We start from the raw sequence: 72,089 nt of genomic DNA, 5'->3' as shown, positions 1-72,089 counted from the left end.
TTGCCCAGCCCATGGGAGTGTCTGATGACCCTCTTGCATCACTTCCTGGGATATTCATTCCAGCCAGAGCTTTTGTGAGAGCAAGATCCCTTATAGGAGCTACTAGAAGCAAAGTCTTCTGACCACGTAGTAGCTACAGAGGCAAGCATCGCTGGAGAATTACAATGCCAGGTACTTGGATTACTGCACTCTGCATGTCCTAACCTTTGGAGAAAATAAACCACCATTGTTTCATCTCAGCATGTGCATGTTTCACTCTGGAGTGCTCTGGTCCTGTCTGCCTCACCACAACCTCTCACAACTATGCACCTTCCATCGCCTTTAAGTGGGGACAGAACAGTCAGAAGACTGCTTAAGAGCTCAATACCCCGGCTACAGATCCCTAAGAACCCTGTAACTTCCCCTGTAATCTGCCTAGCAACAAGTCTTGTGCACTAGTCTGCCTGCACAGTGCATGCCTGGACAAGCCTAAGGGGAAGCTCTCCCATCTGCCATGTCCTGTGTCACCTCTGCTTGCATTGTAAAGGGACAGTTTATGCACCTGCTGTTTCTCTCTTGCTATACTCCTTCTATAGACTTGCAGTACATTATACCCCATTTCTGCACATCACTGCACTGCGAACCCCAAGTTTTACTGAAGACACCTTGGGAATCTCATCAGGGAGTCCTTGCAGAGCTGCACAACGATTTTTGGACCCCTATTCAAAAGTCAAGTTTCTTAAAGAGACAGTACACCTTAAATCAAAATGGCTGAAAAAGACCTTGGACAGTTCCCCACTGCTGAAACAGAGCAAATACAATCTGATACTGTCCATTATGAAGCCCAGGAGGCAGAGCCCACGCTTTCAGGAGACCAAGTTGTCCGACCGAAGCGCTCTTCCAAACCCACGATAAAGGCCGCTGAAAACTATCACACTATGAAAGATGAGCTATGTGAACACCTGGAAGAACAGTGGGAACGAGTCACCTATTACATGTCAAGACTTGAATCCTCATCAGGTGATGCCGCATGCTTACAAGCCACTCTGGAACGGCTGAACACAGCTCATGAAAGATACAAGAGACTGTCAACAAGGTACATTACCTTTCTAAAAGACTCTAAAATTGATGAAGCTCTTTCAGACCTGAGCAAGGCAGAAGAGGTAAACAAGGAAAGAGATGCCAAGGTGCAAGATGCCATAGACAAGGCCGAACACCGTATCTCTCACCAGCAAGAAACCAGATCACACCGATCAACCTTATCTAGACGTTCCTCTCGGTCATCCGGGTCATCATCCTCAAGAAGCTCAGCCCTGAGCGACAGGATACTAGAGGCCCGCATAAGAGCAGAGGAATCCAAGGTGAGACGTTCCTTCACAGAAAGAGAAGTAGAGGAAGAAGCCAAAAGGACAGAAGCAGAAGCCCTTGCAAAAGCAAAAGCTGCTAAAGCAGAAGCCAAAAGGGCAGAAGCAGAAGCCAAAAGGGCAGAAGCAGAAGCCCTTGCAAAAGCAGAAGCCGCTAAAGCAGAAGCCCATGCAAAAGCAGAAGCTGCTAAAGCGGAAGCCAAAAGGGCAGAAGCGGAGGCTCGGATAAAGATTCTTCGGTCACAGATGGAAGAGGAAGTTGCGCTAGCTAAAGTGAGACTACTTGAGCAAGCATTGATCCAAGGTCCTGATCCAGCTCACTCGCCACCACTGGAAGCAGACAATCCAGTTGATCGCACAAGAGACTATGTACTGAATCAGTTACCTGTAGCAACCCCGGTTTGCAGTACCGTCCAAGCCGACAACACCGAAACCTCCAACTTACCTCTACCAGTGCCAGTGCCACCTAAAGCACCCGAGCAAATTAATAACAGTCATCAAGAGGTGCCCTCTCAAACACAGCCACCACAGCAAGATGGCAACCAAGTGTTTCCTGACCCACTTCCACAGCTCAAGCAGCGGTCATCAGAATCTACAGAGGCTAAACCACAGCTCAACCCTGCAGCAACGTCATTTTACCCGGGAACATCTCATCCATTCATGCCAGGCAGCCCCTACGCCCCAGGGGCATCACGAGTCGTCGTGGCAACAAGTGGTGAGAAATCAGATATGTCTGAGTTTGCCAGGTTCATGGTGAGCAGAGAGCTAATCAACACTAGTCTCACGAAGTTCGATGATCGTGCAGAGAGCTACAGGGCCTGGAAAGCAACTTTCAAGGCAGCCATCGCAAATCTCAACTTCACTGCGGAACAGGAGCTCGACCTCCTGATCAAGTGGTTGGGCCCAGGCTCTACAAACCGTATCAAGAGTCTCAGAACCGTCTATGTGGGACAAGCAGAAGCAGGTCTCGCTGCTGCATGGCAGAGACTGGAACGCACCTTTGGCAGCGCAGAAGCAATAGAGAAAGCCCTATTCAAGAGACTGCAGGACATCCCAAAGATCAACCTTAAAGAAGTCCACAAGCTTCAAGACCTAAGTGATCTGCTCATGGAGCTGGAGCTCGCCAAAAGAGACCCTCGTCTGTCTGGGCTGTGCTACCTGGATACAGCCCATGGAGTGAACCCAATCGTGGTGAAGCTGCCATACAGTCTGCAGGAGAAATGGGCAACGTCAGTCTCAAGGTACAAAAGAATGAATGACGTCACCTTTCCCCCATTTATTCACTTCTGCAAGTTCATCGACGAGCAGGCCCAGATGAGGAACGACCCCAGCCTCGACTTCCTAGAGTTCACCACTTCGGCAGCTGCAACATCATCATCATCAAGGTATGAAGGTGCCATACACAAACGCAGAGACATTAAGAACACTGTGAGTGTCAGGAAGACTGAGCTACCATCACCTGCAGCACGCACAGATAAACAGAACACCATCTCATCACGAGATAAGTCTTTCAATCAAGAATGTCCCATCCATAAAAAACCGCATTCACTGAACAAGTGCAGAGGGTTTAGAACTAAAACCCTGCAGGAGCGCAAGAAAGTCCTCACAGAGCTTGGGATCTGTTTCAAATGCTGTGCATCACTTGAGCACATGGCCAAGGACTGTAAATCCATTGTCAAGTGTGAGGAGTGTCATAGTGAAAAACAGGTTTCAGCCATGCACCCAACCCAGCTAGCTAGAGACACACCGGCTGCAGTCACCACCACTCCCACTCCAAGTCATGGCAGGGAGCCCAAGAATCAGACTGACACCACCACAGCCATCTCCTGCTCATGCTCAGAGGTATGTGGAGAGGGCCAAACACAGAAATGTTGTGCCCGAATATGCCTCATCAAGGTTTATCCCGAGGGACATCCAGAAAAGGCAATGAAGGTGTATGCCATCATAGACGACCAAAGCAACCGGTCCCTAGCAGGAACCAAATTCTTTGAAGCCTTCAGAATTAATGGACCATCAGAACCCTACACCTTGAACACCTGCTCGGGTCGCATAGAGACTAGCGGCAGAAGAGCCCAGGGATTCATTGCTTCTCCTATCAATGGGAAGACTGAAATACCTCTACCAACGCTCGTTGAATGTGACCAAATACCCAGCCACAGGAATGAAATTCCTACCCCAGAAGCTGCATTTCATCAACCACACCTAAGACACCTCGCTAGTGTTATCCCACCTCTGGACAATAACGCAGAGATTCTACTCCTGCTCGGCAGAGACAATCTAAGGGTACACAAGGTGCGACAGCAGTGTAATGGGCCTGACTATGCACCATACGCCCAGAGACTGGACTTGGGATGGGTAGTCATAGGAAATGTGTGCGTTGATCGATCAGAAATTGATTCCTTCAAGACTTATGTGCATGGAGATGGGCGCACAACCTGCTTAAAGCCATGTCCTCATCACTATGGAGTGAAAGAGAAGTCTCCAGACACAATACAGCTACCTGACATCGCTTCTTCTCTGCATATCGACAACTTGGGAAGATCAGTCTTTCTCACAACCAAGGACGACGATAAAGCAGCCTTGTCAGTAGAGGACAGAGAATTCATCGGAATAATGGACTGTGAGTTTTCTAAAGACAAAACCAACCATTGGGTCTCTCCATTACCCTTCCGATCTACCAGGGTAAGACTCCCAAACAACCGAGCTCAAGCTCAGACCAGATTTAACTCTCTTCAGCGTTCTATGAGCAGCAAACCTGAAATGAGAGAACATATTGTCGCCTTTATGGACAAGGAAGTCTGCAACAACCTAGCAGAACCTGTACCAACCGAACTGAATCCAGCAGATCACGCAACTAGACCTATGTCTATGAGTTCTTTTGCTAACTCTTCTTGGCTTACAGATCCAGAGTTCCTGCTGAGACAGTCAGAAGAAGGTGTCCAGGAAGCCTTCAGCATCCTAGATCCAGACAACGATCCAGATGTCCGAGCTGAAGTCAATACCGTGGCCACCAGTGCTGAAAAAAATTCCAACCTCGGTTGCCAACGTTTTGAACGTTTCTCCAGCTGGATGAGGCTCGTCAAGACTGTCGCTAGGTTAGTGCATATCGCCAGATGCTGTCGTACTGACTTTAAAAACAAAGACTGTCATTGCTGGCATGTCTGCCACAAAGCCCTTTCTGCTGAGGACATCTCCCATAGCGAGTCCCTCATAATACGCCACCTCCAACAGAGTGAATTCGCCATAGAATGGAAGTGTTTATACAACAAACAGCAGATTCCATTAAGAAGTCCTCTCGCCAATTTAAACCCAGTCATCGACAGTTTCGGCTTACTGAGAGTTGGTGGTCGTTTAAATCAGGCTCATCTTGGAGTTGCAGCACAAAATCCTCTCATCATTCCCAACAAACACCATGTTACAGTCTTGCTGATCCGACACCACCATGAAAAGACTGAACACCAAGGCAGGCAAATTACAGAAGGTGCTTTACGGTCTGCAGGCCTCTGGATTATTGGAATGAAGAGACGTGTAGCACAAATACTACATGATTGTGTGCACTGTCGTAAAGTGAGAGGAAAACAACTGTACCAGCAAATGGCTGACTTGCCTACAGACAGACTTTCCACAGAGCCACCATTCACCTACGTGGGCCTAGACGTTTTCGGACCATGGATGGTGTCCACACGCAGAACTCGCGGAGGCCAAGCAAACAGCAAGCGGTGGGCTGTGTTATTCACCTGCATGAGTGTTCAAGCCGTTCACATTGAGGTGTTAGAGTCCATGGATACCTCCAGCCTTATCAACGCCTTGAGAAGGTTCCTTGCCATCAGAGGACCAGTGAAACAGCTGAGGTCTGACCGTGGAAGCAACTTCGTCGGTGCATGTAGAGAACTGAACATCGACACCAAACCTATCCAAGATCACCTGGCAGAGAAAGGTTGCACCTGGATCTTCAATCCCCCTCACAGTTCTCACATGGGAGGCTCCTGGGAGAGGATGATCGGGATTTCACGCAACATCTTGAACTCAATGCTAATGGACGTCAATTCCTCAAGACTCACACATGAGACTCTAGTCACTCTTTTAGCTGAAGTCTCAGCCATTATCAATTCAAGACCCCTTGTGCCGGTGACCATGGATCCAGAAACACCAACCATATTAACTCCTACTATTCTCATTACCCAAAAAACTGACAACGCGGTAATGCCCAGCGGAGAGTTCACCCACGCGAACACTTATCAAAAACACTAGAAACGGGTTCAATACTTGGCTGACTACTTCTGGAACCGTTGGAGGAAGGAATACCTCACCATTCTTCAAGGAAGAAAGAAGTGGCGACATCCCAAGCCAAACCTCAAGGAAGGAGACCTAGTCCTCATGAAAGATCAGACCACAGAAAGGACTGACTGGCCTATGGGACTAATTACTAGGATACTGCCTAGTCAGGACGGCAATGTTCAGAAGGTGGAGCTAAAAGTCATCAGGAAAGGTGAGACGAAGACCTTTGCAAGGCCAATCCATGAACTTGTTCTGCTTTTGCCCATAGAGAGCGACCCTACAGGATGAACGCTACCGGACCTGAACTTTGAGCCATCCTTCTTGTTTTGGACTCAATTGAGCTTGTTTTTGCATTTAACATGCCTTTCCTTTCAGGTTGTATTATGGACTCAATAGTGAAATCCCCAAAGTGAATTTCAGACAGGGAGTGTGCTGTTTCTATTTGTCTTAGTTAAAACTGTTATTTAATGTTTTTCATGCCTGTCTCTGCTGCCATCTACTGGTCAGACTTTTCAGCTCCTCTGTTTCTTTTGCCCAGCCCATGGGAGTGTCTGATGACCCTCTTGCATCACTTCCTGGGATGTTCATTCCAGCCAGAGCTTTTGTGAGAGCAAGATCCCTTATAGGAGCTACTAGAAGCAAAGTCTTCTGACCACGTAGTAGCTACAGAGGCAAGCATCACTGGAAGATTTCAATGCCAGGTACTTGGATTACTGCACTCTGCATGTCCTAACCTTTGGAGAAAATAAACCACCATTGTTTCATCTCAGCATGTGCATGTTTTCACTCTGGAGTGCTCAAGGTCCTGTCTGCCCTACCTATAGGAAAAACGAAGGTAAGACTCTCACAACCTCTCACAACTACGCACCTTCCATCGCCTTTAAGTGGGGACAGAACAGTAGGAACAAACTATAAAAAGAGCACTAAGTCTCCTTCCCTCCATTCACCTACTTCTGCGAGTTCATCAACGGCATCGCGGAACGTAAGGCAGACCCCAGCTTCATCTGTGGAGAACCCACCGGCTCCACTTCACCAGCTCCCAGATATGAGAGCACTCATCAAAATGACAGAAAACGTAGGGGCCCAGTATCAGTCAAAAAGACCGATGCTTTACCACATACACCAACGTCAGCGCCAGACAAGGGTAATGAAGGCGGGAAGGCGGAAAATCCGAACCGCCAGTGTCCTATTCACAAACTGCCACATCCTCTGAAGAAGTGCATTGGCTTCAGGAAGAAACCCCTCCAAGAACGAAAGGAACTCTTGAAAAGTTTTGGGGTATGTTTCAGGTGTTGTGCCTCTACAGAATACCTTGCCAAGGACTGTAAGGTTACAATTAAGTGCATGGAGTGTGACAGCACGGATCACGTACAAGCGCTCCACCCATCTCAGCCTGATCCTGCACCTACACCTTCTCCTACCACAAGTCATGGCGGGGAGAGTACAGGCTAAGCTGCAAACCACCTCACAGTATCCTCCTCGTGCACCGAAGTCTGTGGAGAAGATCTCTGGGACAAGTCTTGTGCGAAAATATGCCTAGTAAGGGTATAGCCCAAAGGTCACCCAGAAAGGGCCGTGAAGGTGTACAGCATCCTGGATGACCAGAGCAACAGGTCACTCGCCAGGTCTGAACTCTTCAACTTGTTCGGCTTAAAAGGAAATGCTTACCCTTACATACTAGGCACTTGCAGCAGCATCTCAGAAGCTTGCGGAAGAAGAGCCAGTGGTCTTGTGGTAACATCTCTTGAAAATACCATAGCGATACCTCTACCGACACTCAGATACCGGCTAACCGGGAACAGATTCCGACATCGGAGGCAGCTCTTCACCACCCTCACCAGAGAACTATCACCAGCAAGATCCCAGCTCTTGATCATAATGCAAAAATCCTGATTCTGCTTAGAAGGGACATCCTCTGACTACACAAAGTACGCCAACATATCAATGGGCCACACGACGCGCCATTCGCTCAGCGCTACGACTTAGGCTGGGTGATCATAGGAAATGTCTGCGTAGGCAAAATGAAGAGTCCTGACACGATCTCCTCCTACAAGACGCACATCCTCCCAAACGGTCGCAGTACTCACTTTCAACCATTTCCGCATCACTACAAGGTGAAAGAGAGGCTGAGCGACACCAGGTGGCGACAGCAGCCGCCAGACTGCGCGGACGCACATCATCTCTGGGATGACAACTTCGGGTCAACAGTGTTTGAGTCTACAAATGAAGACAACAAGCTGGCACTGACGAGAGAAGACAAGGAATTCATAAAGATTATGGAGAAAGAGTTCTCTCAAAATGACTCTAACAGTTGGGTAGCCCCATTACCCTTTCGGTCTCCAAGGCCAAGGTTGCCAAACAACTCCCAGCAAGCAACCGCAAAGTTCTCCTCTCTAAAACGCACCTTGAAAAGACAACCAGAGATGGAGAAACACTTTGTCGAGTTTACGCAAAATATCCTCGACAGAGATCATGCCGAACAGTGGCACCACATTCCCATCGAACAAAACCCAGCTGACCTAGGAATGAGACTCACTGCAGCGTCCAAACTCGGCGACAACATGTGGCTGACACCTCCAAGTATCTTATACGAGGAGACCTGCGATAACTACGCCGAAAACATGTACGAGCTGGTGGAACCAGAATCCGACAAGGAAATTAGACCAATCGTCTCCGCTCGCTACACTTCAGTGACATCAAAACAGAAGTTGAGACCTCATCGCTTCGAGCGCTTCTCAAGTTGGTCATCTGAGGTATGAGCCGTAGCTTGTCTTATTCACATTGCTCACTGTTTCTACAAGTCTTCAACGTGCCACGGCTGGCACATGTGTGTGAATCATCCTGGTGTCACCGAACTCGTGCTACTTTTACCGAAGGAGTATGTTACGTGAACTAAATTTGTCGTTGGACACTGCCACAGCGGGGAGCGTACCTTTCCTTACCCCTGCTGTACTGAGACATAACTGTCCGTGTCCAATTGAACCTTGAACTTTTCCTTTGGATTAAAACTTTACTGTTGGATTATTGGGTTGGAGGAAGAGTTGGCATGTTTGCGGCTTCCCCAATCTGAAGATAGGTTTGTTGAACTTGGATTCATTTTTTTTACTTTTTTCTACTTTAGATTTTTACGCAAGGACAATGCGTCATCAACCAAGCATGGACTTGAATTCAGTGCATTACCGTTGCATTTTTTGTGTTTCTCTCTTTTCTCATTACAGGTTTTGTGACATCGAGGGACAGGATCGACTCCTTACGTTGTACAAGGACTTGTGAAATCAGATGATTTCAGACGGGGAGTGTTGTGTCCCATGAATGGGAACAACCTGTTGTTTATATTTCTTGCATTGCATATTTTTCCTCCTATCAGGAAATTCCTTATTGTTACTAGGTAGATTAGACTGTATAACAAACCACAAGTACCACATTTTTTTCATCCTCTAGACGACATCATATGCAAATTATCACTTAGTGACTCCCCAAAAGAAACCACTGAGATGTCAATATGTCTTAAAACCTCATTTTATTGTAACATTTAAAATCAATGACAGTATATGTTTAGCGAAAAATAGGGCAGTGAAAATCACAAGTACAAACCCCTCCTAACGGGGAAGGGGTGAATGCGGGCACACCCAGGAATCAGTACAGGATGATTTTAAAGGTAAAGCATCCCCGCACCGCTATGCTGTCAAACACCCCGTCCGTTTAGCCATATAAATTTGGAATACAGAATAAAAATTAGAGTATACAGACTATGGGTTAACCGCACAGCAATGCTGGACGCAGCCAGTCATGGTCCATTTTATCAGCATATTTAGTTATACACATAAAGGATCACAATCTGTATATCTGTAGCAGAACATAAGAGGTCGCAGTGAGTCTGACAGGGGAGTACTACCCCTGCATTTAATCCACAGTGTATTCCACAATTGATACACTACCTGGGGCATTCACCCCCTGTCAGGCCCACTATTGATAGTACCTAAGGGTTAATTACCCCAATTCAAACCTTCAAACTGTATGGGGGATAAAGCAATCACAATTCACTTAGTGCACAACCGCCCATATGGCATCATATTATAAGCATTCCTCCCCAGAACTTAACCAGCTCTGCCACACACACAGAGTTAATGACACCAAATGACAGTTAATCTAAAGTACACAGACCTGACCGATATGCAAGGTATGCCCGCAGCCGCCTCGACGCGTTTCACAAGCTGCTTCTTCTGGAGGCAGGTGTACTCACATACTGTCCAGAGGTGTTTTTATACCCGTATCCAAAGTTTATTAGGGGCAGGTGATATGCGGCGAGCACATGTTTTCTCCGGCGCGGGCGCCGCCATGACACCTGGATAACGGAAGTGACCCGGCGCTTTGTTCTGGTTGCGGTGTAGAGCTGTCAGTCACAGAGACCATGGCAACGCGATGCCACGGCCGCCGCGCATGCGCAGCCCCACACCGCCTTACCGTACTGGAGCGCTGGGAATCCAGTGTCAGGCTTGGCCGCGCACAGCATGTGTAGCGCTACAATATCTAATGGGACTGCATTAGCCACTATAAATGCCACCCACAGTAGGCTAGTAGTACATGGGGCGAAAATGTAAGTTCTATCACCACTCCAGCACTACATTAAACATTAATTCCATAACAACTAAGCATATTTGTCAAGCATATGATATTTAACAATAATAGGGAAGGAGACAAATCCATATCTTCACTTCAAAGGCTCCAATCCCATAGGTGCCGACATATATCATATATAGGTAGAGCAGTTTCCATACTTCCACCCCCAACATCAATATTATGCTTTATTTAAATCAAGTATGGGCTAAGTGGGCACATCTATATTTTTTTAGCATTACAACAAGGCAATATTAGGTGTACTAATATTACTCTTTTTCCTCTATTGAGTTCTTAGAGCATATTTTTACGATATTCTTATGGAGAAGAGGAAGTGTTTATTATGGCTGTCCACGAGGTCCGTCGCTAACTGGATGAATCTACTATCAACCCGTTCATATGGAAAGCAGATTTATGGGATACTTGGAAGCAATCTTGAATAACACTGGACATATTTGTGTGTATTGGTCCCTTTTGGACCGTATAATATTGCCTTGTTGTAATGCTAAAAAAATATAGATGTGCCCACTTAGCCCATACTTGATTTAAATAAAGCATAATATTGATGTTGGGGGTGGAAGTATGGAAACTGCTCTACCTATATATGATATATGTCGGCACCTATGGGATTGGAGCCTTTGAAGTGAAGATATGGATTTGTCTCCTTCCCTATTATTGTTAAATATCATATGCTTGACAAATATGCTTAGTTGTTATGGAATTAATGTTTAATGTAGTGCTGGAGTGGTGATAGAACTTACATTTTCGCCCCATGTACTACTAGCCTACTGTGGGTGGCATTTATAGTGGCTAATGCAGTCCCATTAGATATTGTAGCGCTACACATGCTGTGCGCGGCCAAGCCTGACACTGGATTCCCAGCGCTCCAGTACGGTAAGGCGGTGTGGGGCTGCGCATGCGCGGCGGCCGTGGCATCGCGTTGCCATGGTCTCTGTGACTGACAGCTCTACACCGCAACCAGAACAAAGCGCCGGGTCACTTCCGTTATCCAGGTGTCATGGCGGCGCCCGCGCCGGAGAAAACATGTGCTCGCCGCATATCACCTGCCCCTAATAAACTTTGGATACGGGTATAAAAACACCTCTGGACAGTATGTGAGTACACCTGCCTCCAGAAGAAGCAGCTTGTGAAACGCGTCGAGGCGGCTGCGGGCATACCTTGCATATCGGTCAGGTCTGTGTACTTTAGATTAACTGTCATTTGGTGTCATTAACTCTGTGTGTGTGGCAGAGCTGGTTAAGTTCTGGGGAGGAATGCTTATAATATGATGCCATATGGGCGGTTGTGCACTAAGTGAATTGTGATTGCTTTATCCCCCATACAGTTTGAAGGTTTGAATTGGGGTAATTAACCCTTAGGTACTATCAATAGTGGGCCTGACAGGGGGTGAATGCCCCAGGTAGTGTATCAATTGTGGAATACACTGTGGATTAAATGCAGGGGTAGTACTCCCCTGTCAGACTCACTGCGACCTCTTATGTTCTGCTACAGATATACAGATTGTGATCCTTTATGTGTATAACTAAATATGCTGATAAAATGGACCATGACTGGCTGCGTCCAGCATTGCTGTGCGGTTAACCCATAGTCTGTATACTCTAATTTTTATTCTGTATTCCAAATTTATATGGCTAAACGGACTGGGTGTTTGACAGCATAGCGGTGCGGGGATGCTTTACCTTTAAAATCATCCTGTACTGATTCCTGGGTGTGCCCGCATTCACCCCTTCCCCGTTAGGAGGGGTTTGTACTTGTGATTTTCACTGCCCTATTTTTCGCTAAACATATACTGTCATTGATTTTAAATGTTACAATAAAATGAGGTTTTAAGACATATTGACATCTCAGTGGTTTCTTTTGGGGAGTCACTAAGTGATAATATAGATTAGACTGTATGAAGTTTGTCCCTATGTTCCTCCCTTAGTTGGCTTCTGTATAGAATGCTCCTCCCTTCTCCTTCACTTTAGTCTAGAGAGGAACCATTGCTGTAGACACATGTGTACACCCTGTACATATTATTCCTTTTCACCTGCCTTTACTTTGTACTTAATACAAGGTTCTAGAAGAAAACTACAGCGTTTCTCCTTGTCTTCCTACAAGTCATCGTTGGGCTGAGTTAAAGCTATCTGTGGATGCCGGTAGAGTGAGTAAATCATACAGTTATCTAAGGGACTGATAATTAGAGTAGTTGGGATTCATTGCTACCAGGAAGAGACAGAATAGTCCCAGACATGTACATTAGCGTAATTTACCCGTAGCACAGTTTAAGCCTGCTTTAGATACATTAACGGTCAAAAAAATGCCACATACAATTGTTACTTAATTTTAACAATATATAAATATAGGAAGACGTCCCATTGCCAATATATGCAGTGCGATCCTATAAGTCCCACCTTAAAACTGTGTCTGTGCCAAAATAGATAGTAGATCATATATATTATTATTGCACATTTATTTCATTTCATGGTACTAAATAAATAAATAACAGCCATACAGAATAGGGACCCTGATGATGTTGGGTGGGCAATATTAGACCCAATCCGCATACAGCCGTCCCAGACATGTACATTAGCTTAGTTTACTCGTAGCACAGTTTAAACCTGCTTTAAATACATAGGTCAAAGTAGGTGGCCTTAAAAGTACAAATTCAATATAAACAAACAAAACACCAAGGTGATGTGTGACCCAAAATTCTAACAAATCCACATAACAATGATATTAAACATAATACATAGTCCAGCACAAAGTTCTTCTATACAATCAAGGGAGACAGAGTGCAGGACGTGTCGCAGGGACCTTTAAGTGTAATGGCAATGTTTATTAACTGTATGTGTACATGTATAATGTGTTTTTATGTGTTTGTGTTTGCCTGCCATTGTTTTCAATGGGGTTCGAATTGGTTCGTCGAACGTTCGACGAACATATCCTCCATTCGACAAACCGAACTCGAACTCTAGGGGTGTGGCTCATCTCTACTGCTCACTAACACTTCCCAAGTCACTTTCTCCTCCCCCAGGTCTGGTCTCTTCCTCCCAGTTGGATGCCTGTGTGACACCCTGGCAAAACCAGGTACTCATAAATAGGCCCCTGCATAACACCTTTCCCTCATTAGGCGACACATAGCCAACCAATAAACCCTAGTCACCCCCTTTAGGGATAGATAGACACACCAGTGTGCGTGGCCAGGCGGTTGGTGCACGCCCACCCAGGGGTCTAGACAGCCCGGGGTGGGAAAAACAGTCTGCTCAGTCGAGGAGAAGAAAGTGTTTGGAGTTCAGTGTGGAGAGGAGCGTGGGCTGGGGCTAGGTGTGGTCCCAGCAGGAGGAGAAACCCACTGACAGGTGCCAGGGTTGGAGCCCTGGTGCCTTAGGCTAGGAGGCAGACGGTGGTCTCTGTCAGCAGGAGACGGGAAGACGGCTCGGCAGAACCGAGGTGGACTGGGACAGGGTAGTGGCCCGCTGGTACCGACACGGGGAACCGACCTGGAAACTGTAGCACAAAGGGGGGTATTTGGACCCTGAAGCCAGAAACCATAATCAAGCGGACTGGTTAATTAACCGATTGAGGCCAGGACTAAAGGTCCTGTCCCACCCAAAGTCCCTCATAGAAGACAACAGCCTACCAATATGGGATAAGAGGTCACCGCCAGGACCCATAGATCCCACGGGCCAGCATCTGCGGGCACGGTTCCTTAGGCCACATCCAGCCGGGAGCGGGCTCCTGAGTTTCAAGCTAGGAAGTCTAATTCACACAAAAAGGTGCAGGAAAAGGATAGAGACCACCAACCGTGTGGGGGAATCCGAACACAACCGGCCGCAGCACCGGCCACCATCACCTTGGTTTACCAGAGACTTGTGTGTTTTACTAATCATAAGTACACCAGCACCCCCTGCAGTCGCCATCCCCTGCACGCGCCAACCGGGTCCCGGGGCCACCATCCCTGCCCACGGAGGAGTTAACAACTCGCTGCACAACATCTCCCCCCGGGTGCCCCGTAACAGCAGCGGTGGTGTCCTACCTCACCACATACCGATACCGTGCGTGGCGTCACAAACTTAATACGGCCCATCCCGTACATATACGTCCCCCCATTTATTCGGAGTGACCACTAGACCCCCAGGTCCGGAGACCCTCGAGCCACCCACCAGAAGGTCCGGATCCGAGCAGCGCCGGCTGCTAGCACGGGGGCGGCACACCCCTAAACCTGGCGTCACGAACAGGATACTTACCCATCCACTTACCTTGTGGAAGTGCGCCTTGTATTGGACAGTCAGCGGTGATCCGTTGCTAAATTTTCAGAAGCCACCATTTTGGCGCGAAAAATTCCCGCCCAGCGTCTTCTTCCCCAAGAAAAGGGCTCGAAAGACGAAGCCCCGCCCCCTGGGAACACAGCCGGAAGGTAAACCTTGAGGTCGCAAAACGAGACTTACCAGTAAAGAAAAAGAAGTGCCTGCAAATGACCGAGGGGGAGAAGCGGGAAGATGTCCGCTGCGAAATCTAATGCTGGGCCCGCGCCGACCGCTAAAGCGGCGGCGCCCCAAGGAGGGGTGGTGACCCCCACGGAGGAGCAAGAAGTAGATCGCCTACTGATGGGGACCGCTGCCTGGCTGGAGCGGGAGCTGGCGTGATTCTGTGTCCGGGTACGGTCGCAGTCACTGCAGCAGGTGCTGGAGTGGAAGGCGGAGGTCCGAAGAATGGTGGCCGTGGTGTGGGCCCGTGAGAGTTGAGCTGCCCGTACGGCACCGCGTCGGGAGAAAGGTACCCAGACCGACTCGACTTCGTTGACCTGCCCGGAGATGGAGCCTGTTTCCTACGTGATGGGAGAGTGCTGGCCGGCACCGCTCCCTGGAGCAGCGGCAGCGCCTGCTATACCACCTCCGTTCCCGATGGAAGTCCACAGCTCCGGGATGCATTGCAGCTGGTCCCGAAATGCCGATCCTCGGGGCAAAAGTGAGCCATATGGCCCCATGCAGCAGTGGTAGTGGTTCCTGGCTACCAAAAAGTTAAAGTCCCCCGTTGGGACCGTCTGTGACCCATTAAAAGTTCAAAAGACAATGGCTGAGAACTTGCAGGCCAAACCCAAAACTTTCTGGATCTTGTAAATATTCCCTGACCACCTTCTCGCCTGCCGCAGTTCCTGGAGAGGCTGGTTGGAGGAAGGGCCTGCGGTGGAGTCGGTCGAGGTCCCATCACCACGGAAACCGGTGACTACCCTCCAGGTCAGGGGTCCCCTGGACGTGGGGCCCTTGAAAGGATTGCCGGGTAAAGAACTTATTACCCGGCCTGGTTGTGCACCACCCGAACCCGTTTCCTGGACTGGGGAAAAGGGGTGCTGACCTGGTTTTAGAGGCAGCATCAAGGCTAGGTTTGTTTGGGTGGGGGTGAGATGAGAAGGATCTGGTCCCGTCCCGTCCCGGTTGTTTTAGTTGTGCAACGTTTAAGTAACCTGCCTCCCGTAAGGGAAGAAAACAAATATACTTAAATGTAAATATGTTAGTATACTTGTACAATGTTTTATTCTTTTATCTTTTGCAGTTAAATAAACGGTGGTGGTTGGACAGCCCGCGGACGGTCTGTGTTTAACCAAGGGGAAGTGTGACGCCCTGGCAAAACCTGGTAGTCACAGATAGGCCCCTGCATAATACCTTTCCCTCATTAGGCAACATACAGCCAACCATTAAACCCTAGTCACCCTCCTTAGGGACAGATAGACACACCAGTGGGCGTGGCCAGGTGGTTGGTGCACGCCCACCCATGGGTCTAGACAGCCCGGGGGGGGGAAAAACAGTCTGTTCAGTTGAGGAGGAGAAAGTGTTTGGAGTTCAGTGTGGAGAGCAGCATGGGCTGGGTCTAGGTGTGGTCCGAGCATGAGAAGAAACCCACTGACAGGTGCCAGGGTTGGAACCCTGGTGCCTTAGGCTAGGAGGAAGACGATGGTCTCTGTCAGCAGGAGACGGGAAGACGGCTCGGCAGAACCGAGGTGGATCAGGATAGGGTACTGGCCCGCCGGTACCGACACGGGGAACCGACCCGGAAACCGTAGCACAAAGGGGGGTACTCGGACCCAGAAGCCAGAAACCGTAATCAAGTGGACTGGTTAATTAACCGATTGAGGCCAGGACTAGAGGTCCTGTCCCACCCAAAGTCCCTCATAGAAGACAACAGCCCACCGATATGGGATAAGAGGTCACCGCCAGGGCCCATAGATCCCACGGGCCAGCGTCTGCGGGCACGGCTCCTTAGGCCACATCCCGCCGGGAGCGGACTCCAGAGTTTCAAGCTAGGAAGTCTAATTCACACAAAAAGGTGCAGGAAAAAGATAGAGACCACCAACTGAGTGGGGGAACCCGAACGCAACCGGCCGTGGCACCGGCCGCCATCACCTTGGTTTACCAGAGACTTGTGTGTTTTACTAATCATGAGTACACCAGCACCCCCTGCGGTTGCCATCCCCTGCATGCGCCAACTGGGTCCCGGGGCCACCATCCCTGCCCAAGGAGGGGTTAACGACTCGCTGCACAACATCTCCCCCGGGTGCCCCGTAACAGCAGCGGTGGTGTCCTATGTACCGCCCCGCGCTCGGCCGCCGCCGAGCCGCTCTGGTCCAGGCTCGCTGGTGGGTGGCTCGAGCGCCTCCGGACCCGGGGGTCACGTCGCTCTGAAGGGGGGTTGGCGCAACTTAGGGGGTTGGTAGGTAGGTGCACGGCTGGAGCCATGTTTAGTTCGTGACGCCACCCACGGGTTGTGGTGAAGATGGACACCACCGCTGCTGTTTCTGGACACCCGGGGGAGATGGTTGCGCAGCAAGATGTTAGCCCTCCGTGGGTAGGGATGGTGGCCCCGGGACCCGTTGGGAAGAGCTGGGCGAGGTAGGGTGATCGGCGGCCGGACGGCACTGTTGTACTCACGATTAGAAACACACTCAAGTCTCTGGTAAACCAAGTTGATGGTGGTCGGTGCCCGCAGCCGGCTGCGTCTGGTCCCCCACCCGGTTGGTGGTCTCTTCCTTTTTCCTGCACCGTGTTATGTGTGTTGACTGCCTGCGCCTAAGCGACGGTAGTCCGCTCCCCGGCTTTAAGTATGTCGGGAGAGCCCTTTTGCCCGCAGACGCTGGCCCGTGGGATCTCTCTGCCTGTGCAGTGGCTTTCTATCTTCCTCGTTGGGCTGTTGTCTTCAGTCGGGTCTTTGGGTGGGAAAGGACCTATGGTCCAGACCGCAATCAGTGAATTAACTCGGTCCAGTGGCTTCTGGACCTCATTTCAGGGTCTGAGTACCCCCTTTGTGCTCCAGTTTCCGATTCGGTTGCCCGGGTCGGTACTGGCGGGCCACTACCCCTGTCCCGGTCTTCTACGGTTCCACTGAGCCGTGTTCCCGACTCCTGCAGGCTGAGGCCACCATCTGCCTCCTAGCCAAGGTACCAGGGCTATGACCCTGGCACCTGTCAGTTTCCGCTGCAGACCTGTCACCACAGGCCTGCTGCACTCCTCTCCACTCTCTACTCGACTTCACTCCACTTCAACTTAACTTAACTGACTACTTTTCCCGCCTCAGGCTCTCTGAACTCCTCGGTGGGCGTGCCAACCACATGGCTCCGCCCCCTTGTGTGCCCATCAAGTCCTGAGAGGGGTGACTAGGGTTTAATGTGTTTGGCTGCTGTCACCTTGTTAGGGGACTGGTGTTGTGCGGGGCTCTACCTGTGACTACCTGGCTAGTCCAGGGCATCACACCTACCTCACCACATACCGTGGGTGGCGTCACGAACTTAATACGGCCCAGCCCGTACATATACGTCCCCCCATTTATTCGGACTGACCGCGAGACCCCCGGGTCCGGAGACCCTCGAGCCACCCACCAGAAGGTCCGGATCCGAGCAGCGCCGGCTGCTGGCACGGGGGCGGCACACCTGTTATCTAACAGTGTCCAGCCCTGTCATCTGGCTAGGTGAGGCTCCCAGCCGGGTACAGCGAGTGTAAATGTCCTGGTGTGCTAGTGTGTGTGTAGTTACTGGCACAGTCATGTAGGACCCGAGCTGTTACCTTGTTGTTACCTTATTTTTGTGACACCTGGTTACCGCAGGGGCATCATACTTCCATCTCTTCCATTTTCATCACTTTCTTACTCCCACCAACTCACTGCCTCAGATTTCCTTTTCTATGGTTACCAACTGTGTCTCCTCTGCTTTAGCCTGAACACTGGCCTGCTCTATCACCTTAGATTTAATTTTACGGACAATCCAACTCGATACAGCAGTTATACACTCCCCTCTTTATACCAGCTGTCAAAGAGCAACGTAGCACCGTACTGAGGACAGCCTCTACTCTGGCAGGAAATTCCAAATATATACAATATATGTGTACATGCACGGCGGAGAGGTGCCATGACTATATACAGTACAGACCAAACGTTTGGACACACCTTCTCATTCAAAGAGTTTTCTTTATTTTCAGGATTTTGAAAATTGTAGATTCACATTGAAGTTATCCAAACTATGAAATAACACATGTGGAATGAAATACTTAACAAAAAAGTGTGGAAAAAGTGAAAATATGTCTTATATTCTAGGTTCTTCACAGTAGCCACCTTTTGCTTTCATTACTGCTTTGCACACTCTTGGCATTCTCTTGATGAGCTTCAAGAGGTAGTCACCGAAAATGGTCTTCCGACAGACTTGAAGGAGTTCCCAGAGGTGCTTAGCACTTGTTGGCCCTTTTGTCTTCACTCTGCGGTCCAGATCACCCCAAACCATCTCGATTGGGTTCAGGTCTGGTGACTGTGGAGGCCAGGTCATCTGGCGTAGCACCCAATCACTCTCCTTCTTAGGCTAGTTTCACACATCCGGCTTTTCGCCGGTTTGCTGGATTCGGCGCACGCCAGTACAGTGTATACAGTACAGTGGCAGCATGACAAGCGCCGGTCACATGCTGTCATGTGACCGGAGCATGTGACCCAGAAGTTGTGGCACTGCCATTGTACTGTATACACTGTACTGGCGTGCACCAAATACGGAAAACCGGCGAAAAGCCGGAAGTGTGAAACCGGCCTTAGTCAAATAGCCCTTACACAGCCTGGAGGTGTGTTTGGGGTCATTGTCCTGTTGAAAAATAAATGATGGTCCAACTAAACACAAACCGGATGGAATAGCACGCCGCTGCAAGATGCTGTGGTAGCCATGCTGGTTCTGTATACCTTTAATTTTGAATAAATCCCCAACAGTGTCACCAGCAAAGCACCCCCACACCATCACACCTCCTCCATGCTTCACGGTGGGAACCAGCCATGTAGAGTCCATCCGTTCACCTTTTCTACAAAGACACGGTGGTTGGATCCAAAGATCACTCAAAGAAGACTCATCAGACCAAAGCACAGATTTCCACTGGTCTAATGTCCATTCCTTGTGTTCTTTAGCCCAAACAAGTCTCTTCTGCTTGTTGCCTATCCTTAGCAGTGGTTTCCTAGCAGCTATTTTACCATGAAGGCTGCTGCACAAAGTCTCCTCTTATCAGTTGTTCTAGAGATGAGAAGGTGTGTCCAAACTTTTGTTTGGGCTGTACTGTATGACTGTCTCTTTATTATCTATCCCTCTATCTATCTATCTATCTATCTATCTATCTATCTATCTATCTATCTATCTATCCCTCTATCTATCTATCTATCTATCTATCTATCTATCTATCTATCTGTCCCTCTATCTATCTATCCTTCTATCTATCTATCTATCTATCTATCTATCTATCTATCTATCTATCCTTCTATCTATCTATCTATCTATCTGTCCCTCTATCTATCCCTCTATCTATCTATCTATCTATCCCTCTATCTATCTATCTATCTATCTATCTATCCCTCTATCTATCTATCTATCTATCTATCTATCTATCTATCTATCTATCTATCTATCCCTCTATCTATCTATCTATCCCTCTATCTATCTATCTATCTATCTATCCCTCTATCTATCTATTTATCCATCTCTCTATCTATCTATCCATATCTATCTATCTATGTCTCTGTATCTATCTGTCCCTCTTTCTATCCATCTATCCCTCTATCTATCTATCTATCTATCTATCTATCCCTCTATCTATCTATGTCTCTGTATCTATCTGTCCCTCTTTCTATCTATCTATCCCTCTATCTATCTATCTATCTATCTATCTATCTATCTATCCCTCTATCTATCTATCTATCCCTCTATCTATCTATCTATCTATCTATCCCTCTATCTATCTATCTATCTATCTATCCCTCTATCTATCTATCTATCCATCTATCTATCCCTCTATCTATCTATCCCTCTATCTATCCCTCTATCTATCTATCCCTCTATCTATCTATCTATCCCTCTATCTATCCCTTTATCTATCTATCTATCTATCCCTCTATCTATCTATCTATCTATCCCTCTATCTATCCCTCTATCTATCTATCCCTCTATCTATCCCTCTATCTATCTATCTATCTATCTATCCCTCTATCTATCTATCTATCTATCTATCTATCTATCTATCTATCTATCCCTCTATCTATCCCTCTATCTATCTATCTATCTATCTATCTATCTATCTATCTATCTATCCCTCTATCTATCCCTCTATCTATCCCTCTATCTATCTATCTATCCATCTATCTATCTATCCATCTATCTATCTATCTATCCCTCTATCTATCTATCCCTCTATCTATCTATCTATCCCTCTATCTATCTATCTATCTATCTATCCCTCTATCTATCTATCTATCCCTCTATCTATCCCTCTATCTATCCCTCTATCTATCCCTCTATCTATCTGTGAGGCAAATCCTGGGATATGAAGAGGAATTATGATTGCCAGTCATAATCGCTCTCATCACTCCATGGCAGTGCCCCCTCCCTTCTTGTTCTCAATGTCCACCATCTGGGAAGGTGTCACATCCCAGCAACACATCCCATGGCCATCTCCTGTGATATGGAGATTAGATGATGTGGGAACAATGGACACAGGATGACTCCCTGCCGTGACCCTGTGGTAGGGGCTGCTATCTAATTAGCAAGGCTATGGAAGTATCCAGACAGAACGACTCCAGTAAAATATGGTTCATATCTCGCAAGCCATATTTCCGATAAATGTGGCAACCATAAAAATGGTGTTTTCGCATGCGGACGATGCTGGCACACCTTTTTTATGGAAGTAGGACATTGGGAAATACACCAAACGTGATATCAGCCAATGGGGAACTAGTAGACAAGTCATGAGTCCTCTCGTTCTGTAGCTAAATTCATAACTGTCACAATGAGAGCGTTGGCGTCTGCCTACGACGCTCCCAGGCAAAGTTATGGCCAATATCCCCTTTCTGGATAATTCTGACTCAAAAGCGGGGGGAGTGGCAGTGCTTCCCTGTGAGGTCACTAAGGTAGGAGGGGACCTGGATTTGCCCAGGTTGATAACCCTACTTCGGCCATTTTCCAGTGTTCTTTCGCTGGGGGTCACGTGTAGGAAACATCTGTGGGAAGGATCCTAGAAACCTGGTCTACAGCGCCCCCCTGTGGCCAGACGCACAAGGTAACTGCTGGAACTGTGTATGCCTGTTTGTAAACCATGCTTTATCTGTAACTGTACTCTGACATATGTATATTCTGTAGATTCCCTATTGTGTATATTGTAGTTTCTAGTGTGCTTTAGGCTGATTAAATTATATAATTAATCTTGGGCTGTTCTGTTATCTCGATCTTGAATCCCACGTCTGTGTGTTCGGCTAATAGTTACCGTGAAGCGGTTGGTGGCAGCGAGTTGTGCCAAGGATTATTGTGGGGAGGCCAGTGAGATTCGGGGAGGTTTTATATATTCCGCCCGCGGAGGTCGGGGGAATATATACCCTACTCTCACCGGGGACCCTTCAATAATCGGCATAAGTAGTATAGCGGCCTCCTTGCTTATAGTCGGGCAATTCCATAATTGGCCTGACTATAAGAGGGGCGCTAGAGAGCGCGTCACGTGCTCTGTCTGTCGGTCGGGAGGTATAAAGGAGGGGTGACCCCCCACTTGTTACCCCCCGATTGTGACGTACTGGTAGCCAGCGCGGGGGATTTCTGAGTGACCCCCCCGGTGGTTCGTGACACTATCTATCTATCTATCTATCTATCTATCCCTCTATCTATCTATCTATCCCTCTATCTATCTATCCCTCTATCTATCCCTCTATCTATCTATCTATCTATCTATCTATCTATCCATCTATCTATCTATCTATCTATCTATCCCTCTATCTATCTATCCATCTATCTATCTATCCATCTATCTATCTATCTATCTATCCCTCTATCTATCTATCTATCTATCTATCTATCCCTCTATCTATCTAGCTATCCCTCTATCTATCTATCTATCTATTTATCTATCCCTCTATCTATCTATCTATCTATCTATCTATCTATCTATCTATCTATCTATCTATCTATCTATCTATCCCTCTATCTATCCCTCTATCTATCTATCTATCTATCTATCCCTCTATCTATCTATCTATCTATCTATCTATCCCTCTATCTATCTATCTATCTATCTATCTATCTATCTATCTATCTATCTATCTATCTATCTATCTATCCCTCTATCTATCTATCTATCCCTCTATCTATCTATCTATCTATCTATCTATTTATCTATCCCTCTATCTATCTATCCATCTATCTATCCCTCTATCTATCTATCTATCCCTCTATCTATCTATCTATCTATCTATCTATCTATCTATCTATCTATCTATCTATCTATCTATCCCTCTATCTATCTATCTATCCCTCTATCTATCTATCTATCTATCTATCTATTTATCTATCCCTCTATCTATCTATCTATCTATCTATCTCTCTCTACATATATATATATATATATATATCAGCACGTAGATAATGGACATATTTATATCTAGATATTTTTCCTGTATGTATTTTATTTTTTTTTTTCTTCTAAACCTGAAATGAAGCCTTTTGCGTTGGCTCCAGGCAGTGTAATACGCATTTGTATCGCTAGGTGGCAGTGTTCGATTACTGCTCAGCTGTCGTTAGCTATGCGTACACTAAGGAATTGTGCGCTTTCTCGCTTGTTACGTTGGATGACTCGCCTCCCCTCCCCCTGCTGGGGAAGTCCCTGATTGTTGTTTACGTTTACACGTGGTAGCAGCAGCTGTGTCCTGTGCTGTGATAGGGCGGATGCTGTGCTGCCCTTTAATGACGCAGCCCCCTCTGGCGCAGGAATGTGAGTATGGTTTTTCCGTGCAGAGGCGGAGCTGGTTTCACATCAGTGTGTTTTTGCCTTGAGACTGAAAAACGCAAACTGTATGTGACTGGATCCTGTTGAATTTGAGTTGAGTCACGTGGTCGGGAATGAGCTGAATAGGGCTGGGCTGGCATTAAAGGGAACCTGTCAGCAGATATTTCGCCCAAAACCTGAAAGCTTCCCCCTCTGCAGCTCCTGGGCTGCATTCTAGAAAGGTCCCTGTTATTATTGTGCCCCATGTGAGACCAAAAAAAAGAGTTTATAAAGTTCTACCTTTTTGTATTCAGATTCTGTAAATGTGATGCGGGGGCGGGCTCTCTGCCGTCCGTCCCAGTCTCACGGGACTGAGCAGTGTGACCGCGGCGTGATAGGGGTGTGTTCAAAATACTATCACGTGACAAAAGGGACGTCATCCCTGGAAGCAGCCCATACAGTCTAGCACTACCCTGAGCACTGACCGCTGGTGAGGTTTGCGCGCTCACGAGATTATGGGCGGGTACTTGCTGATAACAATCACAGCCCCGCCCATAATCACTTTCCTGCGCACACGTCACCAGCGGTCACACTGCTCAGTCCCGTGAGACTGGCACTGGGCATGCGTGGGGATGGCTGGAGCAGTGGGCGGTGCATCAGCTATGGAAAGGAGCGATGGGGGCGGCGTACAGGACCAGGGGGCAGAATAGCGGATGGCAGAGAGCCCGCCCCCGTGTCACATTTACAGAAATTTCTGCTGACAGGTTCCCTTTAAAGTTGTGATCGGGAGTGAGCTGAATCTGCCATGACAGCGTGGATGCAGCTCTGGACGTGAGTGAGAGTGTGCGTAAGTGGTTTAAGTGTGAGTGAGTGTAAGTGAGAGTGACAGAGAGTGTGAGTGTGAGAGTGATATTCAGGCCATGTTCTATACAGCAAACAGGATTCTTCCTGCCGCATACAACCGCAACTGTTAAAACCGAATCCGGCGCCCATTGAAATACATTGCAGCTACTGCCGCAATGTACAGGATCCCGTGACTTGCAGTTTTTGGACGGAGGTGAAAAACGCAACAAGCTGCGTTTTTGATAAAAGGTAAAAAACTGCAAGTCACCGGATCCTGACACTACTGCATGCAAACGCATGTTGTCGCAAGTCCATTGACATTGCATTGAGCTGACAACGGAACCTGTAAGATGCGTTTTGCATTTTTTTGCCGACTGACAAAAAAATGCCGACGTGAAACCAGCCTTAGGCTATGTGCACACACTGCGTTTTTTTGACGCTGCGTTTTTGTGCGTTTTTGGCTGTTAAAAACGCACCCGCTGCAAAAAAAACGCGTGCGTTTTTACCGCGATTTGGTGCGTTTTTGGCTGTTTTGCTACGTTTTTAATCTCTGCGTTTTTCCAATGCATTGCATGGGGGGAAAACGCAGGAAAGAACTGACATGTCCATTTTTTTTTTTAAGCTCAAAAACGCAGCTTAAAAAAAAAGTTGTGTGCGGACAGCAAAAATGAAAACTCATAAACTTTGCTGGGGAAGAAAAGTCATGCAGTTTTGAGGCCAAAAACGCACCCGAAAAACGTGCAAAAACGCCGCGAAAAACGCACTGTGCGCACATAGCCTTAAGGGTAACCAGGGCCCCGGGCTGTTCTGGATCTATGCACCCCCCATCCCTAAACATGGGTAATGTGACGGGTCCATCATCTTACACCTGAAACAGATAATTTCTGAATAGTTGCCCAAACTATAACCTTAAAAACATCCGCTAATCTAATAAATATACCCTTCAGTTTATAAAAAAACGACCAAGGCATAGGATTGAACAGTCCAACTTTAACCCCTTCAGCCCCCAGGCATTTTGCGTTTTTCCGAGGTTTTTCTTCCCTCTCTTTCTTCCGAGAGCCTTAACTTTTTTTATTTTTCCGTCAATCTTGCCATATGAGGGCTTGTTTTTTGCAAATCGAGTTTTAGTTTTAAATGCGCATATACATCTCGCTGCCAGATTTTGGCAGCAAGATGTAAGGGGTTAATATTCGCGGGTGGAAGCGATTCCACTCGAGACTAGCAGGCACACATATCAGCTGTTTTCAACAGCTAACAAGTGCGCGGATCGCTGTGACCTGCCCACGGCAGGGGGCGGGGATTAACTGCACACGATCCATGGCGTACCCAGCATGTCATGGGGCGTTAAGGGGTTAATCTGTAAACAAGACTTGCCAATTTTCACAAGTTTTTCATATAGAACAGGGGTCTCAAACTCAGATGGCTGCATGGGCCGCATATAGAAAAAAAAATTGAGAGGGGCCGCATTATTTGCAGGATAAAGTGAACATTTTTAATGATTCCATGGGGTTTTTTCTATACATCTTTGGATCACTTTTTTCTTAACTTATTTTATTAGAAAAAACCTGCACTTTTTTGTTTAGTTAAGGCTATGTGCGCACGTAGCGTTTGTCCCTGCAGAAATTTCTGCAGCGATTTGAACAGCACACGTGCGCTTCATATCGCTGCAGAAAGAGTCCGTAATGGAAAAAAAAGCCGATTCCATGCGCTCTGAGTGCAGCCCCTCCATAGACAGAGTGGGGGCTGCATGCAGAGCGCAGGAAAGAAGTGACATGTCACTTCTTAGAATGCGCGCTTCGGGCAGCAGCCGAAGCGCTGCGCTCTAAGACGCCACGTGCGCACGGCCCCTGCACAATCTCCATAGATTATGCTGGGGATGCAGGACGCATGCAGTTACGCTGCAGTGCACATCGCAGCGTAACTGCATGTAAATACGCAACGTGCGCACATAGCCTAAGTGTATATATAAAATTATTTTTAAATGGCAAAAAAAAATTCATTATTTTGATTTTTTTTTTTTTTCATTTTACCACCTTGTAATATTGTTTTACAGTTAGCAGCATCATATAGTAATCTCGGCCAACATCTTGTAGTAATGTGCCCATGCTGCAGTAATGTCCCCATCCGTGTGCCCTGTAGTAAGGTGCTCAGCCTTGTGGTATTGTTCCAGTAGTTTTGTGCCCATCCTCGTAGTATTGTTCCAGTAGTTTTGTGCCCATCCTTGTACTAGTGTGCCCAGTACCTTTGTGCTCATTCTTGTCATATTGTGCCAGTAATGTTGTGCACCCATACACACACACACACACACACACACAGCGAGGAGACCGCAGCACTCCAAACCCTGATCACGGGCAGCTTAGGACACCACAGCTACCCGTGCCCGCGATCAGGGTTCAGAGCGCTGCAGTCTCCTAAGGAGGAGACTTGTGGCCCCGCAAGTCAGGACCCGACGCGTCGCAGAAGGTCCTGATCGTGAGTATGTACCTGCTTGTTGAGGCCCGTGACTATCGCGGCCCTATGCCCGCTGCCAGCAGGACTTTACTACAATTGAATTATTTGCGGTGCCGCGTGCGCAAAGCAGATGGCCGCTTCCCACCAATCAGATGCAAGGATGGATGTAATCTAGCAACGTCATTAGTTGCATGTGAAAGGCGGGCAGCGGTCATTGATATAGTGCTGATAGCTCGTCTGCGCTGCACCGCAAATGATTTTATTGCAGTAAAGTCGTGTCAAAGCCGATCTTGGGCATAGAGCTGCGATCATCACGGGGTCTGTGGGCTGCAACAAGGAGCCCCGGGGGCTGCATTTGGCCTGCGGGCCGCGAGTTTGAGACCTCTGATATAGAAAGTGCTACACAATATGGTGGAAAACTGCTGGGGAGTTTCAGCTCTCCATTCCCAATTTATACATACACAGTGTGCTGGGGTGTTTCACCCATCTATACATACACAGTGTGCAGGGGCGTTTCACCCATCTATACATACACAGTGTGCTGGGGCGTTTCACCCATCTATACATACGCAGTGTGCTGGGGCGTTTCACCCATCTATACATACGCAGTGTGCTGGGGCGTTTCACCCATCTATACATACGCAGTGTGCTGGGGCGTTTCACCCATCTATACATACGCAGTGTGCTGGGGCGTTTCACCCATCTATACATACACAGTGTGCTGGGGCGTTTCACCCATCTATACATACGCAGTGTGCTGGGGCGTTTCACCCATCTATACATACGCAGTGTGCTGGGGCGTTTCACCCATCTATACATACGCAGTGTGCTGGGGCGTTTCACCCATCTATACATACGCAGTGTGCTGGGGCGTTTCACCCATCTATACATACGCAGTGTGCTGGGGCGTTTCACCCATCTATACATACGCAGTGTGCTGGGGCGTTTCACCCATCTATACATACGCAGTGTGCTGGGGCGTTTCACCCATCTATACATACACAGTGTGCTGGGGCGTTTCACCCATCTATACATACACAGTGTGCTGGGGCGTTTCACCCATCTATACATACGCAGTGTGCTGGGGCGTTTCACCCATCTATACATACACAGTGTGCTGGGGCGTTTCACCCATCTATACATACACAGTGTGCTGGGGCGTTTCACCCATCTATACATACAGTGTGCTGGGGTGTTTCACCCATCTATACATACACAGTGTGCTGGAGCGTTTCACCCATCTATACATACACAGTGTGCTGGGGCGTTTCACCCATCTATACATACACAGTGTGCTGGGGCGTTTCACCCATCTATACATACGCAGTGTGCTGGGGCGTTTCACCCATCTATACATACACAGTGTGCTGGGGCGTTTCACCCATCTATACATACACAGTGTGCTGGGGCGTTTCACCCATCTATACATACAGTGTGCTGGGGTGTTTCACCCATCTATACATACACAGTGTGCTGGAGCGTTTCACCCATCTATACATACACAGTGTGCTGGAGCGTTTCACCCATCTATACATACACAGTGTGCTGGAGCGTTTCACCCATCTATACATACACAGTGTGCTGGAGCGTTTCACCCATCTATACATACACAGTGTATGGATTGGGAATGGAGGAGCGAAACTACATAGATCAGATTCCCCAGAACACTTTGATAGAAGACCCCCTCGTCCCCACCTTATAATAAATTACAATCCCCCCTTTCACATAGTGTGCCGCCGCTGCCTGCTTCTAGAGTACAGGTCGTCAGGCACCTCCAGAGAACAGGTCACCGCAGAGGTGTTTCCAGGTTTTCTGGCACCTGGGGCAAGAATTCTGTTTGCCCCCCCTTCCCCTTTGCAGTTTGGTTAGTCGTCATGTTACTGCTCGTGATTTGTACGATTACTCATGGACAGAGGAGCCGCTCTTCCTAATTCTCTCAATGTTCAATAAAAAACAGAAAAGTAGAAAGACAAGCGAATTGTCACATGACTAAATATGAAAATTGCATGTGAGTGGAACAGACATGTGATGACTGCTAGAGCCAGAATGAAGAGCTGAATCCTGACAGTGAGTACATTACATGCTGTTAGGATTAGACTACAGGGCTTACTTTTATAATTAAAGGGGTTGTCCAGGTTTACAGTTAAAGTCTGCAGTCACTCCAGGTGACTGCAGACTTCTCGATTCCCACAACGCATGCTCTGCACACTTAGGCTGCTTTCACACCTCTTGTTTTAGCAGAGGCGGCCGATCTGGCTCTAAAACCTATGCAACGGATGTGGCGACAAAACCGCATCCTTTGCATAAGTTTTTTACATGTGGCCCGTCCGGTTTTGCCGCTTGTGGCAGGTTACTGAGCATGCGCAGTGGAAAAAAACGCATGCGGCGGCCGAATGCGGTGTTTGCCGCAGGATGCCGCATCCGGCGTCCAAAGGCATGCATTGCAAATCGTGCTGCATCAGCCAGATGCAGCGCGATGCATTTTTTTTTTTGCCGGCCAAAAAACCGTGCCAGGCAACGTTCCATCTGGTCGCCGCATCGGCTAAATCTGCCGCATGCGGCAAAAACGGACGTAACGCAAGCCCATGCAGCACAATACGGCACTAATGTAAGTCTATGCAAAAAAAAAAACGCAACCGGCGGCAAAAAAAAAAGGTTGCATTTTTTCTTCAAAGCGCCGGATTGTGCCGCACAGGAAAAACCAGATGTGTGAAAGCAGCCTTAGGATTCTTCCATGCCGGAGGCAAGAATGGACGATCATGTGAGCTCAAGTATGCCGGGTACTGCACATCCGCCTCATTGAGTTGAATAGGAATGGATGTGCAGTACGCAGCCGTGGCCACGATCAGAAAACGGAGCCGATCCGGATTTGAGCATTTCCGGCCACCTGCTGTTGCCGCCAGTAACTGGAACAGCCGATTGGCTGGCAGGCCAGACCCTGTATTTTTAGACATTGATGGCCTATCCTAAGGATAGGTCATCAATGTTAAAGTAATGAACAACCTCTTTACTATAGAAACGTACAGTGCCTACAAGTAGTCTTCAACCCCCTGCAGATTTAGAAGGTTTGATAAGATGCAAATAAGTTAGAGCCTGCAAACTTCAAACAAGGGCAGGATTTATTAACAGATGCATAAATCTTACAAACCAACAAGTTATGTTGCTCAGTTAAATTTTAATAAATTTTCAACATAAAAGTGTGGGTCAATTATTATTCAACCCCTAGGTTTAATATTTTGTGGAATAACCCTTGTTTGCAACTACAGCTAATAATCGTCTTTTATAAGACCTGATCAGGCCGGCACAGGTCTCTGGAGTTATCTTGGCCCACTCCTCCATGCAGATCTTCTCCAAGTTATCTAGGTTCTTTGGGTGTCTCATGTGGACATTAATCTTGAGCTCCTTCCACAAGTTTTCAATTGGGTTAAGGTCAGGAGACTGACTAGGCCACTGCAACACCTTGATTTTTTCCCTCTTGAACCAGGCCTTGGTTTTCTTGGCTGTGTGCTTTGGGTCGTTGTCTTGTTGGAAGATGAAATGACGACCCATCTTAAGATCCTTGATGGAGGAGCGGAGGTTCTTGGCCAAAATCTCCAGGTAGGCCGTGCTATCCATCTTCCCATGGATGCGGACCAGATGGCCAGGCCCCTTGGCTGAGAAACAGCCCCACAGCATGATGCTGCTACCACCATGCTTGACTGTAGGGATGGTATTCTTGGGGTCGTATGCAGTGCCATCCAGTCTCCAAACATCACGTGTGTGGTTGGCACCAAAGATCTCGATCTTGGTCTCATCAGACCAGAGAACCTTGAACCGGTCTGTCTCAGAGTCCTCCAAGTGATCATGAGCAAACTGTAGACGAGCCTTGACATGACGCTTTGAAAGTAAAGGTACCTTACGGGCTCGTCTGGAACGGAGACCATTGCGGTGGAGTACGTTACTTATGGTATTGACTGAAACCAATGTCCCCACTGCCATGAGATCTTCCCGGAGCTCCTTCCTTGTTGTCCTTGGGTTAGCCTTGACTCTTCGGACAAGCCTGGCCTCGGCACGGGTGGAAACTTTCAAAGGCTGTCCAGGCCGTGGAAGGCTAACAGTAGTTCCATAAGTCTTCCACTTCCGGATGATGCTCCCAACAGTGGAGACAGGTAGGCCCAACTCCTTGGAAAGGGTTTTGTACCCCTTGCCAGCCTTGTGACCCTCAACTATCTTGTCTCTGATGGCCTTGGAATGCTCCTTTGTCTTTCCCATGTTGACCAAGTATGAGTGCTGTTCACAAGTTTGGGGAGGGTCTTAATTAGTCAGAAAAGGCTGGAAAAAGAGATAATTAATCCAAACATGTGAAGCTCATTGTTCTTTGTGCCTGAAATACTTCTTAATACTTTAGGGGAACCAAACAGAATTCTGGTGGTTTGAGGGGTTGAATAATAAATGACCCTCTGAATAAACTTTTCACAATTTAAAAAAAAAAATAAAAAACGAAATAACATTCTTTTTTGCTGCATTTCACACTTCCAGGCTGATCTACAGTCCAAATGTCACAATGCCAAGTTAATTCCGAATGTGTAAACCTGCTAAATCTGCAGGGGGTTGAATACTACTTGTAGGCACTGTATAACACAATTGTCAGGGAAAGGGGGGAGAAAGAGGAAGGAACACCCCCCTTTCCACCGACCGAGCACATGACTCTCTCTCTAGCGCCCCTCTTATAGTCAGGCCAATTGTGGAATTTCCGGACTATAAGCAAGGAGGCCGTTATTTTACTATGCCTATGATTGCAGGGTTCCCCATGAGAGTAAGGTAAGGTATATATTCCCCCGACTCTTGCGAGCGGAATATATCTAATCCTCCCCAGATCTCACTGGTCGACCCACAATGATCCTTGGCATAAATTTGCTGCCACCAATTGAGTACAATAACTATTAAGCCGAGCGCACGGGCATGTTATTCAGAGATCGAGATAAAAGAAACAGCTCAAGATTAAATTATATTTTTATATATATATATATCTCAGAGTACATTTTCAGGTAAGTTATGGATCACAAGCAGGCATACAGATGTATCAATTACCTTAGGGTTGAGGGTTTGGCCCATGCAGGGGGATACTGTGTGGGGCCAGGGACATTTCAGGTATCCTCCACTACATGAATGAAGCATGTGACCCCCAGAAGAAATACAGTGCGCAGACCGCTGCACTTAACTTTTATCTTTTCTGTCTTGTGCTCATACGGCCCCCCCCTCGTGACATCATCGTGGCTGGGAATTCCCTCCCCCTGCTGCTGGCTGAGAATAATCTAACGTTATATTTGCCTTCATAGCTCTGCCCCTGAGCTTCTCACACGGAAGATATGACCATCATTTTTGTTGTTGTGAATTGATCTCCATTTTGATAGGAAATATGAGAATCCTGTGGCCAGTTATTGAGGGCTACACACATCATACAATTTTGCCGAAATGTGTGTTACATGCATCTGGCCCTCAGGAATATGAAAATATGCCTGTCTTGTTTGTGGGGACGATGTACCCGCAAATATCGAAACTCTTCTGACTGCTCTGAATCGCCTGGAGGAGATGATGTGTTATAGGTTATAAACCATGTGTTAGGTTATAAACCTGGAGCTCCCCTCCCACCTCCTGTGTAGGACAATTCACTCTGCAAGGGATGTGCTGGCTCAAGAGCTGTCCTAATTGGATTTCGACACCTTGAGTTTTACATTTGCTGGGTCTCCAAGTAGCAGGAAGGGAGGGGCTAACATCACAGAGAAGCTGACTGACATGAATAAATGTCATAATTCTCATATCTCAGGATGTCCCTCATAACAATCTTCCAAGTTATGAATTTTTACTGGTGTACAAGATCAAAAATAATAACAGCACAGGTATACAATCACCAGAACCATCAGAGGTACAGAAATACAAAGCTAGAACCACAGCACTGCAGAAACAAAGCAGCACAACCACCAGCAGAAAAGAAATTCATCATCAGAATCCTTAGCAGTACAGAAATTCCCCACCAGAAGTACAGAAATTCCCCACCAGAACCACCAGCAGTACAGAAATTCCCTCGAGAACCACCAGCAGTACAGAAATTCCACACCAGAACCACCAGCAGTACAGAAATTCCCCACCAAGTGCCACATGCAGTACATAAATTAATTATCAAAACCACCGGTACAGAAATTCATTTTCAAAACAACCAGCAGAACAGAAATTCCTCACCATAACCACCAGCAGTACAGAAATACATCCATTTAACCCCATTAGTACAGATACACAGCATTAAAACCCTTATCAATACAGAAATACATCAGCAGAAATACCATCAGTATATGGTACATCAATTGTAATGTCAGGTCAGTCTCATATACATTTGTATTGCATGAACCTACAACCTTCAGTACATGCTTAACAATGTTAAGGAAATACTGGGAGTTATCAGTTATCAGACTGTGGACTAAACAGGAACCACAGTAATGTTGAGAAATAGTCAGTATCATTAATCATTTACATCCAGGTACCTTATAGATGACGTTGTCTGTGACCTGAGTCATTCTTTTCTTTATCTTCTATAAACGCCATGATGACGTTTCACATTCACAGCTCATCTCTGCAGACTTCCATCTTCTCCACATTTCTGCAGCAGATCTTGGCACGATACCCTTAAAAATAGCAGAATTATTGTAGTACTCCTATGTAAAAATATCTGCTCTTCACTGTGTGCCTGAGTAAATATAGTAATTATCCCTCACTCTGGTCTCTGCAACAAATTATGAGGCGCACACACTGTCCCTCTAATAGTGCATGCCCTCCACACTACCCTCTCCTTTCCATACTGAGACCCCTCTTCACACTGTCCTCTACACTCTGTCCCCAATATGCTGCCCAGTCTTTACACTGTGCCCCCTCATCATACACCCCTTCTCACTATGGCCTCACAATGTGTCCCCCCCCCCCCATGCTGCCCCCTCTCCAAACCTCCCCACTACCCAGTCTCTATTTTGTGCCCCTCACATTTTTTTCATCCCATACTCTCTCCTCCCTACCTCCACACTCATTCCCCCTCACTCCCCATACTGTGTCTGCGCCCATTCTGCCAGTTTGCTCCCCAGTGTTCTCAAAATTACTCCCTCGCTCACATACAGTCCTGAAACTCCCCATATGGTGTCCCCAAAATTTCTTTCCCCTGTTTACTCCCCATACTGTATTCATATGCTTCTCATACTATGTCTGTATATATTCCCCTTCACCCTCTCTCCCCATGCTGTCTGTATACATTCCTTCTTGCTTCCCAGACACTTACGGTGTCTAAATACATCCCCCTTCCACACCCTCCTTATATTGTGCTGAAATATATACAGTGCCTACAAGTAGTATTCAACCCCCTGCAGATTTAGCAGGTTTACACATTCGGAATTGTGACATTTGGACTGTAGATCAGCCTGGAAGTGTGAAATGCACTGCAGCAAAAAAGAATGTTATTTCTTTTTTTTTTTTTTTTAAATTGTGAAAAGTTTATTCAGAGGGTCATTTATTATTCAACCCCTCAAACCACCAGAATTCTGTTTGGTTCCCCTAAAGTATTAAGAATTATTTCAGGCACAAAGAACAATGAGCTTCACATGTTTGGATTAATTATCTCTTTTTCCAGCCTTTTCTGACTAATTAAGACCCTCCCCAAACTTGTGAACACCACTCATACTTGGTCATCATGGGAAAGACAAAGGAGCATTCCAAGGCCATCAGAGACAAGATCGTGGAGGGTCACAAGGCTGGCAAGGGGTACAAAACCCTTTCCAAGGAGTTGGGCCTACCTGTCTCCACTGTTGGGAGCATCATCCGGAAGTGGAAGGCTTATGGAACTACTGTTAGCCTTCCACGGCCTGGACAGCCTTTGAAAGTTTCCACCCGTGTCGAGGCCAGGCTTGTCCAAAGAGTCAAGGCTAACCCAAGGAAGGAGCTCCGGGAAGATCTCATGGCAGTGGGGACATTGGTTTCAGTCAATACCATAAGTAACGTACTCCACCGCAATGGTCTTCGTTCCAGACGAGCCCGTAAGGTACCTTTACTTTCAAAGCGTCATGTCAAGGCTCGTCTACAGTTTGCTCATGATCACTTGGAGGACTCTGAGACAGACTGGTTCAAGGTTCTCTGGTCTGATGAGACCAAGATCGAGATCTTTGGTGCCAACCACACACGTGACGTTTGGAGACTGGATGGCACTGCATACGACCCCAAGAATACCATCCCTACAGTCAAGCATGGTGGTGGCAGCATCATGCTGTGGGGCTGTTTCTCAGCCAAGGGGCCTGGCCATCTGGTCCGCATCCATGGGAAGATGGATAGCACGGCCTACCTGGAAATTTTGGCCAAGAACCTCCGCTCCTCCATCAAGGATCTTAAGATGGGTCGTCATTTCATCTTCCAACAAGACAACGACCCAAAGCACACAGCCAAGAAAACCAAGGCCTGGTTCAAGAGGGAAAAAATCAAGGTGTTGCAGTGGCCTAGTCAGTCTCCTGACCTTAACCCAATTGAAAACTTGTGGAAGGAGCTCAAGATTAAAGTCCACATGAGACACCCAAAGAACCATGATAACTTGGAGAAGATCTGCATGGAGGAGTGGGCCAAGATAACTCCAGAGACCTGTGCCGGCCTGATCAGGTCTTATAAAAGATGATTATTAGCTGTAATTGCAAACAAGGGTTATTCCACAAAATATTAAACCTAGGGGTTGAATAATAATTGACCCACACTTTTATGTTGAAAATTTGTTAAAATTTAACTGAGCAACATAACTTGTTGGTTTGTAAGATTTATGCATCTGTTAATAAATCCTGCTCTTGTTTGAAGTTTGCAGGCTCTAACTTATTTGCATGTTATCAAACCTGCTAGATCTGCAGGGGGTTGAAGACTACTTGTAGGCACTGTACATCCCCCTTCCCCATTCTCACTTATCCCCATACTGTGTCGCCATATATACATTCTCCTTTCCCATCCTCTTTTTGCATACCGTGGCCACATATACCTTCCGCCCCTTACCCTCTCGCCTCATATTGTGTCCCTATATACTTCCCACACTAGAAAATGATGGAGGGCACTCATTTCACCTCGGGGATCACCTCGGCACAATAAACATGAGGCTGGCAGGAAAAGGTTGGGCTCACCATATTAAGTAGTGCGTATAACAAATTTTATTACAACAGTCAAAAAATACAAAACCTGTAGCAGACAATTTAAAAACTTAAAAAAACAAACATATGTATAGACTGCTAATGGTATGAACACTATATATACATATATATATACAGTACAGACCAAAAGTTTGGACACACCTTCTCATTCAAAGAGTTTTCTTTATTTTCAGGACTCTGAAAATTGTAGATTCACATTGAAGACATCAAAACTATGAATATAGTGTGTTCACCCATATCCTGTCCACCGCCATTACCTTGATAACGGCGGCAGCTATAGGCATAGAAAATGGTGTCTAGGTATAGTAACGTAGCCATGCGCTACGCAATGAAACCACCTATAGCCACCTCCTGGTGGAAAAAACAAATTTTTATCTCAAAAACGGAACGAGATAGAAAAAAAAAGTGAAATAAAAAATTGTAGAGCATCATCAATTGAATACGTGACCTGCATTCAATATTTTTTGGGGGGGGGGTCATGGGTTTCATATCATAGCATTTTTGTATGCAAGGTGTCGATTCAGATTGAACAGCCCAAGGCCATTTAACCCTTCAAATACACCTGTTACCTATTCAAATCTGTGAAAATTGGCTCTGACCAATTTGATGCCAGGTCTGATGCCCAGAACCCCTTTGGGCCAGGCTGAAGTCACTTGAATTTGATTGGGGCATCACTAGATGTGCAATTGTGGTGTTAGATCAGTGGCCCAAAGCCATTTAACCCTTTCACTAACTTCGGTGCCCACTTTTTATACCCATTTTTTTGCCAGTTTTATAATTTTCGCAGCTGATTTTAAGTGTATTTATATTAGGACACATCAGTGCATTGTATTTTATTATTGTGATTTGTTATTTTTGTTGTTAAACCTGTAAAAAACGGAAAATACTAAATTACCGAATAAGAAACTGCCGAATAAGAAACCAACTTTAGCATCGACTCACTCAGGTAGTGCCTGCATGTGTGCGGTGATGATGGAGGCAGTAGTGTCAGTGTGTGCGGTGATGATGGGGGCGGTAGTGCCGGTGTGTGTGCGGTGATGGGGTCTCTCTCTCCCCTTTGGCATGAAGAAAAAAGTTGGATCCGTTTTTTGCTGGATCCGTCGCATCAGTTTTTACACAATCTGCGACAGATCCGTTGCATCAGGCACAAACCGGATGTCTGAAAGTAGCCTAAGTTCACACTTCCGTTTTTTTTGCATCAGTCACAATCCGTCGTCTTGAGGAAATACGGTATCCTGGAATATATTTTGCAGGATTCTGTTTTTTCCCCCATTGACTTTTATTACCGATGGATTGCAACTGATGGCCTTGCGTTGCATCCGTCGTGGAGTGACTGACCACCGGGCGGAAGTAACGCACAATGCAACTTTTCTGTGCGGCAAAAAAACTTTCGGCATCCATCATGTGTTATAATGGTAGCCTACGGGTGGCGGAATTCAGCAGAATCCGTTAAATGACATTCCGGTGACGGTTCGTCTTTTAGCAATCGAGAATGCTCAGCAGACACGGGGGTCAGTGGGTGCTCTCGTCCGCTGATCCGGCCGCCTTTAGAAAGACAGCATGGCCCAGGGCTCATCCCAACTAAACGCCGGCCTCCTTAACCGTGGGCGGAACACTAAGACAACAAAGGGTGAGAGGATCACAATATTAAGACTTTATTGGATCCCCAAACAATTAACGGCACATAGCATATAACCAGCAAAACACACAAATGTAACAGGCAACAGAGTCTCACCCTTCCGCTGGCTCACCAGGGATTAGATTGTTCATGCATCGGGGTTTCCAGGGCCAGCTACTCCAAGAAAAGAATAGTGGCAAGCATAGGAAGCTTACTGAGCACAGCAAAGTCTGTAGCCAGGTGACCAAATTGTCCCAACCTGGGTTTCTTTCTTAAGTAGACTCTGGTATGATGATGTGATATAATCCTGGCAGCCGAAGTCGAAATCCCTAGACTGCGGTTATGGTCTCCAATCGAAATCGGAGCCCCTAGATTGAAGCCATGTAGGCAAGTGATCCTCTAGTCGGAGCCAAAGTCCCTAGACCGAGTCCACAAGGCATCCTGGTTCAGGTATGGTTTGCTAATCGGATCCGCAGATCCTAGATTGGTAGCATGTAGCAAGAGTCTCCCTGGGCAATGGACAGTTTTCCTTCTTATACTCCCGAGCTCTCCATTCAGACCATTTGGGGTCTTCATGACTGGTGGATAAGACTGGGCTCTTATTGGCTAGATTTCAAGCCATATACAAAATATCTCAGTAATAATGGTCAATGGCAGAGACAGCTAAGGGCTGGTTCACACTAAGCGACAGCGACAACGAGGTCGCTGTTACGTCACCATTTTCTGTGACGTAACAGCGACCTTGTAAGTCGCTGTTATGATCGCTGCTTAGCTGTCAAACACAGCAGCCGAAGCAGCGATCATAACCGCGAGAGCAGGGAGCCGCGCACACTGCTTAGCGCTGGCTCCTTGCTCTCCTAGCTACAGTACACATCGGGTTAATTAACCCGATGTGTACTGCAGCTACATGTGCAGAGAGCCGGAGCCGGCAGCACAGGCAGCGTGAGAGCTGCGGAGGCTGGTAACGAAGGTAAATATCGGGTAACCACCTTGGTTGCCCGATGTTTATCTTGGTTGCAGCTTACCGCAGCTGCCAGATGCCGGCTCCTGCTCCCTGCTCGCCTCATTTCGTCGCTCTCTCGCTGTCACACACAGCGATCTGTGTGTCACAGCGGGAGAGCGCCTTTGAAGAAAACGAACCAGGGCTGTGTGTAACGAGCAGCGATCTCGCAGCAGGGGCCAGATCGCTGCTCAGTGTCACACACAGCGAGATCGCTAATGAGGTCACTGTTGCGTCACCAAAACCGTGCCGTAGCAGCGATTTCGGTAGCGATCTCGCTATGTGTGAAGCACCCCTAAGTTAAATCACATTCAGCCAACACATTGTAATACAATGGGTATCTGGCCTTCAGTGGCCAAAACAATTACGAGTCAACAAAAACTTCAATACTAAACTCCCAAGAGTCTTGTAGAACAATGAAGGATTATCCCCCATCTATAAACAAACTGTCTTCATGTCTGGCTGAATGTTAAGAAAGTTAACCCATACTAGACACTGAGAGTCCATGTCGTCACACTCAGATGTGTAAATTCCTTTTTCGTTAGAAAATGTCTCTCTCGCTCTGACTGTTGGTCTCTCTCTTTGTCGGTCAGTCGTTCTGTGTCTCTGTTGATGTCTGACTGTCACTCTCTCTCTGTGTCTCTCTCTCTCTGTGTGTTTGTGTCTCTCTGTGTGTTTGTGTCTCTCTGTGTGTCTCTCTCTCTGTCGGTCTCTCTCTCTGTCGGTCTCTCTCTCTGTCGGTCTCTCTCTCTGTCGGTCTCTCTCTGTCGGTCTCTCTCTCTGTCGTCTCTCTTTCTCTGTCGGTCTCTCTCTCTCTGTCGGTCGGTCTCACCCACTCTCTCCTAGTCACCGATCACCGGCGCGGCGCTGCATGGCTGTCACAAAGCTCCCGCGGCTTCTCCTGCTTTGAAAATGCCAGCCGCTCATTATTCCATCTTGTAGTCACTGCTTCCCCTGCCCACCGGCGCTTATGATTGGTTGCATTCAGACGAGCCACCACGCTGAGTGAAAGCTGTCTTGCTGCAACCAATCACAGCTGCCGTTGGGCGGGTCTATATCGTGTAGTAAAATAAATAATTTTAAACAACAACGTGCGGTCCCCCCCAATTTTGGTACCAGCCAAGGTAAAGCCACATGGCTGAGGGCTGGTATTCTCAGGATGGGGAGCCTCATGTTATTGAGAGCCCCCCAGCCTAAAAATATCAGCCAGCAGCCGCCCGGAAATACCGCATCCATTAGATGCGATAGTCCCAAGACTCTACCCGGCTCATCCCGAATTGCCCTGATGTGGTGGCAATCGGGGTAATAAGGAGTTAATGGCAGCTCATAGGTGCCACTAAGTCCTAGGTTAATCATGGCAGGCGTCTATGAGACACCCCCCCCCATGATTAACCTGTAAGTGAAAGTAAATAAACACAAACACTGAAAAATCCTTTATTTGAAATAAAAGACAAAAAAAAACGTCTTTCACCACTTTATTAATCTTTAAACACCCCTCCAGGTCAGATGTAATCCACAGAGGTTTCACGACGAGACATCCAGCTGTGCTCCATAAAGCTGACAGGAGCGGCCGTAGAGCACGACTACTAACTGTGAGCTCCATGGAGCAACTGAAGCATGTCGCGCTGTCAGCGGTGACGTCACTCAGGTTACCCGAGGCCACAGCTGGATTCTCTTTGCCAGGTGCAAACTGCTGCAACCGATCTGTTTTTTTAACGGATCCGTCTTATCAGTTGTACCACAATCTCCAACGCATCCGTCACATCAGTCACAAAACGGATTGTGACTGATGGAAAAAGACGGAAGTGTGAAAGCAGCCAAAGGCTATGTTCGCGTGTTGTGTATTTCCATGCGTCCTGAGTCCCCAGCAAAGTCTATGAAGGTTGTGCATAATCCATTCGCATATTGCGTTTTAGAGCGTATCGATTTGCATGCTGAAATTTGTGGCCAAATCGCTGCGGTCAAAAAAGCAACGTCACTTCTTTTGTGCGCTTTGGATGCTGCTCCCACTCTGTCTATGGGAGAGGCAGCATCCTGAGCGCATGAAATCGGCATCAATTTGGCACTCACAATACGTCCATAACGCATCGTATCAGCTGCGTTTTGAAACACACATGCGCTGTCAAATTGCTGCAGAGTTTTCAGCAGTGACACTACGCAACATGCGCAAATGGCCTTACATACAGGGCTTTGTCCCGAGCCCCTCTGAGCACCTGACCTGCCATCGGCATTCTCTTAAGAGGAAGTAGAAAATGTTAGCAGGGCCACAATGTCTGCATAGGCCTGTGTCTCCCCAGCTGTTACCCCCCTAACAAATGCAAATGGGATAAAAAGGGATGAAAACACGGTACCTGCCCCAAATAGCCCGAGAGGCGACAAACAACCCCCTGCAGGCTCCAGCGAGGGCTACCAAACAATGGTCGCACACAGCAGATATTATATCTTACAAATTACATTAATCCCCCCCCTTCCAAAATATCAGGTTTTTAGGACCTTATAGGGTAAAATAAAAAACTACGGCTTCTCCCACAAAAAACGAGCGCTAGTACAGCGATAGAGTGAGGAAAAAACAAGGAAAAATCTGAATAAAATATATGGAAAAAAATACATAAAGTTCTTAATAATTATGAAAGATAAAAAATACATAACAAAATAAGCTTGTTTTCATAAATATAAAAAATAAAATAGAAAATTAGTTAATGTTTTAATAAATATGCCAAAAAATGTTTTAATATGAATGGAAATTAAATAAAATGTTAGCATAAAGACAATAAAAAATGACATAAAAAAATAAATATATATATGAAACGTAATGAATATGAAAGAAAACTCAAAAACACATGTTTAATATGAAAAACAAAATAACAAATATTAAAATATGTGTTAATAAATATGAACTAATGCATAAAAAAACAAACCTGTTTTAATATGGAAGAAAATTAACAAAATACGTAAAAAAAAATGTTTTAATAGAAAAAAAATACGTAAATGTTTTAAAATTTAATATGAATAAACTAAAATGAAATGATAGAAAATAAAATATAAAAAAGTTATATAAAAAATGCACAAAAATAACATTTTTAATAAATATTACAAGAAAATAAAAATACTTTAAAAAATGTTGATATGAAAAAGAATAAAACATAAAAAATGTTTTAATATGAAAAAAATAAAACAAACCCACAATAAGACAGAAGATAAAAAAATATGGAAAATATGAAAAATACATAAACGTTTTAATAAATATGAAAAAAATCCCCCAAATTATGAAAAAAAAAATAAAAAAATGTTTTCATAAATATGAAAAAAATGCATAAATAAACAAATTAAATATGAAATAAAAAATGCAAAAATAGAAGCAAAATTTAAAAAAGATTTAATATAGAAGGAAATAAAAAAAATGTTTTAAATATGAAAAATTAAAAAAAAACCAACCTAAAATCACTGGACAATTCCACTAAGTAATCAAGACCTTAATGGGTTTTTTTTTGTTCTTTTTCAGTTTGTGTTCAGTTGGATGTGAAAATTGAAGGAAACCATGAAAAGCCTTCTCTGCTGGCTCCTAATACTTCTCCGTCTTCAGTGCTGTGAGCATCATCATTTGTTTCCACCTCCCAAACCTTTAGCACCAATTTATATAGTTCCCTTCATAAGTGGAAAATCCAAGACAGCAGGAAAATCTTCACCTCTAATAATAGGCGGTTGGTTACACCGTTCCCCTTCTGTATACCTTAGTAGGTCTAGGTGACATTATAATGGGGGGATATCCAACTTAGGACTCCTGTATGGGTGATCACTGACGGCTTTTAAGAACTAGAGGTTGTTGCTTTGGCAGATCGGAGTCGACTATGTTTGGGCAGCAGAATACTGGGTGTCACATGCCGGGCAGCAGAATACTGGGTGTCACATGCCGGGCAGCAGAATACTGGTGTCACATACCCGATAGTAGAATACTGGTGTCACATGCCGGGCAGCAGAATACTGGTGTCACATGCCCTGTAGCAGAATACTGGTGTCACATACCCGGTGTCAGAATACTGGTTTCACATACTCGGTAGCAGAATACTGGGTGGTCACAGGTAATGGTATAATGCCTCAAGCATATGGAAAAATATTGGAATATACAATGAAAAATGCTACTTGCTAATTTGAACATGTGAATAATGAATTGCATACCTGCTATGAATATTAGGAAAAAGGAGATATTTAGCAATCGCATTGATCAATGTAACTGAGCCCCAAGGCCTCGTCAAGGCATATCTCTATATTGGGGTCCCTAGCTCTGTGACCCTAACTGTGTGTCATCTCATTGCAATTAAAAACTGCTATGGGTGGAGAGGGGTAACTAAGGACTTTCTTATATAGGAGATGGAAAAAACATGGCCGAAAGGGGCGGAGCTGTGTTCACATTCAGAAAAAAAACTACATATAACTGAATAGGATAACTGAAGTGAGCACTAATATATATATATATATGAGTGCAAGCCAAAAATACATACTATATATAAGAATAAGGCTGCACATCAAACTTAGATAATGGTATAATGCCTCAAGCATATGGAAAAATATTGGAATATACAATGAAAAATGCTACTTGCTAATTTGAACATGTGAATAATGAATTGCATACCTGCTATGAATATTAGGAAAAAGGAGATATTTAGCAATCGCATTGATCAATGTAACTGAGCCCCAAGGCCTCGTCAAGGCATATCTCTATATTGGGGTCCCTAGCTCTGTGACCCTAACTGTGTGTCATCTCATTGCAATTAAAAACTGCTATGGGTGGAGAGGGGTAACTAAGGACTTTCTTATATAGGAGATGGAAAAAACATGGCCGAAAGGGGCGGAGCTGTGTTCACATTCAGAAAAAAAACTACATATAACTGAATAGGATAACTGAAGTGAGCACTAATATATATATATATGAGTGCAAGCCAAAAATACATACTATATATAAGAATAAGGCTGCACATCAAACTTAGATAATGGTATAATGCCTCAAGCATATGGAAAAATATTGGAATATACAATGAAAAATGCTACTTGCTAATTTGAACATGTGAATAATGAATTGCATACCTGCCATGAATATTAGGAAAAAGGAGATATTTAGCAATCGCATTGATCAATGTAACTGAGCCCCAAGGCCTCGTCAAGGCATATCTCTATATTGGGGTCCCTAGCTCTGTGACCCTAACTGTGTGTCATCTCATTGCAATTAAAAACTGCTATGGGTGGAGAGGGGTAACTAAGGACTTTCTTATATAGGAGATGGAAAAAACATGGCCGAAAGGGGCGGAGCTGTGTTCACATTCAGAAAAAAAACTACATATAACTGAATAGGATAACTGAAGTGAGCACCAATATATATATATATATGAGTGCAAGCCAAAAATACATACTATATATAAGAATAAGGCTGCACATCAAACTTAGATAATGGTATAATGCCTCAAGCATATGGAAAAATATTGGAATATACAATGAAAAATGCTACTTGCTAATTTGAACATGTGAATAATGAATTGCATACCTGCTATGAATATTAGGAAAAAGGAGATATTTAGCAATCGCATTGATCAATGTAACTGAGCCCCAAGGCCTCGTCAAGGCATATCTCTATATTGGGGTCCCTAGCTCTGTGACCCTAACTGTGTGTCATCTCATTGCAATTAAAAACTGCTATGGGTGGAGAGGGGTAACTAAGGACTTTCTTATATAGGAGATGGAAAAAACATGGCCGAAAGGGGCGGAGCTGTGTTCACATTCAGAAAAAAAACTACATATAACTGAATAGGATAACTGAAGTGAGCACTAATATATATATATATATGAGTGCAAGCCAAAAATACATACTATATATAAGAATAAGGCTGCACATCAAACTTAGATAATGGTATAATGCCTCAAGCATATGGAAAAATATTGGAATATACAATGAAAAATGCTACTTGCTAATTTGAACATGTGAATAATGAATTGCATACCTGCTATGAATATTAGGAAAAAGGAGATATTTAGCAATCGCATTGATCAATGTAACTGAGCCCCAAGGCCTCGTCAAGGCATATCTCAATATTGGGGTCCCTAGCTCTGTGACCCTAACTGTGTGTCATCTCATTGCAATTAAAAACTGCTATGGGTGGAGAGGGGTAACTAAGGACTTTCTTATATAGGAGATGGAAAAAACATGGCCGAAAGGGGCGGAGCTGTGTTCACATTCAGAAAAAAAACTACATATAACTGAATAGGATAACTGAAGTGAGCACTAATATATATATATATATATGAGTGCAAGCCAAAAATACATACTATATATAAGAATAAGGCTGCACATCAAACTTAGATAATGGTATAATGCCTCAAGCATATGGAAAAATATTGGAATATACAATGAAAAATGCTACTTGCTAATTTGAACATGTGAATAATGAATTGCATACCTGCTATGAATATTAGGAAAAAGGAGATATTTAGCAATCGCATTGATCAATGTAACTGAGCCCCAAGGCCTCGTCAAGGCATATCTCTATATTGGGGTCCCTAGCTCTGTGACCCTAACTGTGTGTCATCTCATTGCAATTAAAAACTGCTATGGGTGGAGAGGGGTAACTAAGGACTTTCTTATATAGGAGATATATATTAGTGCTCACTTCCGTTATCCTATTCAGTTATATGTAGTTTTTTTTTCTGAATGTGAACACAGCTCCGCCCCTTTCGGCCATGTTTTTTCCATCTCCTATATAAGAAAGTCCTTAGTTACCCCTCTCCACCCATAGCAGTTTTTAATTGCAATGAGATGACACACAGTTAGGGTCACAGAGCTAGGGACCCCAATATAGAGATATGCCTTGACGAGGCCTTGGGGCTCAGTTACATTGATCAATGCGATTGCTAAATATCTCCTTTTTCCTAATATTCATAGCAGGTATGCAATTCATTATTCACATGTTCAAATTAGCAAGTAGCATTTTTCATTGTATATTCCAATATTTTTCCATATGCTTGAGGCATTATACCATTATCTAAGTTTGATGTGCAGCCTTATTCTTATATATAGTATGTATTTTTGGCTTGCACTCATATATATATATATTAGTGCTCACTTCAGTTATCCTATTCAGTTATATGTAGTTTTTTTTCTGAATGTGAACACAGCTCCGCCCCTTTCGGCCATGTTTTTTCCATCTCCTATATAAGAAAGTCCTTAGTTACCCCTCTCCACCCATAGCAGTTTTTAATTGCAATGAGATGACACACAGTTAGGGTCACAGAGCTAGGGACCCCAATATAGAGATATGCCTTGATGAGGCCTTGGGGCTCAGTTACATTGATCAATGCGATTGCTAAATATCTCCTTTTTCCTAATATTCATAGCAGGTATGCAATTCATTATTCACATGTTCAAATTAGCAAGTAGCATTTTTCATTGTATATTCCAATATTTTTCCATATGCTTGAGGCATTATACCATTATCTAAGTTTGATGTGCAGCCTTATTCTTATATATAGTATGTATTTTTCGCTTGCACTCATATATATATATATTAGTGCTCACTTCAGTTATCCTATTCAGTTATATGTAGTTTTTTTTCTGAATGTGAACACAGCTCCGCCCCTTTCGGCCATGTTTTTTCCATCTCCTATATAAGAAAGTCCTTAGTTACCCCTCTCCACCCATAGCAGTTTTTAATTGCAATGAGATGACACACAGTTAGGGTCACAGAGCTAGGGACCCCAATATAGAGATATGCCTTGACGAGGCCTTGGGGCTCAGTTACATTGATCAATGCGATTGCTAAATATCTCCTTTTTCCTAATATTCATAGCAGGTATGCAATTCATTATTCACATGTTCAAATTAGCAAGTAGCATTTTTCATTGTATATTCCAATATTTTTCCATATGCTTGAGGCATTATACCATTATCTAAGTTTGATGTGCAGCCTTATTCTTATATATAGTATGTATTTTTGGCTTGCACTCATATATATATATATATATATATTAGTGCTCACTTCAGTTATCCTATTCAGTTATATGTAGTTTTTTTTCTGAATGTGAACACAGCTCCGCCCCTTTCGGCCATGTTTTTTCCATCTCCTATATAAGAAAGTCCTTAGTTACCCCTCTCCACCCATAGCAGTTTTTAATTGCAATGAGATGACACACAGTTAGGGTCACAGAGCTAGGGACCCCAATATAGAGATATGCCTTGACGAGGCCTTGGGGCTCAGTTACATTGATCAATGCGATTGCTAAATATCTCCTTTTTCCTAATATTCATAGCAGGTATGCAATTCATTATTCACATGTTCAAATTAGCAAGTAGCATTTTTCATTGTATATTCCAATATTTTTCCATATGCTTGAGGCATTATACCATTATCTAAGTTTGATGTGCAGCCTTATTCTTATATATAGTATGTATTTTTGGCTTGCACTCATATATATATATATTAGTGCTCACTTCAGTTATCCTATTCAGTTATATGTAGTTTTTTTTCTGAATGTGAACACAGCTCCGCCCCTTTCGGCCATGTTTTTTCCATCTCCTATATAAGAAAGTCCTTAGTTACCCCTCTCCACCCATAGCAGTTTTTAATTGCAATGAGATGACACACAGTTAGGGTCACAGAGCTAGGGACCCCAATATAGAGATATGCCTTGACGAGGCCTTGGGGCTCAGTTACATTGATCAATGCGATTGCTAAATATCTCCTTTTTCCTAATATTCATAGCAGGTATGCAATTCATTATTCACATGTTCAAATTAGCAAGTAGCATTTTTTATTGTATATTCCAATATTTTTCCATATGCTTGAGGCATTATACCATTATCTAAGTTTGATGTGCAGCCTTATTCTTATATATAGTATGTATTTTTGGCTTGCACTCATATATATATATATATTAGTGCTCACTTCAGTTATCCTATTCAGTTACTGGGTGGTCACATGCCGGGCAGCAGAATACTGGGTTGTCACTTGCCGGGCAGCAGAATACTGGGTGGTCACTTGCCGGGGGAGCAGAATAGTGGGTGTTGTGAATGTCGTCTGTGTGGGTGCTGTTTTGGAGCTCCCTCTGGTGGCCAGGAATGGTAGTGAAGCTGAGTCTGAGTCTGTGACTCAGACAGGTGTCGGCGCTAATTGGGAATTAAGGAAGTCCTATTGCAGACAAGCCTGGTGTATATAGGAGAGCACTTTTTGTTTTGCTGGCGCCGGTGATAGTTGAATTTTCCTCTGTCTCTGAACCTGGCTTGGAGTTCTGTCCTTCCCTGTTTTCCTGTGCAAGACCTCTACAGATAAGTTTGCAAGCTTGTGCTTTGCTTCTTGGTTTACACTTTAGGGTGTTTGTTTTTCTTTTTGTTTTGTTTGGTATCTGTTTTCTTGTAGGTGAGGGAATCATGAATGGATAAGAAAGTCGGGTTTAACACTGCGCTAAAACCATGAAGCCAAACGATGTGATGAATTCTTTGCTATATTTTCTTTATTTAGGCCAAGTCTACATGTTTCAAAGGCATGTCCGCCTTCTTCATCAGGACAAAGGAAAAAACAGCATGATTTTTTTCCTTTGTCCTGATGAAGAAGGCGGACATGCCTTTGAAACATGTAGACTTGGCCTAAATAAAGAAAATATAGCAAAGAATTCATCACATCGTTTGGCTTCATGGTTTTAGCGCAGTGTTAAACCCGACTTTCTTATCCATTCATGATTCCCTGTTGCATCATCGGGGCTGCTGCTTGACCATTTTCTGCATACATAGGAGTTGTGCCTGTCACAACTTCCATAGGTGAGCACCTGTTTTCATTTTCTAAGCCTGCATTGTTTGCCAGATAAGACCCTATGTGCGCTTTTCTCTCCACAGCATTTTGATTCTTGTAGGTGAAGATTTGCCTTTCTAGTTTGGAGAGCATGGGGGTTTCAAACCCTTGCTAGCTCTTCTGCAAGAAAAGGGAGATTCTCCCTGTCAAACTTGAATATTTGCACTTTTGTATTTTTTGTGTTCTTTTTGGTATTTTGTTTCTCCAATTATTTACAGGAGTACCTGCTATAGTGGGAGTGAGGTCGTTTGACCTCCAGGACCATTTATACTATCAGGAGATTGGTATTTTTCTGCAGCGTTTTTGTGCTGACCTCTATCAGTTTCCTTTCCTTTCCTTTGTATCTAGGTAGTCGGTCCTCGCCTTTGCTAAATCTATATTTCCTATCTGTGTATCGTGTTTTCCTACATCACCGTAATCTCTATATGTCGGGGGCTGGCTATTCCTTTGGGGACTTTCTGAGGCAAGGTAGATTTCCTTATTTCTATCTGTGAGGAGTAGCTAGTTTCTCCGGCTGTGACGTGGCGTCTAGGTGTTTAGGAACGCTCCACGGCTACTTCTAGTGTGGTCTGATAGGTGATTGCGGTCAGTCCAGGTTTCAACTATTCTTGTTTTTCTTGGTGTTATTCTACTAATGGGATTTTTTTTGTCATCTTCCACGGTTACCGGATCATAACAACTGGGTGTCAAATGCTGGGCAACAAAATACTGGGGGTCACATGCCCGGCACCAGAATACTGGAGGTCACATGCCCGGCACCAGAATACTGGGTGTCACATGCCTGGCACCAGAATACTGGGGGTCACATGCCGGGCAGCAGAGTAATAATGAAATGTTTGTATTGATAGTTCTACCCACAAAGTTCTGTGAAGAAACCGGACAAGTGTTTGCCGTGTTCGGAGAAGAGGTGACTCTTCGGGTGTCCGTGGCGGAGGAACAGGAAATTCGTAAAATCCTGTGGGTGTCTTCTCGTGGGGTTCTTATTGCCACCTCCTATCCTGGTCGTCCTGTTGAGATTCGAGAAGATTTCTATGCAAACAGATTGACCGCGTCCAGCGATGGTTCCATAATTCTAAAAGATGTAAAAAAGGAAGATGGCGGAATCGTAAAAGCGACAATTTACTTATTGGATGGGGGCGACTGCTCACAAACCTTTAACATCAGCGTCACAGGTAAAGTATTATGTTAGGACCCTATGTTTGGAGTCTGCACTTGTCCTTAACAGCAACGACCGGAGTTAACCATTAAAATAACGCGGTTGTGGGGTGCCGATGGGTTATCATTCACCATTCCACTGCAGTTAGCTTTTTTTTTTTTTTTTTTTATATATAGTAAAATGAAAAAAAATTAAGCCTGATATTGGTGCGTGATGCATTTGTGATTGGACAGGTAAATGCGGCAAGAGCAAAACTGTGTCTGCCAAAGTTGGAGGAAATGTTACTTTACAAGTTGAAGAAAGTTATGTTGGGGACCGGTTTTGGGAAAGACCAGTTGGAGTCCATTTTGCTACCACAAAACCAGACGGATACATTGATCTCCGAGGAAGCCAGTATAATGGCAGGCTGATGGGATCCCATGATGGCTCCTTGACCGTAACCAACCTATCTGCCAAGGACCAAGGAGACTACAGAGCAGTATTATACCCAGTGGATGGAGTATTCTGTGCACAGATGTATAATGTCTACGTTTCAGGTGAGATTTGAAAGTGTAAAATTATTTTATTATGCAATAGTTACGCAATGGTTTCTATACGCCGCCTTATCTATGAGCTGTAAATAAATATATTAATATAATAAAAGAGCTTTGCACAAAAGCAAGGGCAGACACACCCCACTTCATTGGATGCACACTTACGATCAAAAAGTTTAACAATGTGAACTTTTGGCTTTCAGGCTCCATATCTCTCTGTCCAATGCAGGGTTGAGCGTGAGATGACCTTCATTTTATAGACAATCATCTTGGCTATCTCATACATAAATTTGGCTTCCAACTATTTAGCATATGATTAGTTAGAATCTGCATATCATGTCACTGCATTGTTACTGTTTTGCTCCTGATGGTGGAAAAATATTTATCTTGTAAACTACAAATCAAAACCTGTTCTCACATTCATTGTGTTTATTGTATTAGATTAATTCCCAAGCAAAAAGTCACTAGTTTGAATCGAGGAGTGGCCATGAAAATTTCCAAAGAGAAGAGAAACGGCATCATCCACCTCATTGATAGCAGTGTCTAGGCCAAGAAAATATCCAAACTGCATCACGTGAGCTATGGCAGTGGGATGAATTTGAAATGAGTCCATCTATCCATCCATTCAAAAGCCAAGAGGTGACGTCCAGTCAAAATATTGGAGTCATCTAGTCGGCTCATCACAAGGTCTATCAGTCTTGGCGTGACAAACACTGCAGCGGAGGCGGCTCGTATGCTCCATAATAGTGAGATCACAGACGTCTATGCAAACACCCGGCGATGCATCTTACACAAGTCTGGAATGGTGGCCCGAAAAAAGGTAAAGAAGCCTTGACTTCAATACCATAAGAAGCATTGGCTCGAGTTTGCAAAAAAGTATGAGAAGTGGAAGATTGAGAACGGGTCAGTTGGAGAGATGAGATGAAAGTCAGTAGACTGCTCTGATGGGAGCAAATGGGTCTGAAAACAACAAGGTAAAAAGGGGGCTAATGGATCTAAAAATTGAAGGAACTGTCAAGATCGGTGGAGGACACCTAATGATATGGAGCTGTTCACAGACCAAGGCATTGGATGCTTGACCAGTATGGATGGTGGTCTCAATGCTGAGCTATATGTGAGTATCCTACAAGACGAGTTACTTTGTTCAGTAAAGTACTATGTGTATGAAAAGGACGACATAATGTTCTAGCAGGACAACGACCAGAAGCATACATCGAGATTGGGGAAGAAATGGTTCAAAGTCCTAGTGTTTGGCAGCAATAGTTAGTGTATACCCTTTTTGTTCCCCTGTCTGTCTTCCTTCCCCTCTATCTTATTACTGTAGTGGTGAAGTCTAGGGCACTCACCAACCTTGGCAATATTCAGGGTGGGTGGAGGGACATTTACGGACTAGGCACGAGAAGAAGGACTTGTATAGGGAAGCTTAGGGTTCAGACACAAGCTAGTGTCAGCAGGTGACCCGTTTTAGTCCCTATCGTTGAGGTCATCCTCTCATTTACCATCCCCATCGTAACCTCTGTGTTGTGCCGTTTGCCAGACATCTCCTTATCTGTGCATGTGAAAATGAAGTAGAGAAGCTAGATTGGCCTCCACAGTCCCCAGACCTCAACCCAATTGAATACTTGTGGTTTGAGGTGAAGAACAAGCCGTATACATCCCCAAGTGAGTCGCCCAGTATGCGCCAACCCTTGGAACGTGTAAAATCAGATTTTGGTTGAGATATGCTTGAATCTGATCGAGAGAATGCCCTGAAGGATTCACGCAGAGTTCAAAGCTAAAGATGGATTACAAAATAATAATACAGAAAAACTAATTCAATACTAAAGTGGGATAGTCATCATCACTTTCCCCTCAAAAAGGACACTCCAAAGGGACAGGTCCTCCGGTTACAAAGGAACAGCACCAGAGAATGTGACTTTAGAAGCCAAGCCACCAATCTTTATGAGAAATGTCTTGATAGGCGTTACACCAGACAGATTCTTACTGAATATCTAGGATTTGCGGGGAGCAGGGATAGACCATCTCTGCTGTCCCCAAGGCAGAAGGATGCTGATTAGGGTATCCTGCGTATTATTGGTACATATGATTCCCAATCAGAATGAGTTTTCCGTGTAATCAAAAAGCATTGGGGTATTTTGAGAGTGGATCCCGGGCTCACAGACATTATTTCCATCAACCCCAGTATTACATATAGATGGGGGCGGTCCTTAAGAGACCGTCTAGTGCACAGTCTATAGGCTGCTTTACACACGATATCGCTAGCGATCTCGTTAGCGATGTGACACGCCAGATCACAGATAAGCTTTGCCGAGATCGCTCATGTGACCGCCGCATAAAACACGACCTATGAGCGTTCTTGGCAAATCGTATGTGCGATCTGGCATGTTACATCGCTATCGAGATCGCTAGCGATATCGTTGTGTGTAAAGCCCGCTTATATCAGGGTCCACAACGTACAGGCACGTGGCTAGACAGAAAAAGTTGTGTTTTTTTTTGTTTTAGATTTGGGGATTGCTGTAATTGCAACTCTATGGGTCAGTGTAAATCCTTTGTCAGTTCGGCGACGGGAATTATTTATGTATTGAGGGATTTCGGTAATGATAGATCTGCCGGCGTTGTCTATTGGGCAACTTGTACAGTCAGGGCCAGAAATATTTGGACAGTGACACAAGTTTTGTTATTTTAGCTGTTTACAAAAACATGTTCAGAAATACAATTAGATATATAATATGGGCTGAAAGTGCACACTCCCAGCTGCAATATGAGAGTTTTCACATTCAAATCGGAGAAAGGGTTTAGGAATCATAGCTCTGTAATGCATAGCCTCCTCTTTTTCAAGGGACCAAAAGTAATTGGACAAGGGACTCTAAGGGCTGCAATTAACTCTGAAGGCATCTCCCTCGTTAACCTGTAATCAATGAAGTAGTTAAAAGGTCTGGGGTTGATTACAGGTGTGTGGTTTTGCATTTGGAAGCTGTTGCTGTGACCAGACAACATGCGGTCTAAGGAACTCTCAATTGAGGTGAAGCAGAACATCCTGAGGCTGAAAAAAAAGAAAAAATCCATCAGAGAGATAGCAGACATGCTTGGAGTAGCAAAATCAACAGTCGGGTACATTCTGAGAAAAAAGCAATTGACTGGTGAGCTTGGGAACTCAAAAAGGCCTGGGCGTCCACGGATGACAACAGTGGTGGATGATCGCCGCATACTTTCTTTTGGTGAAGAAGAACCCGTTCACAACATCAACTGAAGTCCAGAACACTCTCAGTGAAGTAGGTGTATCTGTCTCTAAGTCAACAGTAAAGAGAAGACTCCATGAAAGTAAATACAAAGGGTTCACGTCTAGATGCAAACCATTCATCAATTCCAAAAATAGACAGGCCAGAGTTAAATTTGCTGAAAAACACCTCATGAAGCCAGCTCAGTTCTGGAAAAGTATTCTATGGACAGATGAGACAAAGATCAACCTGTACCAGAATGATGGGAAGAAAAAAGTTTGGAGAAGAAAGGGAACGGCACATGATCCAAGGCACACCACATCCTCTGTAAAACATGGTGGAGGCAACGTGATGGCATGGGCATGCATGGCTTTCAATGGCACTGGGTCACTTGTGTTTATTGATGACATAACAGCAGACAAGAGTAGCCGGATGAATTCTGAAGTGTACAGGGATATACTTTCAGCCCAGATTCAGCCAAATGCCGCAAAGTTGATCGGACGGCGCTTCATAGTACAGATGGACAATGACCCCAAGCATACAGCCAAAGCTACCCAGGAGTTCATGAGTGCAAAAAAGTGGAACATTCTGCAATGGCCAAGTCAATCACCAGATCTTAACCCAATTGAGCATGCATTTCACTTGCTCAAATCCAGACTTAAGACGGAAAGACCCACAAACAAGCAAGACCTGAAGGCTGCGGCTGTAAAGGCCTGGCAAAGCATTAAGAAGGAGGAAACCCAGCGTTTGGTGATGTCCATGGGTTCCAGACTTAAGGCAGTGATTGTCTCCAAAGGATTCGCAACAAAATATTGAAAATAAAAATATTTTGTTTGGGTTTGGTTTATTTGTCCAATTACTTTTGACCTCCTAAAATGTGGAGTGTTTGTAAAGAAATGTGTACAATTCCTACAATTTCTATCAGATATTTTTGTTCAAACCTTCAAATTAAACGTGCACTTGAATTCTGTTGTAGAGGTTTCATTTCAAATCCAATGTGGTGGCATGCAGAGCCCAACACGCGAAAATTGTGTCACTGTCCAAATATTTCTGGACCTAACTGTACATGCCCTATGGACTACGTCGGGAAGACTCGACGTGAAATGAGGAGACGGGTTGGAGAGAATCTTTCTGATATACGCAATAAGAGGGATACTCCTATTGCGCGTCATGTGAATATGATCCACAATGGCGATATTAAACCGCTTTTCTATGATTGAGCTTGTTTTGCTAGGTATGAGAGGAGGAGATTTTGGTAGGATCCTGCTTCAGTAAGAGGCAGGCTGGATTTATAGGATGGGATCTGTTACTCCTGATGGACTAACAAGCAACTTTCTTTTGCTTGTTTTCTTCCCACTTAGTGCATGTGTTTATCCTTTAGGTTATTCCTGTACATACTCAGTGTTTTTCCCTCTTTTCTTTTGTTTTTTTTCCCTATATTCATGGGCCACACTGTTATTTATATTTATATTGTGTGTTTATTAGTGTTGAGCAGACCCGGACTTGAAAAATCCGGATCCGCGCGGTTTCAGCGGTAGATCCGGGTCCGACCTGGACGCGGGATTCCGGGTGCACGATCCGGTTTCGGGTTTTGTTTTGGTTTTTTTTGTTTGTTTTTTTCTCTCTCTGTCTCTGTCTCTCTCTCTCCACTGATCCGCCGGACCCGGATTATTAGCAATCCGCTCAACTCTAGTGTTTATATATTGTATGTTTACGGCCAACTGTTTGAATATGTTTTTTATAGACTGTACTGAGAGTTCTTGTATATTCTTAAGACATAACTGTATCTAATCATGTGTACATTGATGATATATTATTGGTTTGATACATCTGTGTGATGTGATTATTATACTTGAATGTTCACTGTATTATACTAATCAATTTTTATGTCAGTGTTATTGTTTGACACGAGTAGAATGTGATTTGCATATAAACTATATTTACGGTAATGTATAGTCTAATATCTAATGTTCATGTATGTAATATTTTTGTGCAGTTATCGGTACAGTAAATTGTGGTTGAGCCATTATATAATATTGTTGATACCTTTTGTATTACTTCCCTGTAATTTGGAGGGCTAATGACCGCTAAGTCAATTACAATCCTATAGCGGGCTTCAGTAGTCTATCCGACTGGTTGTTATGAGACACTATCAGGTGACGCATGCGCAGTATTAGAACTCTATCATTGCCTTCTGTTAGGTGTGTAGTAACTGCACATGAACAGATAGCGTCACTATTCTGAGATGCCGGACGCTTGCATTGATGATGCAGTGCGTTCCGGCGTAGAGTGCACCTTTCTGCGCATGCGCCGACATCGTCGATGTACTCACGATGCTGGGATTTGCCATCGGTGTTGTGTGCATTCCAGATTGGAGCGCACGCATTTATACATTAACTTTCTGAGTGTAGTTAATTGTTACGCCTGCCTGGAGCCACATATTCAGACTGGCTGTAACAGACAGGTTAGAGGAAAGCCGCTCACAAAACAGGACCCCGAGAACCCCGAAACACTTTAACCCCCTATACAGGGATTTGGAATTACACAGGGCCCCAGAGATCACTACCTGTGACAGGCTGCAGTCCAGATGAGATTAGTAGTCCGGCAGGGTCAAACCAGGAGATGCACAACAGGCACAAAATCGGCAAAATCAGGAAACCAGGCAGAGGTCAAATCCGGATCTGGTAGTGAGGTACAAAAACGGCAGGCAAGAGGGTAGTCGGAGAACAAAACACAGGGATCACTATTCTGAAGAGAGCAGGAATTCAGAACTATCTCTGGCAGTGACCAGCAGACAGGAGGAGGAATTAGAAGGGCGTGGTGTCTTCCCATTGGTTGCAGTTGAATGGTGGTAATTTCACCTGGAAGACGCACGCCACCTACAGTCAGCCGGTGGTACTGCATATCCCAGGGAAACCCAGCTTAGTAGATGAGTGGAGCCTGCGCCCACCAGAGCCACTGGCACTGACTCCTCTCCTAGCACCATCACAGTCGATGGCAGGAACACGGTTCCGCCTGGTGATCAAAGCAGAAGTCACAGGAGAGGGCTCTGGTGGGGATGTGACATTAATATTATTTTACTCACCTGGATTAGCCTTATATATATGGTAAAGGGTGGTGATAAGTCCCTGAATATCTATGTGGGTTTCCTGACACACTGACGGCTGGCGGACATACTGCATTGTCAGCGCTACCTGGATCTATGGTGGGGGAAACTGCCAGTGTGGGCCTCCATTGTGAACTTGGTGCCACCCTTGGTTTTTCTGGAACATAATGCTGATCTGGGCAAGTATTAATGGCTTACTTGTTATGGGGTATTCATGCTGGTAGCACTGGATGATTTTGTTCACCCTGTTTTTATGGTGATTTATGTTAGTAGCTCGGTATAATTTTGTCTACTCTGCCGCATTACCTTATGGGGTGTTTGTTTCTTTTATACCTTCGCCTCCTGATGAACCGCTGATAACAGGGAAATGCGTCAAGGCAATTATAATTATATTATAAACCGCTTCTGATGTTGGCGGACCCTATATTCCTATCTACAGCAGTGATTATGACTCCGAGCAGCCCCCTGATTTATCAGTTATATGCCTGCGGACTGTGAATGCTAAGGTTAATCTCAGGAAAGCTGGGTAAAGCTACTCAGCGTTACTACATGGTTTATCACTTGGTTGGGGAAAGTGGTTCTCCTGCGGTTCTTGATCTATTATATCTGTATATATATGTATACCTTGGCTCTTCTCCCTCTCCCCCCTTGTTATCGTGGCCAGGTTTGCCTAGAGTATGGGGTATTTAGATGAGGTTAGCCAGCCTTGTGGTAATATCCTAGTTAGGGTTACTTGCAAATGGGTCTAATCACGTCCTCTACTGCTTTCACATTTTGTATCTGATTTCTAACCCTTTTTTCTTCGGTAAATTATTTTTGTATTTAATGCATGTTTGTCTGTCACTATCAGGTTTTTCCTGAAGTTTTATTATTGTCAATAAAATGTGTACATTTTTATGAGAAATTGTTTGATGTTAGGATTTACAAAATACTAACAAAATAAAAATTAAAATTTAGATTTTTAGGAACAAAACAGTAACAATGTAGTGACATGCCAAGAATCTGCATAACTAATGATATGCTAAATAGCTGCAAGTCACATTTATGTACTAGACAGCCAAGATGTTTGTCTATAAAATGAAGGTTGTATCACGTACAAAGCTGTAGAGGATGGTGAGATATAGAGCCTAAAAGTCAAAAATTCAAAACATTGTTACCCTTTTGCTTGTCAGTGTATACCCCAACAACACATGAATCAAACAAGTCTGCTCCAGCAGATTGCAATAATTATTGCGTTAGGAGTGGATCACGACTACATATGCACTCGAAGTAAATGGCTTCACTATGTGCCTCAAGAAGATCACAACGCTGGTGTTGGCAGATTGCGAAGATACATATGCCGGAAGTGGATAGCAATGACGCATGTGCTAAATTTCAGTCAAGCGACTTGGGATGACTTATCTGTTTATCAAGCAAATTAGGGTAAGTATGAGCTGTGGACATCTTGACTCAATAGTGAAAGATCTCATTAGTGTATGACACACTCGTGGACACCTTTGAAGACTAAGTGTTTGCAGTGTTTTGGATGTAGTGTTTTTTCGCTGCATCCAAAACACTGCGTTGTACAGTACCAGCATAGTGGATGGATTTCTAGAAATCCCGTGCCCACAGTGCTTTTTTTCAGCAGCAAACACTGACCTGCGGTGCGACTTTCCAAGTCGTAGCATGTCAATTTTTTGCTGCGGAGTCGCATGCGTCCTCCGTAGGGAGAACACAAGTGAGAGAACCCTGATCGTGGGTACAAGCAGCCGCAGATTCCTGCGGAGGAGACGCGCAGCCCCGCCAGTCAGGACTTGCTACGACCAGGATGCAGTGAGTCCTGATCGTGGGCACATACCCTTAGGCGATTGTATCCATCAGATAGTGATGATGGCTTGGCAAACACCTTCTGAAAAGTTCCGTTTAATGTTAGTCTAATCAGAAGGTTGAAAAGCCCGTACCATGAAAGAAGTTGTACCATACGAATAAACCCTTTACTGATATGAAAGTTGGAACCAACTCTGTTACCTAAGGCAAAGAGCTGACATTGAGAATGACGACTAACCTGGGGGATGCTGCATGATCATTTATATAAATGAAGGGAAATTTGTGGTTGCCTGCAGCCAATCTTCAGGATGGATAACTCCCTTAAATGTATCAAAATGACATTGGAAATGTGTGCGGAATTTATTATTAGAGATAAGCAGTTCAATTTGCGCTGTCCATAACCAGCGTATAGTCCTTGATGCCAGCTGTGTTTGCTCTGCATCCGGCATCCTTGGCACCACATGTATTGACTTTACGAGGGGTCGAAGTGAAGACCGGCTGCCATGGAGGACCGTACTGGAAACCGAACCAAGGCAACTTAAATCAATTTGGTTATCTCCTGTAGTAATTAATTGTTTCTAAACCTTTATTTCAGGTGCATGTTCAGGTCTGAGTGCCGGCGTGGCTGTGTACGTGATCACCGGAATCACCACAATGTTCACAATGTATGTAAAGTGTTTCTCCTCATCGGTTGCTTTTATTTTGCTCTTTAGTTTTCTTTTTTTATTGAAGCTGGAGAGGAGCTAGCTTTTCTAAACTTCCATAAACTGTAGAGATGATAGCCACATCTATTCATTGCTAACTCTTCACCTCATCTACTTTTTTTTTTTGCTTGATGTCAAGGGAGCAAGATTCTCCTAATATGAGTGGTTCTGTTACACTGGTGGGTGTGGACTTACTGTACCACAGCACCGTGTCACCATGGAGGGACTTAAGTGCCAACTTTTCTTCAAGGGCCTCTGATGCTGAGGATAGGCTTGTGTTGGATGATATCCAGGGGATATTGCAGCAGTGCGGCAGCTGACCCTAGGGGTCGAGGATGTAGGGACTGGTTCAGGTGCAGACAGGACAGCTGATGCAGACTGGCTGGCTGGTTTAGGCTGTTGCAGAGTGTACGGCAGGTGCAGCAGGTACAGTAGGCACAGATCGAACTGCAGGTGCAGCAGATACAGTTGGCACAGCAGGTAAGGCAGGTGCAGTAGGCACAGATGGAACAGCAGGTACAGCGGGCATGGATCGAACAACAGGTACATCTGGTATGGCAGGTACAGCAGGTGTAACAAGTACTGATGGGTATGGCAAGTTTAGGCTGGTACTAGAACACAGGTACAGGTTAGCAAGCACAGGTAACGGATACTGTTAACGAGAAACAGGAGCAGACAACTGTCAGCATGTCACTGGCAATAAGGCCACATTCATTAGGCCCCTCCCATAAGGGGAAGATGCCTTATGTACCTAGTGCTTCGCATTTTCGGGTTAGAGCAGAGATGCGAGAGCACCATAAGTCTAAGTTCACACAGGGCATCTTTTGCTGCGTTTTTGGTGCGTTTTTGAGGTTACAAATATGCACCAAAATGCATGCATTTCCTTCTCCCAGCAAAGTCAATGAGATTTTGATTTTGTCTGGGACAAAAACGCTGCATCTTTGTGGTAAAAAAAAAAGATGCCGTGTGTGAACTTACCCTAAACACGCTCCTAAGAAAACTGTGCGATTTGTGCAGGCCACGGGAGTAGACAGGATGAACAGTGATAGATGCCGCAGCCGGGAGGGTGAGTGTGATGGTGTCTCTACCGGGAGGAGGAAGCGGGACAGTGCAGGTACGCCAGTAGGGACGTGACAGGTTCCTATAGTTAGCTCTGCAGTGTCCCCGTAGAGTTTACTGAAAAAGCATATCTGTGTCCTGATGGTTTAGGGCCACACAAGTGATATTGTGGGCCTTAATGTGTACTCCTAATTTCAGTGTCCAACTTTAGAAGGGATTATAAAACGTTGCCAAAATCAAAGCAAATCAGTGAGGTTCAAAAAGTGGACACATCCAGCAGCCGTCCAAGCTGTAGCTGTCCCCTTGGGCTAAGGATTGAGCTTCACAATTACCAGGAGTAGTGAAGACCAAGGGCACAATTGGTGGTCTTGAGGCTAGCTAGTAATAATATGGCTGGCATCCATGGGCCACTGATTTGGGTGTGTTAGTTGGTACTGTCATTGGGTTCAGGTAGTGTTATGGAGGTAGCCTATTTTATCATGGTAACTTTGGGCATCAAAGGAAGGAAAATTAATTCTTTTTTTTTTCTTCCAGCATTATACTTTTATGATATGTTTGTTATGATAGAAATAAAAATCTTTTCTTTATCTTTCTCTTTGTTTTTTGTTTTTTTTAACCTAGAAAATTCAGAGGGGCTAAAGCAGACCTACAGATATGAAGGCATTTGGTGGAAAACGACTTTGCCAGTTGCATTGCAGTATTACTAATTCTAAACTCAATTGTATGTGATGATCTAAGCTTATATCATTCAGACTAATTCTTCAGTTACACCTCCGAGATCCCGACAGATGTGGCTCTACAAGACGACTTCCCGACAATTGCTTAAAAGAAGATTAAATCGAGCGATTTGATTTTTAAGTTTAACTTGATGTAACATGGAGTTTACCATATTTGAGTTAGCCTTCGCGTCCAAACCATAGGTTGAGACTCCATTGGAAGGGAATCCAATGGCACATTGGTTTGACCTTCGTCTAAGCGATATGCATTGGGAATTCCTTTTTTCGGCTGTATAAGAAGGCACAGCAGGCTGCGCTTTTCTATTAGAGTTAGACAGAGGAAGGTTTAAGAAAAAACTCAGGTACAATGAGCACCAAGCCTTAGAGAAAAACTGCGCAATTGTGCAAAATCTGCAGTATGATAGATGATTGGCAAATGATTTTGGAAGATCTGATCAACACACAAAGAAGAAAAAGTAGCTGTGCCTAAATTGACCAGTGGTGTGGACACACCTAGGTTTTCAACCTTTAGAAAGCATTGCTTGGGGTTGGGGCATCTGCGATAAAATCCACAATTAAAAAGTATGGATTTTGCCGTAGAGTCTTAATGAAATTGCTGGAAGATATGCAACGGAAAAATCACCCAAACATATGGAAAAGTCCGAGAACACAAAGTGGTAAACCATCCCTATTCTGTCGATTGACTCTCATTCTAGAAAGTGGTGGATGCCTCGACTTGCAGAAACCAAAAAATGACGTCTTTCACCACATTTACCAAATTAAAAAGTACAGTAAGTTGTCATGCACGACTTGTGAAGCTTCAGCTCAAAAGGTCTCTCTCAAACCTTAGTGAATGGCGATCTTTGGGGTGGAATGCTGCCTTTATTTATTATGCCTTTATATATTACATGACTGTCTGCTCTTTGAAGGGGTTGTCCATTACTTAGCCAACTCCTTTTAAGAAAGTTGTCCCCCTCATAAAATAAAAATAACATATACTCACCTCCCATAACGGCACCGTTCCAGAGATATGTTCTGCCACATGAGCCCTGAAGCTAATCATGAGCCTCGGGAAAACCAACAGTGATGGAACAGAATCCGTACAGAAGGTGACTATATATATATATATATATATATATATATATATATATATATATATATATATATATATATATATATATATATATATATATATATATATTTTTATTTTTTTTTGCAGTGGAAAATTTCTAAGATCCTTTTACTCCCTATATACTCCCAGTGATTTTGGTCAGACTGGTGAACAATCTGATGTCTGATGAGGTGTAATATCAAAGAGGTCTACACTCGAAAATTACTAATTAGTTCAAGGTCATACTAAGGAATTTCTTGACATATCAAAATTTTACATGAGTATGTCATTTTTTGTCAAGATAGACTACTTGTTTTTTTAGGAAACCTTTAAAGGGGTTATTGCATAAACAACATTTATTATTTATTCACAGAATAGGTGATGAATGTGTCATTGCTGGTAGGGTCCAACCTCTGGAGTCCCCATCGACCACGAGAGGGGTTCCAAAGTCTAATGTATGAATGGAATAGTACTGAGCATGTGCGACCACTGCTCCATTCACTAGGTAGGATTGGTGGTCGCACATGCTCACTTCCGCTTCATTCACAAACACATCTTCTTGGGATCAGTGATAGCTGAAATTGAGTTTAGACCATTTTCAATGAAAAAATGACCATTTTAGATATCCTGGGCATTTAATCACAAAATATTCATTCCAGGTCAGACCAATTCTCCCGTTTTCATGAGTGAGAGGCTCTGATGCTTAATAGAGCAATTATATGCATTAAAAAACTAGCTTTGTATATCTATAATATATAGAAGGCAGCTAATTCATTGGATTAAAGACATTTTTATTAAAAGTCCTATATTTAGAAAACACAAAACTAAGTAAAAAAGAAAATTAAATAATAAACTGAAAATGTATTCAAAAGTGACAATTTATTAAAATAATAATCTTTATTGTACAAGTATTCAAAATTCTGAATAATTAGATAAGATTCTGCCTTCTTAGCAGTTTACTTTCCAAATCCTGTGTCAAGATGTCCCATTGCTATGTTGCTCAGCTACCGTATTTTTTGTTTTATAAGGTGCACTAGGTTATAAGATGCACCTCAAATTTAAAGGAGGAAAATAGGAAAAAAATAATTTTTACTGTTAAAATGAGGGTCCATCTTATAATCCTAATACCTGTTATATCACCAGGGGGAGCGGCGGTGATAGAGCGGCTCAGGAAGATCACAGGAGGCAGGGTAGGCGATGCTGCGTGCTCGGAGGCAGGGTAGGCGATGCTGCGTGCTCGGAGGAAGGGGGTGTTGCGGCTCAGGAGGGTTGGCGATGCTGCAGGCTCGGAGGAGAGGGTGTCACAGCTCAAGAGGGTTAGTGTGCGAAAGGTTGGCAATACTGCGGGCTCGTGGGCCGTCACGACAGCTGGCACCATTGATCTGCTGGCAGGCTCGGAGGAGGGAGTGTCGCGGCTCGAGGGTCAGTGTGTGGCAGTGGATGGTCAGCGATACTGTGGGGTGTCGCGGCGGTGAGCGCCATTGATCTGCCGGCGGACTGCAGGCTCCATTGAATCACTGGCCGTTGACACAAGGGACTTCAATAAAATGGCCGCGGAGGTGACGCCTGGGCAGAGTGGCCTCGGCGGCTATTTTCTTGAAGTCCATTTCGTCAACTGTTGGCGATTCAAAGCAGCCCGCAGATCAATGCCACGCTGGTAAGCCATATGCTGTTTGTAAGATGTACCCCCATTTTTTTCCCCAGTTTTTGGGGGGAAAAAGGGCATCTTACAACCCGGAAAATACAGTACGTAAGTCTCCGCATCAATAGACGTCATCTTTCACAGTGGGGAAGTCCTTCCCACAGTATATATATTTTTTCCTACCTAGCTGACATATAGTCATGTAATCAGATCTTCAACTACTACTACTACCTATATAACAAAATGCGCTATTATCGTGATGCTGTTGCGGGGTGGGTGGCATAGGAATAATGTAGGAAGGTACCAGCCAGGAGGGCTGACCTTACTCAGGCCAAGTCACATGGTTCTGTGACATCACATCACAGCATCTGTTTCTTCCTGTGTTGAGACCGACGAAAGAAATCAGCTTCCGGTTCTCTGTGAAAAGTGCCGAAACTAATTAAATAATTCAGAAATTTTTTTACATGCCCATTGCAAAGATGACCGTTTTCATAAATGCTATCACTTTAGAAATAATTTTTATGACATGGAAAATTCCTTTAAGTAAAGTTTACTGGTGTTCAATGAACATTGTAAAACGGTCTCGTGGAGAGGATAACAAATTTATGGCTGTCAAAAATAGGCAAAAAGTTAGTCCCAATAAGAAGTGAAGAATGGAAGCTGGTGCAGCTGAAGGAGCACAGTGCCAGGCTGCTTGGTCGCTGCACTCCTATTATTAGACAGACATATCCCCAAAAAAGGATCTCTATGTGTAAGCTTCTTGGCACTCGCTTGCCTGGGACTCCATTCACTTACTTGCTCACTGATGTAGAGACTGCTGCAAAGAAACCATGTCAGACTAGGGTTTTCTTAACTACACTCATTTCACTTGTTCTTAACACCTTCATGGCAGGCATGGTAAACGACATCTGCTCACCCTAGCTGGGGGATACTTTGTTTTCCCAATAAGGGTATTGCGGTCACCACCTACCGTAGTATTTTCCGTCAGTTCCCATCACCATTCTGACATAGTCCTTGGTACTCCAGGACCGTCTCCTCATCCGCCAGGGTGAGTCGTGAACCTCTAGAGGTGAACTCGGGTTCCAGGACCGGCATTCACACCTTGGCGCACATCCTTTCCTTTTCCCACTCGATCCCACTCTACCTCTTGACCCTAAGATGGCTGCTTTTGTTACTCTTTTCCCTCCTATAACTATCCTTAACCCTATCCTATCTAAAATCATAGCTACAATCCTACTACGTCGTATTTATATTTACCTAAATTAACTGCTAGATGGCATCATTTTCTATCATATTAAAAACCTATCTGACTGGTGCATATACTTTATACATTCACATTGCTTTATCACACAGACATAGAATATAAGACATAACCATTATTTATGTTACCAGGGGCTCGGCCACCTACTACACAACCATCAGCTGGTTATCGCCAGTCCAGCTTTTCAGTGACCTGGCTTTTTCAGGAAAATATTGACCATTCATGGATGCCTGTAGAAACCGTGGCTTGACGCCTCTATCATGTCCATTTCCCCTAGTAGGACAGAATTGTTTCATTAATGTTTTGTTACCTAGCCTGATTAAGGATTTACTGCAAAAAGTCTCTTGATTTCTAATATTATGCCTTTGACTGATAGTTGCAGTTTTTCTTTTTTGTGTGCTGTTACAAATATAACATATATTTGCTGTAAGTATAAATATACTAAGCAAGCTACATGTCTCGAGTGTTATTTTGATGTCATGGAACTGAGAAGTGTTACCTTGTAAAACCCCTATTGGTATTTTAGGAAATCGTTAAGTGGGTACCATTACACCCTATTAGTATGATTCGTCATTTTGATTGCCAATTTTGGCAGGGCTTGTCTGTCATAAGGCCCCCATGCATTAGACTAATATCGGCTGAATACGCCAACTTCAACGAGTTCATCTGTTGTTTATAGGGGTGGAGGGCTGGCTGACTGATTGTCAGGTGAGATGTCAATCTTACATTTCAGATTTCAAACTGTGTATCACATTGCTCTCCCACAAATAAACCGTCGACGTTTCAGTCAAAAGCTTTGCCTTTCCACTGTCCACTGATGGGCACTCCTGTCTATGGGACTGTTGGCTGACATGGTTGTTGGCTGAACGACCAGCCATAGCATCGTTCAGCCAATAGCCAATCATCTAATGAGTATGGTTGGCTTTAGAAAATCCATTTTGATATACCCTTCTAAGGAATTCTGTTAATACAGAAAGCGTCCCCCTTTCCAGACCCTCATCTAGAGGAGAACAGCTTGGAAGAACATATCTTACTCTGGAAGAACCAAACAACCCACTGATTTCAATAGCAACATTTTCATGTCACCTGTGGTGACTCTGCAGGGAAACGGGACACTTCACCCACAGATCACAAGGGATCGCTGATGGTTTCGACAATGGGATACCCTTTGATCATCTTATCATTGGAGGGCCCTTTTAACAAAAAGTATTTTCAAAGGGGAGAACGCAAATCATGTTGTAGGTTCCGGTGTAGGAAGTAGTTGGAGGAGCTGTGTATGCTTCATTTATGATAGTTACCAGTTGTGTTCTACAGTGGACACCCTTCTCTAACTGCAGCAATTAGAGCTTGATGGGTTAAATAACGACTCTGGCATCTAAGGGGTTAGAGAAGAAGGGACTGCAATGTGATAATTGAGTGCTGAATGTCTCTGTGATGTCCCTCAAAATGGTAGGTATAAAACTTACTGCTTGACACACAGAACAACAAGCTCCCATTGAGGAAAAAATTAAAAACTTGAAAAGTTGTCATACCATTTTTACTATACAGTGATTGCCATAAAAATTCAACCGAAGCATCAATGGCAGAATTAAAATGTTTTTCACCATTCCACCTCACAAATATTTTTTGCCCATTGTGTCTCTCTCAAAACTACTACAAATCCCACATTCACAGTCTAAGGACGACCCGAATTGAGTCTTCTGGCCTAAACTCAACCCACTCCTTGGCAAATACGTTTTTCATTGAGAGTCAGAAGACCTGCGGCTGGTCCATATATGGACCATGAATGTCAAACTTGAAGCTAGCCAAAAAAGCCCATATGTCGATGAAAAAATAAAGTTTCAGGCCTTGAAAGACAGGGACGAAAAGCTAAAGTGATAAGCCACGTTGGGAAGGTGTTAAAGTTGGATCATGGAAGACTGGCGAAAAAACAAAGTGAAAGGCCACGTTGGGAAGGGGTTGAAGTTTGCTCTTGTAAGATGGGCGAAAAACAAAAGTGAAAAGCCATTTCAGTTGAGGGGTTGAAGTCAGCTCTTGGAAGACCGGTGAAAAGCAACAATTGAAAGCCACTTTGGGGAGAGGTTGAGGTCAGCTCTCGGAAGACGGGTATAAAAAACAAAATGAAAAGCCAAGTTTTAAAGGGGTTGAAGTCATTTTCAGAAGACGGGTGTAAACACCAAAATGAAACACCACATTGGTAAGGTGTTGCTGTCAGCTCTCAGAAGACGGTTGTAAAAAACCAAAATGAAAAACCACGTCGGGAAGGGGTTGAAGTCAGTTTTTGAAAGATGGGTGTAAAAACCGAAGAGAAAAGCCATATTGGGAAGGGGTTGAAGTCAGATCTTGGAAGATGGGTTTAAAAACCGAAGTGAAAAGCCATGTTTGGTAAGGGGTTGAAGTCGGCTTTTGGAAGACGGTGTGAAAAACAAAGTGAAAAGTCACATTTTCAAAGGGGTTGAAGTCTAAACATTTTTCATGTGTGTGTACAAATGTGAAAAAATAAGAGATGACAGCCGTAATCACAAATTCCTTGGTCTTCCTCCATGGCATTAGAACATTGGATACAATGGCATTTCACCACTCTTTGGTATTGTCCTGTCTGGTTGCATGTTATCGTCAGTGCCGCTGTCTTTCTGGAACACTTCGTTAATCAGGTGGTGAATTAGCACACAGCAAATCATAATAAAAACACAAGCAGATAGTATCAGGCGTACAAGATTCAATGGTGTGTAGTCTGTTAGTTCTACATCTGGAAGTAGAAAAAATATGCTCATGTTAGTTCTGTGTATTAGACATGTACACAGTACAATGCCATACAGTTTCATTTTTTTAGTGCTATTACCAGACCTATGCCTCATAATTGATCTGTTTACTGCAGTGCAGGAAAGTGAAAATGAGCGCCCTTCACATTTCTAACACAAGGTGGAGTATTGTACAATACTTACCGATAGATGTGTCTATTCCTTTAACAGACAATTTTTTGTTTTTGCAATTTTTACTCTTTTCCTAACATTTATAAAATTGTTATTCTTCCATCATCAGCCATACGAGGGCTTGTTTATTTTGCAGAATGATATGTAGTTGTGATTTACTCCACTCACTTTACCATGTAAAAATGACCCAGTAACGTGACTCTCCAAGTGAGTACAATGACGACGTTACCAAATTTGTAGTTTTTTTTATATTTTAGTGATTAAAAGAAATTCAGAACATTGTTAAAAGAAATTGGTCTTCTATTGCTATTTTTTTTTTAAGATTCGTATCTTGCTTTGTTTTTCCGTCAAATGAGGCTAAAGGAGGGATTTTTATTCAGTGGAGAGTTGCAGTTATTAAAAAATAAAATTACTCTTGCAATTTTCACATCAGGGCTATTTTAGTTCAAGAAATGTACATGTACATTAGCAGCAATGAACAGACTCCACCCATATCTTTTGTACTCAAGCATCTAATGAGCGTGTGCAAAAGTCATTGTGAAGCTGTGATTGAGGGATTCTGTTACCTGTTATTGTAATCCTGCCTGTGATAATCAGGAAACTGCTGAAAACCCTTCCAGAAAGGACAGGAAATAAAAGTCTCTAAAATAGCCCTAGTGGCCAATGTGAAAATTACAAGAGTATTAATTTTATTTTTTAATAAAGAGATTATTATAAAAAAATAAACCAAAAAGTAACACAAAAACCTGATATAAACAATGTCATTTTACGATGACACATTCCCAATCATAGGTCCGAACTTACCGGTCACCTTGAGATCATACAGCTGTATGCATAGACTCAATGATTGTTTCTCTATCTCTGCTCTGTAAACTCCTTGATCTTTTTGGTTGACTTTGGTCATGATTAAGGATCCATCAGCTGTGACGTAAAGACGACTTTTGTATGGACTGCTATGAAGTAGATGACGTTTACTTGGCGCTGTTCTCGTAATATATGTCAGTTCGCTTTCTCTTCTCCAGGAAATAATGCTGATCTCAGTCTCATTTACAGGCAGTATCACCTCACCGCCTTCTATCGCCGATATATTTATTTTTGCTCCACAGAAGGCTTCACTTAAAGCAGCTAAAAAGAACCAAAAATATGATTATGGCATTTCTTAAAATATCATTCATAAAGGAGGATGGGTGATGTGTGTGCTACATTCACTTGCAACTTCTTCGATCTGAGCTATCTTTGACCTGAGCAGCTAAACCCAGGAGCATAACGATCACGGTCGCAGGGATTGAGACCGGGGTTTGAAAACCCGTAGACCCCAATGCCTGTTGCAGCTGAATGTGTCTGCACTGCAATACAAGCTACCTCCAAAACAGTGGCTGGTAGCTGACATCGGCGGTACTTTGAGTTGGGGTGGCGCATGACAGTAACGTCATGCGCCATGGCACATACTTCAAGTCAGCTACCAGTCACTGGCCGCTATTTACAGAGGAGGATGCCGCGCAACATGGGAGCCGGGGAGGGTGAGTACAATGGGGAGTTTTTGCGTTAAAGGCAAAATAGAGACATATGCCAATAAGGGGACATATATACCAGGATGGGGTCATAAATACCAGGATGGGAACATATATACCAGGAAGGGTCCATGATAGGGACATACAGTATATACGAGGATGGGGCCTAGGATGGTGACATTTATAGACCAGAAGGGAAGACATACAGTACAGACCAAAAGTTTGGACACACCTCATTCAAAGAGTTTTCTTTATTTTCATGACTCTGAAAATTGTAGATTCACATTGATGGCATCAAAACTATGAATTAACACATGTGGAATGAAATACTTAACAAAAAAGTATGAAATAACTGAAAATATGTCTTATATTCTAGGTTCTTCAAAATAGCCACCTTTTGCTTTGATTACTGCTTTGCACACTCTTGGCGTTCTCTTGATGAGCTTCAAGAGGTAGTCACTGGAAATGGTCTTCCAACAGTCTTGAAGGAGTTCCTAGAGATGCTTAGCACTTGTTAGCCCTTTTGCCTTCACTCTGTGGTCCAGCTCACCCCAAACCATCTCGATTGAGTTCAGGTCTAGTTACTGTGGAGGCCAGGTCATCTGGCGTAGCACCCCATCACTCTCCTTCTTAGTCAAATAGCCCTTACACATCCTGGAGGTGTGTTTGGGGTCATTGTCCTGTTGAAAAATAAATGATGGTCCAACTAAACGCAAACCGGATGGAATAGCATGCCGCTGCAAAATGCTGTGGTAGCCATGCTGGTTCAGTATGCCTTCAATTTTGAATAAATCCCCAACAATGTCACCAGCAAAGCACCCCCACACCATCACAGCTCCTCCATGCTTCACGGTGGGAACCAGGTATGAAGAGTCCATCCGTTCACCTTTTCTGCGTCGCACAAAGACACAGTGGTTGGATGCAAAGATCTCAAATTTGGACTCATCAGACTAAATCACAGATTTCCACTGGTCTAATGTCCATTCCTTGTGTTCTTTAGCCCAAACAAGTCTCTTCTGCTTGTTGCCTGTCCTTAGCAGTGGTTTCCTAGCAGCTATTTTACCATGAAGGCCTGCTGCACAAAGTATCCTCTTAACAGTTCTAGAGATGTGTCTGCTGTTAGAACTCTGTGTGGCATTGACCTGGTCTCTAATCTTAGCTGCTGTTAACCTGCGATTTCTGAGGCTGATGACTCGGATAAACTTATCCTCCGCAGCAGAGGTGACTCTTGGTCTTCCTTTCCTGGGGCGGTCCTCATGTGAACCAGTTTCCTTGTAGCGTTTGATGGTTTTTGCCTCTGCACTTGGGGACACTTTGAAAGTTTTACTAATTATTCGGACTGACTGACCTTAATTTCTTAAAGTAATGATGGCCACTCGTTTTTCTTTACTTAGCTGCTTTTTTATTGCCATAAAACAAATTCTAACAGTCTATTCAGTAGGACTATCAGCTGTGTATCCACCAGACTTCTGCACAACTCAACTGATGATCCCAACCCCATTCATAAGGCAAGAAATCCCACTTATTAAACCTGACAGGGCACACCTGTGAAGTGAAAACCATTTTCGGCGACTACCTCTTAAAGCTTATCAAGAGAATGCCAAGAGTGTGCAAAGCAGTAATCAAAGCAAAAGGTGGCTACTTTGAAGAACCTAGAATATAAGACATATTTTCAGTTATTTCATACTTTTTTGTTAAGTATTTCATTCCACATGTGTTAATTCATAGTTTTGATGCCTTCAGTGTGAATCTACAATTTTCAGAGCCATGAAAATAAAGAAAACTCTTTGAATAAGAAGGTGTGTCCAAACGTTTGGTCTGTACTGTATATACCAGGATGGGGACATGTGTACCAGGATGGGGTCCAGGATAAGGACATGTTTACCAGGATTGGGACATATATACCAGGAAGGGGCCTAGGATAAGGACATGTATACCAGGTTCGGACATATATACCAGGGTAAGGGACATATATACCAGGATGGGGGACATTTATCAGGATGGGAACATCTATACCACGATGGGGGACATTTACCAGGATGAGGCCTATACACTGTATACCAGTAAGTGGCCAGGATGAGGGCCCTATACCAGGGTTGGGGGCATATTTACCAAGAAGGAGCAGGATGGGGGATATTACTACATAATGGGAGGAAGGGCAACTTGTATATCTTTATAGGATTTAGAATGCAACAAGGGCCCATACATCTGACTAACATGGGGGGGGGGGCAAAGTCCAAATTTTGCACAGGGGTAACTATAGTTACACCACTGGCTAAACCGCATAAATGTCACCAATAGACACCACAGCATCTAAGCGGTTAGACAGATATTGTGGATTGCAATATGAAAAGTGCAATACAGAGATAATGGAGGGTTTTGTTCCTGCGATCAGTCACAAGTTCAAGTTCCCTAGTAAGACTTAAGCAAAATGTATAAAAACCTTACAAAAACAGAACGAGCCCTTTTCAGTTCAACAAAAAAATATCATCTTTGGTTTCGCAGGAACCATAAAATATTGTGTTATTTATACTGAACACTAAAAAATATTACAAATTTCAAGATTGCTTTATTGGTCATTTCATCTTCCCCTGAAATAAGTAAATCTAAGACTTGGGCTAGATGTGATTTTGGCTACCGCAAAGGTGACAAATCCAAATTTTACTTTGTGCTGCTATATCGCAGTGTATAATACGCAGTGGGATCTCTACGGCACCGTGAGATGACAGTAGATAAAATCCAATTGGTTTCGACTTTTTGACCAGCTTGACCCAAGATTCTAATGCGGCCCCTTTCTCCCACGATGTACCATCATGATAGATCTATTTTTTAGCTTCGTGACCTGTGGTGTGGTCAATGCCTATGAATAGTCAAAAAGTTGGACAAACCCTTGAATGGTACCATTAAAATTCATC

General features: G+C 44.3%; 1 protein-coding gene across 1 annotated transcript; it reads left to right on the top strand.

Annotated features, from left to right (window-relative positions):
- Positions 1-23,389: 23,389 nt before the first annotated feature.
- Positions 23,390-65,172, top strand: LOC142258100 (uncharacterized). The gene is made up of 6 exons (XM_075330567.1): positions 23,390-23,494; positions 42,094-42,178; positions 49,267-49,590; positions 49,808-50,110; positions 58,833-58,902; positions 60,622-65,172. The coding sequence occupies exons 2-6, from the start codon at positions 42,130-42,132 to the stop codon at positions 60,656-60,658; spliced, it is 783 nt and encodes a 260-aa protein (XP_075186682.1). The 5' UTR covers positions 23,390-23,494; positions 42,094-42,129; the 3' UTR covers positions 60,659-65,172.
- Positions 65,173-72,089: the final 6,917 nt, after the last annotated feature.

Source organism: Anomaloglossus baeobatrachus, chromosome 12 (genome assembly GCF_048569485.1).
Source record: "Anomaloglossus baeobatrachus isolate aAnoBae1 chromosome 12, aAnoBae1.hap1, whole genome shotgun sequence".
Taxonomy (NCBI): Eukaryota; Metazoa; Chordata; class Amphibia; order Anura; family Aromobatidae; genus Anomaloglossus; species Anomaloglossus baeobatrachus.
This window is presented reverse-complemented; position numbering and strand designations above follow the sequence as displayed.

Coding starts and splice junctions, on each gene's coding strand:
- LOC142258100 (XM_075330567.1), top strand. CDS start 42,130: ATGAAAAGCCTTCTCTGCTGGCTCCTAATACTTCTCCGTCTTCAGTGC. Junction 42,179..49,266: donor ACTTCTCCGTCTTCAGTGCT/GTGAGCATCATC, acceptor TTGTATTGATAG/TTCTACCCACAAAGTTCTGT. Junction 58,903..60,621: donor ATCACCACAATGTTCACAAT/GTATGTAAAGTG, acceptor TTTTTAACCTAG/AAAATTCAGAGGGGCTAAAG.